Source organism: Rousettus aegyptiacus, unplaced genomic scaffold, assembly GCF_014176215.1.
Source record: "Rousettus aegyptiacus isolate mRouAeg1 unplaced genomic scaffold, mRouAeg1.p scaffold_m13_p_17, whole genome shotgun sequence".
Lineage (NCBI taxonomy): Eukaryota > Metazoa > Chordata > Mammalia > Chiroptera > Pteropodidae > Rousettus > Rousettus aegyptiacus.
The window spans coordinates 24508686-24573381 of record NW_023416292.1 but is presented as its reverse complement, the minus strand read 5'-3'; the positions used below and the strand labels follow the sequence as shown (position 1 = coordinate 24573381).

The window sequence follows — 64696 nt, the reverse complement described above, 5'->3', positions numbered from 1 at the left end:
GGCCCACACTGCAGCCACGGGGACGGTGTCCACCAGGCTGGGGCTCTCCCAGGGTGCAGGCGTCTGTCCTGCTCCAGGGACCGACCCAGCCAGCCGACACCTCACCTGGGCCTCACCTGGGCCTTCTGCCTTTTGGCTGCGGCGAGGAGGAGGTGGTACCGGGAGGCGACGGGGAGGCGGACACCGTCCAGGCCGGCCGCGGGAAGGAGCAGGGCGGACAGGGTCTTCTCGGGGCTGCCCTGGCTCAGAGCCTCGTTGATGAGGCTGACTGCAAGCACCTCTGGGAAAGACAGCCGGGTGGGCAGAGGGCCCAGGCCCACGGCCTCGCGACGGGGCCGCCCGCAGTGGGCCGCCCCCCGCCCCCCAGGCCCCACTCACGGTCAGTCTCCTCCTGGGCCCGGGCGTTGACCTGGCTCACGGTGGCCTGCAGGTCGTTCCAGCTCAGGAAGGCCCCGGCTGGTCCGCGGGCCTGTCGCAGCTCCAGCAGGGCATCGAAGTACCTGGCGGCGGGGCGGGCGGCGTGGGCACCGTCGGCAGGAGCCGGGAGGCGTCTCTGAGCTCTCCTCGCTCGGCGCCCGGCCCTGGCCCACCCCGCCCCTCCCGCTCTTCCTTCCCGGCCTCCCCGCTGGCTCCTCCCCCATCTGCGAACACTGGAGTCCCCCAGGCCCGGCCAGGCCCCCCGCCCCCATCATGTCCGCATTGTGCAGCTGGAAGCACCGGGTTCCAACGGCACCCCGACGCACACCTCCAGGCCCCCCACAAACCCCGCTGCCTGCATCTCCGTGCGAACGCCCAGTGAGCCCCCAGACCCGCGGCGTGTGCGGCCTCCTGCTCCCCCAGACATCCCCCAGCCTCGGGCCCCAGCTCTGAGCTCACACGTGGCCCCGTCCCTCCCGCACCCTCACCCGGCAGAGAGGAGTCCGCAGCAGGGCTCTCTGGAGACCCGTCCGACCCCTGTCCCCACCTCGCTGCCTCTACCCATCACTCCAGAGACGCCCGAGACCCCCGGCCTCGCCCCTCTGACCCGCAGGCCCGCCCCCGGGAAGGTCATGCCCCGTGGAGGTCACACCGCGCGAAGGTCAGCTGCCCCCCTTCCTCCCTCGCAGTGGGAGCACAGCCCGCACGCCTCCGGGGACACGGTGAGCTGGGAGCGCGGCCCCCCGAGGGCTTGGGGGCCATCGCGGAGGCCCTGCAGGTCCCTCGGAAAGTCCCCTGACCAGGAGGCCACCCGCAAGCACGCGGTGCGGACGCACAGGCCGCCCCCCCAGTCCCCGCTGCGGTCCCCGGGGCTGTGCTCGTGGCCACAGTGCCTCTCCTCCCGCTGTCCGAGGTGACGCGCCCGCCTGACCCCCCAGCCCACAGCTTTGGGGGGAACTTCGTCTCCTCGCTTGCTCCCCAGCACGTGAGCGGGGACCGAATCTTTGTGATCCAGGACAAGAGTGAGCAATCAGAGGGAAGGAGCCGTGACTGTGACCCCACCGTCTCCCCGGGGACGCCAGCAGACCAGAGGGCGCCGGGGGCAGGGCCTCCTGCAGCAGGTGGGGCCGCGGGCAGGCCTGGCGTCCCGGCCGCCCCCTCCTGCCCGGCTCCCGACGCGGCTCACCCCACTCACCGCTGAGCGTGGTCGCCTTCCACCCCAGCCAGGCCCGTCGCGGGGTTCGCCAGGCCGCTCCAGACGCCGTGCGCATCCCCGGCCTCCAGGGCCTGGTTAATCAGGACGACGGCCGACAGCATCTCCACGGCCACGAAGAGCTCCTCGTGGCCAAGCTCCTGCGAGGGGCAGGGCTGGTGAAGGGCCTGGGGCCTCCCGTCCCCCCGCCCCCCGACTCCCCTGTCCCGTCTCCGCCCCGAACAGTCACGCCCAACGCTTGGGAACCCTTAGACGTGCTCAGGGCGTCGGCATTTCACACTCATCCTCGAGCCGATGAGGCAGGTGCCACCGACGGCCCCACCTCGCAGGTGAGCCCGAGGTCAGGCGATGTCCGACCAGAGGGGCCAGCGAGCCCTCCCAGCCTCTCCCGGTCCCTCCGGCACTCACGGCAGGAGGTAAGGAGGGCGCCCCACCCTGCGTGCACCCCGGCCCCGGCCCCGTCTCCTTCCCCGGCAGGAGGTAAGGAGGGCGCCCCACGCTGCGTGCACCCCGGCCCCGGCCCCGTCTCCTTCCCAGGCCTCTGCTCGCCCTCCCCTGTCGTGAATGCCGTTCCTGCCTCCGCGCGGGGCACGGCGGATAAAAACACCAGCTGAAACCTGCAGGCCGGCCTCGCCCCCAAGCAGGCGTGTCGGCTCCACGAACCCCCACAACGACTCGGCGCGTAAATACGCCATCGTCCGGGGCACAGAGGGTGCCTAACTTGCTCAGGGTCGCTCGGCTCGGAAGCAGAGGAGTGGACTGGAACTCGGGGTCTGGCCTGGAGGTCCACAACCTCCATCGCTGTGCTTCACCTCTCGGTCCTCGCCTGATGCCCGTCCTACAGTCGCCTGCGTTTACTGCTCCCGTCCCGTGGGTCTCCTCTTCCAGGAAGCCTTCCCAGATTCGCCCTGGCTCTGCTCCCCACTTCCCTGGTCTGAAGTCGTATCCCATCACATCTGCCTGGACCCTGGGTGCATTCTAACTCCTCTAACAGGCAGGACGTCCCCGAGGGAGGGCCCTATTGCCTCGTCGTTGGAGCTACGTGGACCAGACCGGGGTGAAGGGGGGCGGCAGAGCTGATAAAAGCGCGCCCCCCGCGCTCACGCTCACCGCCCAGTCGCGCCTGCGCCGGCGAGGCCCACACCTCTGCATCTCATGCGACAACACCGGCCTTACGGGCTCCTTTAAGGAGTGAGTGAGTGTAAAGCAGTTTTTGCCCAAGGACACCGGCTGTTACAGTACGGTCGGGGGCAAGGCGGGTCGCCCTCGTCTGTCCCTCTGTCCCCGGTCTCTAGAGCCCGTAAGAGTGCCCCGAGGCTGCGCCGGGCTGGCTGCCGACCCTCAGCCGCTCGGGAGGCGAGGGCCTCACCCCCTGCTGCTGCCGCTGGAGCACCGCCAGCTCCTGCTGGTACACGGCCGAGGCGCAGGGGTGCACGGGGGGCAGCTGGGCTTCCGGGCACCTCAGCTCCTTCACGGTGTCAGCGGCCACTCCCGCCCGGATGGCCTGGTTGATCCTCCGCACGGCCCGCAGCACTGCAGGGGGGAGGGGAGGCTGCACGGGCCGACCCGCAGGCCACGGCCCCTCTGCGGGGGCCAGGCCAGCCCGGTGACAGGCCTGGCGCCCGCAGGCTGCCTGCATCCCTCGCCCTCGGTCCCTCTCCACCCTTGCTCTCCAGACGGACGCCCTTGGTGGGGGCCACCACCAACTCACACTCGCAAGGGAGTTACACTCGTGAGTGTCTCTGAGGGGAGCCGAGTGGGACCCCAGCATGCCCCTCACCCGGGAGACTGTGACCCCAGGAGGCGACGGGACTGGCGGGCGGGAAGCGCCTGGAAGGGAACTGGCTGCCCAGGACCCAGTGGTGCTGTCCCTGGCCTGAGGCCGCAGCGAGCTCGTGCGCAGTGTCCCCCAGGCAGCTGGGGCAGGGCGCACCGCGTGAGGGACGGAGAAGGCCCCGCCAGCCGGGAACTGGGCCGCGGTTGCCCCCGCGCTGCAGCGGCAGGCAAGGGTCAGAGGCCCCACCCCGCAGGAGCCAGCGAAGCCCAGGCCGGGCCTCGCCCGGAGACGACTTACTGGCCAGCTCCCGATCACCCCTAGCGTTGGCGGTGGCCACACCGGCTTGGACCTCCTCCTTCTCCAGAAGCTCCTCGGGGCCCAGCTCCTGGAAGCGGGAGGAGACACAGCACAGGAGGCCTCGGGGCTGTGCGCTCACTTCCACAGCCGCCCAGGGTGGTGGGGGGGGCGACCCCACCTGCCTCGCCCTGAGGGAGGCTGGCCTGGCCCACCCGGCCCGGTCCCTGACCGAAGTGTCTGTGACTTTGAGTAAGGGCCCCCCACCCCGTGCTGCAGGGGGCGGGGGCGCGCCCAGCCCACCTGAGCTTTCTGCTCTCGGTCTGAGCTCAGCTGCTGCAGGTACCAGTCCGCGAAGCCCCTCCTCACGCCCCGCAGGGCCAGGGCGGGGTCCTGGAGGGCCTCAAGCAAGGCCTCAGGGCTCTGACCCTCCAGGGCACTGTCCACAGCTTCTAGAGCCCCAAGGACTGAAAAAGACAGGACACCCCGGGCAGTGTGGGAAAGCCCCGGCCCGGACACCCCACCCTGTCCCTGCTTCCGGGGCGACTGGTCGGGCCCAAGTCCTTCAGCCTGACCTGGCCCAGACCCCGAGGGCACCCTGACCCCTCCGCCTGGGCCTCCAAGCAGCGCCCACCCGGCCTGTCCCCCTTACTGTTGGCGTGGCTGACGTGGCCCTGGATTTCAGCCTGAGTCAGGTGGCGGTCATAGATGTCCCGGCTTTCCCCGTCCTCCTGCAAGTGCCACAGCGTGAGGGGCCCTGGGGCCCGTCTCCCTCTCCCCGCCCCCCCCCATCTGTCTCTTTTCCTGGGGGCTGTCCCAAGGCGAAGGGCAGTCTGGTCGGAAGGGATCTGGGACACCATGGGGCCCAAGCCCCGGTGCCGACAGCTGTCAGGCCAGCCCGGTCCCACCCGCCCCTGCGTGCTGGCGTCTGTCAGGCCACCACTGAAGGCCCGGCCTCAGGACCTCTTCTCCTGCCCTGTCCTCCGATGCTCGGTGTTCTAAGTCATCATTTCTCATAACTGACAGCTGGTTCCCGTGAGCGACACCGGAGCCCAGAGGCGGCGAGCACAGCGCCTCAGTCTCGCCAAGATGGCCTGGGCCCCGGCCCCCCAGCCCGTGCACCCTGAGCCTCCTCCTTACGCGGCTCCCGGCGTTGGTGGCCTTCTCCCTCTTGGCCTGGGCCAGCAGCTCCTGGTAGGTGGCCGCGAGCGGCCCGCGGACGTCCCCCAGCAGAGCGCTGGGGTTCTGCAGGGCGGCCAGCGTGTCCGCGGCCACCCCGCGCTCCACTGCCTCGTTGATGGCCAGCACGGCGGCGTGGACTGGGAGGGGGCGGGGGGCGAGGTCAGCGGGGCGCCCACCGGCCCCAGACGCCACAGGGCCCCGGCCGGCCGGGGGGCCTGACGCCCTGCCAGTGGGTGAGGGGCTTGGGACTCCACCTGAGGGCCCCAGGGTGCAGTCTGCCCCTACCTGCTGCCTCGTCCCCCGACAGCTCGCTGGCCAGGATGCCCCCGATTTTGCTGAAGGCGGGCAGCTGGAGGCCGTATCTGCCCAGCTCGGAGGCCATGTGGCTGACTTCCTCGGCTGCAATGACACCGCAGGTGGCCAATGTCGGCCCACAGCCTCCAGGCTGGGCAGGCTGCGGTGGCCGGGGCAGGGGCTGGGCTTACCTGTGAACTTCACTTTCCCGTACAGGTCGTGTATCTGAGGAGCCAATCCCAGCCGGAAGAGGAAGAGGCTGGGAGGGAAGGGGAGGCACTGGGGCCTGCAGCAGACACTAGGGGTGCCCAGGGACGCCGGCCGCTCCGCACTGCCGCGGGGCGCCGCAGCCCGCAGGGAGCGGCCACCGGAAGCCGGGCCCGGCTGCAGCTGCCGGCGGCGGAGCGGGGGCCGCGGGAGCTCCGGGCGCCGGGGCGGGCACCGCAGTGCCGCTCACCCGAGGGATGCGGGGCTGGGAGGGGCTGCGCCGAGGCGCAGGGCCAGACAGGACACGGGGTGAGGTCGGGAGGGGGCGGCGGGCGGACACGGGGACCGTCTGACCCGGCTGCGAGCAGAAGCAAGCAGCCCTCACCGTTCCCACTACGTGACGTGCACGCGACGCTCTCGGCGGGTCCCGTTCGCCCCAGTCACAGGCTGAAGACCCTTCCCTGCCTGTTCCCCTTCGCCCACAGGCCACGCAGACGCCCGCAAACGCACACAGCCGCGAACCCAGCCCGCGGCCCGGAGTCCCGCTGCCGACGCGCCCCGCCCCCCGCGCCGAGACCGCTGGGCGCGCGCGCCGGGGCTCCCTCACCTGAGCGCGTGCAGGCAGTATACCACCCGGGGCATGTTCTTCTTGTCGTAGAGGTCCGTGGTCTCCGGGAAGAAGGTCTGCAGAGAACACGGCCGTCACCGACTCGCTGGCACCGCATGTGGGCGCCGGGGGCTCCTCCTCTGCCGTCTGGGGTGTGCGCTCCTGGGGCTTCTAGGTCAGGCCCTCCAACCACCTACGGCCAGCCCAGCGACCATGAAGGACTAAGCCGAGACCACGTAGCCCAGATAGACCAAACGCGACAGGCTGTCGAGGGCACAGGACACAGGCCGCATCCCCCAGGAGGGACAGGCCCTGGCACCCTAAAGCCACGGCCAGCCCGGGCCCCTCGCCTCAGACTCCTGCCAGGAGGTGGCATGCTGGGGTCAGGCCAGGTCACCCTTGTCTCTGCGCCAGAGGCCTCCGACCGGCGGGGCCCCTCTCAGAGGCGCTGAGCCGCCCCAGGCGAGGCCGGCCCGTGATGGGGGTCTCACCACAGTGCCTCTTCCTTCACATTCACGAGAAAGGACCAAATCTAGAAACTTCACGCCCCCTCCCGCGAGGACTCACGGCCTCCACAGCCCCCTCCCACCCACACGACTTTCTCGACTTCTGCTCCCTTGTCTCGTAATTCCCTCCGCAGAGGAAAAAAAGCACAAAGAGCCCGTCGTGCCTATGTGCACAGCTCTCTACAAGTGACAAAGGGAAGTCACACGATCGTGTGACCCTCCGGCCAGCCCGATAGTAGACAGGGCAGGGCTGCCGTCCCCACCGGACAGACGAGAAGCCAGCTGAGATTCGGAGGACGAGAGGACACACGGCAGGTGTCCAGCTGGGGTCTGGGGCCGGGACTTCCAAGTCGGGCCCCGGGGGTGCGGCGTGCCCTCGCTTCACACTGTGCAGTCCTCAGGGGGGAAGCCCGGTTGGGGTGCGCCCCGTCTCCGGTGTCACTCAGGGCCTCACGGCAAAAGCCTCCACCCGCTTTTACCCCCAGGGAAGCGGGGGGACGATAACACAGCCCCAAGGAACCTGAACCCGCGGACCGAGTCAGAAGACACAGCGATGAGGGCAAAGGGTCCCCGGGACGGGGTGAGCGCGGCGAGGGTTGGGGGGCTGGTGCGGGGTCGAGCCGAACCCTGGCCCGGGCCCGGGGTTACCGGAGGCAGACCGACGTGGGCGATGGCGGACAGCCAGAGGTTGATGTTGTCCGTGTGGCGGAAGTGCAAGCCGGTCGCCTGCAAGGGGGAGAGAGCCCGCCTCCAGTTCTCGGGGCACCCTCCGCGCAGAGCCCAGACCGCGGCCTGCAGGCTCGAGGAGCTAGGGGAGCCGGAGGCGCCTGCCCCGTGGCCGGGACAGACGCAGACCGACGGACACCACCAGGTGGGTGTCCGGCAGGACACAGACGGGGCTCGGAACCCGGCACGGCGGGCCTGGGGCAGGACGTGGGGGCCGGTCGGGGGGCTGGGGCACGGGGAGCACAGCCTGGGGGTGGAGTCTGCTTGCGAGCTCTCCTACTGGGGGCTTGGGGGATCCCAGAGCCCGCCCGGCCAATGTCCCTTGCTGCTACGGACAACGTGCAGCGCCTGGCCGGGAGCCGCCACCCAGCACGATGACCACGGGGACGCCCTTCGTCCTCGGAGCGTCCAGGTTCGGACAGTGAGTGGCGTGTCCTCCACACCCGGGGCTTCGGGCGGGGGCAGGGTGGGCGGGAGGCCAAGGCAGGCGGAGCCCTCGGACCCCACCTGATACTGCAGCTGCTGCACGTCATAGATCTTCTTCAGGGGGACCACGGAGGGCGCGAAGCAGTGGCCCAGCTTGGCCAGCAGCACCCCGTTCCGGAGGCCGTCCTCCAGCTCCACCGGGGCAGGCAGCTCCTCCTTCAGGCAGGCCTCCATCCAGCTGAGGGCACGAGAGCGGGGGGTGGAGGGGGCCTTCGCACGCGCCCCTGCCCAGGACCTCCCCTGCCCAGGACCTCCCCTGCCCAACTGCCCGGCCTCCCGCCCCTGCCCTGCTCCCCACGCCCCTCTCTGCCCACTGCCTGGCTGCTCCCACCCCCTCCCAAGCTGCCCGACCCCTGGACTCAGCCCCCCGCCCCGGAAAAGCTCCCCTGACCGACCCTGAACCCGCCCGCCTCCGCGGGGCTTAAACGGGCTCCCGTGTGGCACACGACATAACCGCCCACGCAGCCTGCCGGGCACCCGACTGCCGGACCAACCGGGTCCGCACACTCTCCCATCCGGCACGTTCTCTGAGAACCCAGGTACAGAAGGGTCAGCTCTGCCCGTGAGTGACCCACACGGCCTGGAACCCGGCTTTGATGGGGAGGGAGGTGGGGACCCCCAGGGCTGGCGGGAGGGGAGCAACGCAAAGGGCCAGGACGGCCGCAGCCCTTAGCATCGGGAGACACCACCTCCCCTCACCCGAGCCTCAGCTGCACAACCTGCAAAGTGAACACGCCGCCGCCCGAAGCTGCGCGGGCCGGCAGCAGCCAAGGCTCAGCGAGCGACGGCCGCGAAAGCACTCTGCACGTAGGTGTAAAGTGTCGGCGTCGCCGCTGGACGGGGCTCTGGGGGCGCCATCTGCGCCCCTCGCAGCCCTCACTCAGGGTCTGCGCGAGAGCCGCCCGCCGGCCACCTCCCGCCTCCCCGCCAGGCGCCTCACCGCCTGACCCCGCGAGCTGCACTCAGAACGTACTATTGACAAAGAGGAAAGAATGAAGCGTTTATCCTGCCGTTGGAGCCGACATCCACTTACAGGGAATACGGGGTCAGGAGGGACAAGTCGAGGGACACGAGAGAGCAAGCAGAGACGAAGGCAGGACGTGGGGCGTGCTACGGGGCGTGCGCCCCGCTTCCTCGGCAGGTCGGCGACGTGAGAACGGCAAGGGGGCGGCTCTTCTAGAGTGAAGACCACCCGAGGGACCCGCCCACCGGCGTGACCTGCGAACGTTTTCAGGTCTGTCTTTCAGTGAGCCAACTGTAAAAGCGGATTATTTTACACAAGCAGGAAAGTTCGAAAAAGGCCTGGAGGTTGATCTTCCAAGGACCGAGGGATGACTGGGGGGGCTTTGTGACGTCGGCAAGCGCCCGCGCACTTTGGAGATGTGGTGGGATCGTCTATGCAGAAAACCTGAAGGAAGGCGACCAGAACGTGCTGGACCTGCCAAGTGACTGCGGCCAGTTTTCGGGATATGAGGCCAACAGATAAAAGTCAATTGCTTTCCTGTATACCAAGTGGGATTTGAAATTAAAAACAATACCATTTACATTCATGAGCGCCCCCCAAAAATCACATTCGTGGGTATAAATCTAACAAAATATATACAAGATCGACATGAGGAAACTATAAAACTCTGACGAACGAAATCGGGAACTAAATAAATGAAGAGGTATTCCATATTCATGGATAGAAAAACTCAATATTGTCAATATGTTAGTTCTTCCCTATTTGAACTGTAGATTCGATGCAATTCCAATCAAAGCCCTGGCAAGTTATTTTGTGGATTTTGACGAACTGAGTGTAAAGTTTACAGGGGGCAGCAGCAGACCCGGCATGGCCCGCCCGATCCTGGAGAAGAAGAGCAGCGTTGGAGAACTGACTCGGCCACAGCGAACCAGACGGCGTGTGGCCCGTGGGGGAGTAAATCGGCAAAGAGAGCGGGGGAGGGAACAGCAAGCCCAGAAACGGACTCACATAAACCGTCAACCGACCCCCGAGAGAGGAGCAGAGGACACACGACGGAGCAAGGACAGTGTCCTCAAACCGGGCGTCCACTTACGAAAAATGAGCCTAGACTCAGACCTCACACCCTTCACAGAAATCAGCTCAAAGCGGAGCATCAGCTGAAATGTAAAATGCAAAACTGTTAAACTCCGAGAAGCCAGCATAGGAGAAGATGATGCGGGAGAAAACTAGGTGACCTTGGGTATGGCAATGGCCTTTTAGACACAACAAAGGCATAATTCTTGAAAGAAACCATTGATAAGCTGAACTTCCCTAAAATTAAAAAGTTCTTCTCTACGACAGGCAATGTCAAGAGAATGAGAACAGCCACAGACTGAAAGAAAGTATTTGCAAAAGACGCCTCTGATAACAGTGTCATTCAAGATAACAAGCAACTGTCAAAACTCGACAATAAGAAAACAAACAACCCGGTCAAAAAATGGACCAGAGACCTCAGCAGACCTTCTCCACCAAAGAAGACGTGCAGACGGCAGTGGCACATGAAAGGATGCTCCACATCTTACGTCAACAGGGAAATGCAAATTAAAACAACAAGGAGACACCAGACAGACCTAGAACGGCCCACATCTGGAGCCCAGACAGCACTAGACAGCACGGATCCTGGCGAGGGGGTGGAGCAGCAGGAGCTGTCACTCATGCGGATCCTGAGGGGGTGGAGCAGCAGGAGCTGTCACTCATGCTCGCTGCTCCTGCGAACACAGGCCGGGGCAGCCACTTCGGAAGACAGTTTAGTGGCTTCTTGCGACACTAAACGTACTGTCACCCTACGACCCCGCAGTCGTGCTCCCTGATATTAACCCCGAAGAGCCGAAAGCCTGAGTCCACACAAAAAAACCTGCACGCGGATGTCAGGGAAGCTTTGCTCAGAGCTGCTGGAACCCGAAGCCACCGAGGTGCCCCTGGGTAGGGGGCTGGGCCGGGGTGCGTCGGGACAGGGGAGCACTGTCATCATTCAGCACCAATAAGAAATGAGCTGTCAGCCCCGAGACGGCAGGCAGGAAGCTCGAATGCACATTACGACAACGCGGCAGCCAACCTGACAAGGCCACGTGCGATGTGATGCCAGGTACGGGACATTCTGGAAACGGCAGAACTACGGGGACAGTAAAGTGATCGGTGGCTGCCAGGCGTTGGGGGCGGGGGGGGGGGAACGGGAGGAGCACAGGGGGTTTTTAGGGCGGTGAAGGGACTCCGTGCGACACTGTGATGGTGGACACGTGTCGTTATACATTTGTGCAAACCCACGGAACATGCTACCCCAGGGCGGGGCCCTAATGTGGGCCGTGGACTTGGGGTGACAATGACATCCGTGTCAGTGAAGGTTCATCCGCTGTAACAAACGCGCCTCCGGGGGGAAGGTGACAGCGGGGGGCTGTGTGCGCCGCGGCAGGGGGGCTGCGTGTGCGGCAGCGGGGGGCTGCGTGCGTGGCGGCGGGGGGGGGGGCTGCCTGCGTGAAGGTGGGGGGGCTGCGTGCGTGGTGGCGGGGGGGGGGGGCTGCGTGCGCCACAGCAGGGGGGCTGCGTGCGTGGCAGGGGGCGCTGCGTGTGTGGGGCAGGGTGGATGGGAATTCTATCTTCCTCTCACTTTTGCTGTGAACCTAAAACAGCTCTAAAAAAATAGAGTCTTAACAAAAAATAAAGATTGCTATTTCAGCTCTCCCTTCCCCGCAGGACGGGCCCTGCCCTCCGTGCCCGCTCCGGGGGCAGGCGCCGTGGGCAGGGTAGGGGCGCCGGGGAGGGGGCGCCCCGCCGCTCACCGCTTGGCCTCCTCCAGCCGGCACAGGTACTGGTAGGCCACGTTCTGCCGCCTCTGCTCATCCATCTCCTCGGCCGTGAGGCGCTCATCTGAGGGGTGGAGGGGACAGGGTCCAGGAAGGGGGCGTCAGACAGAGGGCTGGAGGCATCCCCCATGTCCACCTCCCTCTACACAGGACACCCAGGTCCCCGTCCCCTGCCCCCACCCAGTGGCGCTGTCGCCTGCTGCTGAAGAGCGTGGCCTGTCCACCTGTCCACCGCCGTCCTGCTCAGAGGCCCTCCTGCCCGACCCCTGCAGGCATCCTCCTGGCCCTCCTTGCCCAATCCGCCTCAGCGCCTCCCGGCGGGGACGTCCTACCCCCTGGGCTGGGAACTTGGCTCCTCGCTCCACTATCGAGAGGCCGAGTTCAACGAGGCTTGGACCCGCGTCACCCCCCTCAAGGCCTCTCCCAGAGGCTGGGCTGACAGCGCAGCGAGGACTCGTCCTCCTCGACAGCCTTTCCCTCATCCGACGCCTCCCTGTGGCAGGCGCTGGGCTAGGGGACCCCTCCTCTCAAGAAGAGAGACAATCGCTGGAACAGCACCTAACGTGACAAGCGTGGCCATGGCTGGGAACAAAGGGTTCTGTGACCGGACATTCAAAAAACCTTGACGAATGCGTGGGGGGGGGGGACGGGGGGGAGCCGCCACCGCTCAGGACTAGGTAGGGCAGATGATCAAGGAGCACAGGGCGTCCTCGCCTTTAGGACACCTGAGAAGGAAAACAACCTACAGCCTGCGCCTCCAAAATGCAAACGCTCTGACCCCCGAACTCAAGAACGGGGAGCCCCGAAATGAGAGGCGTTCGCATTCCGCCTTAGCCACGGCCTCCCTCCCTCCTGGTCCTTCCTCCTCTCCCCACCTCTGCGGTTGAATGAGAAATCAGGGTGAGAGAAAGCTACACACACACACACACACACCCCAAAAACAAACTCAGAGGCCTGGGTCACTCTGCCTGACTCAGCACTTAATGGCTTCCCACCCCTCCTGCAGCGGGACCTGGGGAGGGGCAGGGCTTATCCCAACGGGCAGTTCACACCCACACACACACACACACCCTCCTTCACACCGCGAGGCGCGGGCCAACCGCAGGAAGTCCACAGGTCCCTCCAAGGCGGGGCACAAGGAACAAGCCTTGGCTGTCGGTCGCTAAGCATGGAAAATAAGCCAGTGAGTGAATGACACACCCCAGAGCTATGAAGGGGCCTGTGAGAGGCGGGGCGCTGGGTCCAGACGGGCACAGAAGTCAGTCCCCGCCCCTCTCGGGTCTGACCCCGCCCCGCTCCAGCAGGTCGGTGGGCGGCGACCTCGACTTTTGAATCCTAAGGGAAAAGGGTGGAAGGAAGAGACGGCCTGGCACTGGGAAGGTCGGATGCACGGCCCCCACCACACCTGCTGGCCCTGAAGCTCTGACCTTGCACCTCAAACGAGCGCCCCAGGTGATTCTGACACCCCGAAGTTGGATAGGTGTGGTCCCCAAGGGGCCTCAAAAAGTCAAGGAACCCCCTGTGGGAGTCAAAAAAATCGTTTTCCTCCCACTTTTCTAAATTCTTCTGGTTGAGTCGATAATCAAAATAACAGGAGACAGATTAACAGGAGAAAAATGTCCAAAGGGTATGGCGGACATTTACGCGGGGGCCGCAGGAGCGCAGACCCATGGGGGCCTGGGGCAGCTGGGGCGAACGCGCCCCTCTGGGCGAAGGCGGGCGGGGGGGGCGGGGTTGGAGAGGGGGAGCGGAGCGTGCTACGCGGATCCCGCGGCGCCTCCGGAGCCCCGGGACACGCGCGAGGCCCCCGAGCGGGCCCCGCGGCGGCCGGCCCCGCCCCCACACTCGGGTCCCCGCGCCGGCCGGGCGACGCCCTGACTCCCGGCCAGCTCTCCTCTGAGTCCTTCGGGCGGGAGGGCCACAGGCTCTTGTTTCCCAACAACTAGGTTAGAATCGATGTCCCAAAAGGCGCATTTGGGGGTGGCAAAACTTTGCGCCCCGTCACCCTCCAGGTCCCTTTTGGCGTCCGTCCTGTCCCCTGGTAGCGCTTGGCAAGCACAGCAGCCATCAGTCACCGCTGAATTTTAGGGGGCCGCGGGACCACCCGCATTGCCCCCGCCGCGGGGCCCGGTGTGGGGAGACGCGAGGAAGCCACGCTCGCAAGGCCGGGCGGTTTGGCCGCGCCCGGCCCCGCTCCGGCCGCGCAGGCGGACGGTGTCCGGCGCCCGCGTCCCCCCCGACCCCACCGCTGCGCCCTCCCAGGCCGCCCCCTCCCCGGCCCGCGGGGACAGCACGGCCCGGCCACTCACAGACGGCCCGGCGCGGGGCCGCGCCGCTCCGCTCCATGTCCTCCTCCGAGTTTGAATCTCCCGCCGCGGGCCACCGCCCCTCTCCGCCGCCGCGGTCGGAGGCGACACGCCCGGCCGCGCGCGGGGGACCCTGGGACTTGCAGTCCGGCCGGGCGGGCCGGGCGCTCGCTCCCCGCGGTCCCCTGACACGCCCACCTCCTCCTTCTCACCCGCCCGGCCCTTTCCAGGTGTCGCGGTGTGCACAGCCTCCTCTCATCCTGACCCTGCGCTTGTCGCCCCCAAGGAGCCCGCAGAGGTGGGGAGAGGAGGAAGGGCCAGGACGAGGGAGGCTGGGGCTGGGGCAGAACCCAGGGCAGATGAGGAGGCGGAGGCTCAGAAGTGCCACACAGCCGAAAACGGGCAGCGCCCTGCGGGTCCCTGACCACTGCGCGCCGCGGGCCGCCAAGGCCATGGCCGCGACCACCCCGGGCCGCCGGCCGCCAAGGCCATGGCCGCAGGACCGGCAGGGGAGGTGTGCAGGAGGGTGGCTGCAGCAGGGGCAGCAGCAGGACAGGGAGCTGGAGGGGGCGACATGGGCGTCTACACCTGCTGACGCGGAAGGCCGCACGGGTGGGTCGGAGGGACCAGGGACTGCCTGCCCTTGGACAAGCTCAGCCTACAGGTTCACGCGCAGGAATCACGCGCCTGCCGGTGGCGTTAAAATCAGAGAGGCAGGAAGGAGCAAAGGGCGGAGTGAACCGAACGAGAAAGTGATTCAGACAGATCCCCGGATCGTTGGGAGTCACCGGAAGCGGGGTGAGAGCAGCCCCAGCCTGTGTCTCCCCAAATCACCCCTCTTGGGGAAGCCCCGGAGCCCGCCGCAGACTGAGCCGCCCGTCTGGCCCCGGCCGGGCCGCGGTGGCTCCTGCAGGCCCGGCCAGGGGCAGCGGCTGCAGGCGGCCGGGAGCCTCGGACCTGGCACGGCAGGCCCTGGGCGGGGGCCCCCGGCAAACGCAGCCGAGCCCCACCATTGCCTCAGAATTCCGTTCGTTTCCGGCAAAGCCCTCTCCGCTCAGAAGAGGCCCGTCCCCAGGTCAGTGAGGACACTGCTTTCTGACGCAGGCCACCCTGGGTGCATCGGTCGTCCTGGGGCCTGACATCTTCCCATCATGTAGAACTCGGGGGGCTGTGGATCCGCGGAGCCAGGAAAGTGGGGTCCGCGGGCAGCGAGGCTTTTCTGATGCCCAGGCCTTTCCTGACCACCGACCTTCCACCCTCTTCCCAGCTGCGAATCCACCCGCAGAAGCACAGCGCGTGAGCCTGCGTGTCCACGTGCGAGTGGGAGGGTTCACTTCCGGAACGGCCCGAGCCCTTTAAAGCTGGCCGTCACAGCTAGTGGAGGGGACCCAGCCTCAGAGAGCCCGGGGCCTGGTCCCAGCTGCCCGACTGCTCTGTGACCTCTGGCAGGCCACACCTGCTGTCTGAGCCTAGCCGCCTCCTCTGTGAAATGAGGGGGAGACGGTCTTTGAGGTGTGTGTAGCCAGTAACAGACCCCCGATGCTTGGCTCATTGCTCCCAGTCAGGGACCTGAGGGTGCATCTGCAGGGGTGGGACAGGACAGCCAATGGAACCCCCGGGGTCCAGCACCAAGATAGGTCACCTGATCTGTCAATCAAAGAATCCCTTAGGAGCGGAGGGCGGTACCCGGTTGTCTGGTAACCCCCGGGGTTCTGAGCTAAGAGCCAGGAGAGGTAACTTAAGCCAGAGGGACCATTCCAGAAAGCCATCTGCGGAGAAGATCGAGGAGGTAAGATGTCTCCTGGCTGAGGCCCCAGGACGGAGTGATGGCCCCAAAGGGGCAGGATTCCTGGGTGTTCCCAGGCGCGGGGGGAGTTTCTTTAAAAGGAGAATGGACCGCCTCGGCCTGCTTCTCCTAAAACAGGGCGGGGGAGTTGAGAGCCTCGTGCCTGGGTCTCTCCTGTTCCAGCTCCCGGGACAGGCCCCGCCTCTCGAGAGGAGGCCCCATCCGGAAGCAGAGCTGATGGAAGAGTGTAGAGGGTCTGAGGGCACCCCGGAGAGCAGAGAGTGGGGGGCCGGAACCAGCCAGCAGACAGGAAGCCAAAGGAAGGGAGAGCAAGGGTCCCCCGGGGCCGACAGGGAGAGGGCGGCAGGCAGCGGCCTCGCTCCTGGAAGTTGGCCCCTTGCCAGCTCAGGAGCCTCCTGGGCCTCGTGCCCCCAGCACATGGCAGGGGCTCCCCGAGCGCTTTCTGACGTGGTTTGCGCTTCGTCTTGAGATGAGACGGCAGGACCACCTAGATCGTGAGTGGGCGGTGTGCGCGGAGGCACAGGGCCGGGGGGATGGGGAGACGGTGGAGGACAGGCCCTGTCCAACGTGAACGCGGCCGCTTGGGACCAGCCATCTCCGGACGCTTTCGTCTTGTCTGGTAAACGTTCATCGAGATACGTGTTTGATAAACGTTTACCTGCTCTGTGCCAGGCCCTTCAAGCCGCTCCAAATCGAATAGGAGGGAGAGACACGAAAAGTGACCACTCGGGCCCAGTGTGACAAACACCACGGCGGAGGGCGGAAGGCGGAGGGCGGAGGGCGCAGCAGGCTGAGGGGAGGGGCCGTTCTGAAGGAAGCTGCTAACCTGCAGCGAGCCGGGCTGAGAATCGGCCAGCACGAGAGTGACGATGGCGTAGGCGGAGCAAGGCGAGGTGGCAGGGGAGGCCCCGGGGGGCCGGGCCGGGGTCACAGGCCGCCAGGCGGATGTGGCCGAGGCTCTCAGCCGGGCAGGGAAGGAGCCGCACCGCCTGACGGGGCGTCCGCTTTGGGGGGCCGAGGGCGCTGTGCTGAACCCCGTGCTCTCCGTCGTCAGCGCCATGTCTCCCCCCACCCCCGAGGACTCCCCACGAGAGCCGGAGCCGGAGCCAAGAGCCAAGAAGAAAAAGAAGAGGAAGTGGCCGCAGCAGGAGGCCAGCATCCTGGCCCTCACCAGGGCTGGCCACAGGGCCCTACTGGCCGGCCAGAGCCAGGAGGCCCTGACCAGCTTCCAGAGGGCCTTCCTCCTGGCCTCCGAGGCCCCACGAGAAAGGGACAGCCCTGTCCTCCAGGCCTGTGCCTTCAACCTGGGGGCCGCCTACGTGGAGACCGGGGACCCGGCCCGGGGCCTCCCCCTGCTCCTGCGAGCCCAGCCTGAGGGGCAGGCACAGGGTGGGCGTCACGGCGACCAGTGTTTCAACGTGGCTCTGGCCTACCACGCCCTGGGGGACCTGCCTCAAGCTTTGGCCTGGTACCGCAAGGCCCTGGGCCACTACCAGCCACTCTGTGACCAGGGGCGAGCCCAGGCAAAAATGGGAGCCTGCTACCGGGCTCTGGGGCGGCCCGCGCCAGCGGCCCACTGCCTGCAGGAGGCGAGCCGGGCCTACGCGCAGGCCGGGCAGCCGCGGGCTGCGGCCCTGGCGCTGGGGGCCGCGGCCGGCTGCATGCTGAGCAGCGGGCAGCACGGGGTTGGCGAGGTGGTGCGGGCGCTGCAGGAAAGCCGGAGGCTCGCGGAGAGGAGCGCCGAGCGGGGGCTGCTGGGTGAGGCCTTCGGGGTGCGGGGCCGTCCAGACCTGGCGACACTCTGAGAGGCGGGGTGGAAGAGGGGGCCTTTCTGAGGGCCGGGGAAGGGGCCGCTGGGCCTTGGGAGCGTGGGACGGGGGCTGCACCGGGGCGGCCTCGGCCGCATCCGCCCGGCTACGCGTGACCCTGGCCCGGCCCCGCAGGCCGGCTGTACAACGACCTGGGCCTGAGCTACTCGCAGCTCCGGCTGTTCCCGCTGGCGGCGGAGGCCTTCTTGCAGGCGCTGCCCCTGTGCCGGGGGCCGGGAGAGGCGGCCACGGTGCTGGGGAACCTCGGGACGGCCCACAACGCCCTTGGCGACTACCGGGAGGCCCAAGAGTTCCACCGGAAGGCGGCGGCCTTGCACGGTGCGTGCCACGGCCTGGGGAATCCGGCCGGGGCCGAGGGGCTCAGAGGGGGTCCGGCAGGGGCCCCAAGGCTGAAGAGTGGCTGGAACTTTAGGACTGGCTATGGGGCTGGGGATGCAGGAAGTGGGTGGCCAGGCAGGGCAGAGGGTGCTGGGCCCAGAGGCTGAGGCCTGGGGCTGGGAGGGCGGCAGCGGGCGGAGGGCGAGCCGTTCACGCCTGCCTTGCCCACTGCACAGGGAGGCTGCCTGGCTCGGGCTGGCGGGGGTTGGGGGAGGGGGCTTTCAGGCCCAAGGTCAGGGCTGGGAGGCGCTGGCTGTCGGGAGTCCGGGCCTCTGCCGCATCTGGAGGGGTGCCTGAGCCCCCCGCCTCGGCCGTTGGGGCAGGGCCCTGACGCCAGGGTCCCTGTTGGGGTGGGCGGCTCTGTCGTCAGGCTCTGCGGGGCAGCGGCGGGAGCAGGGCCGCAGCTTCGGCAGCCTGGCCTTCGCGCTGAGCCAGCTGGGGGACCACGAGGCCGCCAGGGACAGCTACCTGCATGCTCTGCAGGCCGCCCAGGACGCAGGTGCGTGTGAGGCGTTAGCGGGTGGCGGGGTGCGGAAGGCCGAGGGTCCTTGGGCCGGTGGAGAAGCGGACGGGGTGGGGGAGGGGAGTGCCTCCGGAGGGAGGGCCAGTGGGGCAGGAGGCACGAAGACCGCCCCGCTCTCCCCAGGGGACACGAAGGGGCAGTGGCAAGCCTGCGAGGGTCTGGGGGCCGCGGCAGCCAGACTGGGGCAGCATGCTCAGGCCTTGGAGTACTACAAGGACGCGCTGGCCCGGTGCCAGGTGAGGCCCCGTCAGGAGACCCGGCTCCTCCGGCCAGGCCCCCAGCCTTGGCCGCCAACGCTCCGGCCGCCGCCGAACACGCACTCATTAAGCACACGTTGGGCACATTGGATGCTGGAGCCCAGGGCCCTAGCGAGCGAGCGCCCCTCCGTCTGTCTCTGTCCTTGGTGCTGGGCAGGGCCCGGCAAAGGCAAGGGATGGGCGAGCGGGAAGGAAGACAGAGCCTCCCTCCCCCGGGGTCTCCCCGCCCCACCCGCAGGTCCCCGGAAGCCAAAGCACTGACCTCCCTGAACACTGCTTCCCTCCCTCTCCCCAGGAGCCGGGTCCCGCGAGAGAGCGGCTGGTGGCCAAGCTGGCGGACGCCATGAGGACCCACTTGGCTCGGGGTGGGCTGGTCCCGGCTCAGAGCCTGGTGAGCCGCCCGCCGAGACTGGGAGCGGGCTGGGTGGACAGCCTGGAGGAGGCGGGTCGCGCGAGCAGAGCCGGCGCCCTCAGGATGCTGGCCTGACCCCTCTCCCCTGCTCATCTGCCCTGGGCCAGCATATGGGACACCTACCGCCTTCCCGGGGCCACTCGGGCTGCGAGGTGGGCGGGGCATGGTGGCACGTGCCCCCCACTAGGGCTGTGCCAGGGCCCCGCTGACAGCTAACTAGCTCAGTGAGGCCAAGGGGTGCAAGCCAGGGCCCCAGTCAACACCCGGGAGACGGAGTTTAAGTCCTTGGCTGCAGTTCCCGAATGCGCCACAGGATGGGGGTAGTGCTCCAAGGAAGTCCCCCCCCCCACCCCAGCTTTGGCCGGGGCTCTGTGGGTCTCCAGAGGACCCCTCCCCGCGCGGCCTCACCTCTGTCCTGCTCCCAGCCTCTCGACCGGTCAGTGTCCCTCGCTCACGCCTCGCTCACCCCTCAGGGATCCTCCCAACCCAGGAGCTGACACATTTTCGTATTTATTATAGGTATTTAGTAGGTTGTACGGATTCTCTTATTTTAAAGACCAGGACGCCCTACTTAGAATTTGCAAATAAAATTAAATTGGCCTGATGCTGGGAGAGGACAGGGTTGGGGGTCAGTGGACCTGGGTTCCACCAAGGGTTGGCCACCAGCCCTCTGCGACTTTGCTCCTGGGGGCCCCAGGCAGGGTGGGGCGGCGGTCAGGTCTGGCCACTTCTGATGTCCGTGAGCTGTGCTCTACGTGACGGCCACCAGTAGGGCCTAACAGAGCAAAGGGCCTCGCCCCAGGACTCCACCCGTGGCCGGTTTGCCTGTCTCTCCGTCCCTCGGTGTGTCAGAGGGGACGTACTCACACGTCCACAGCCATTCTTCTCAGACTGGCCCCCTTTACTCCCCTTCATCCCCAGACCTCAGCTCCGGGGCGGCCTCCGGTGCCAGGGGCAGCCTGCCCAGCGGGGGCGGGAAGGGGCCCAGCGGAAGGACGGCACAGGTGAGCGGGGCTGCCCAGGGTCGGGAGGTGTTGCAGCTGTGACCTCACAGCTGCCCCCAGGGAGGAGGGGGCCTGGCCGAGTGCTCTGCCCGTCCCCTGCCCCCACAGGTTTCCCAGGAGCTGGGAAGAGGACGAGGAGGCTCTCGGGGGGCCAGAGGAAGAGGGCGCCCCGGCGGCTCGGGGGCCAGGCTGGCTTGCGCGGAGGCTGGAGCGTGAGTAAGCGTGGGCTGTCCCAGCCAAGGGGGACACCCTCCCCACACCCTGCCTCCCCCCCACTTCTGCTCCTCTCTCAAGACCCTGGCCCATTTTCCCTGAACCTTTAATGAGTCATCACTTCCGCCTTGCCTCCATGGCTTCCCTAACTTCTAGAACTTTCCATCTGCGAGCACCAGCGTTCATGGGGGCGCACTGCATGCCAGGGAGCTTGACGTTCGGTCCCCCCCCACCCCCGCAAAGGCATCAGCCCCGCTGGCTCGATCTCACTGTCTTCTTTGCAGTGCGTTTCCTTCCGGGCTCCCGGAAGTGGTCCCCACGCCAGGCGGCCGTCGGCCGGCCGGGCTCGCCCAAGACCTGCCCGTGCGGGGCCTCGTGCGTGCTGCACCCTCCGTGCTCCGTGACCGGCAGGCCCCCCGGCACCCGCCCTGCTTGTCCTCCCAACGGGGTCTCTTTTACCACGGTGGTTCTCGGTTCAGAGGTCCGCCACGAATGTGTCTGCCCTTCCTCCTCCAGGCCAGGCCCCGGGGCCATCTCATCTCCCATTTGGAGGCCAAGGTCTGGTATCCAGTGGCCTCAGGTCAGCAGGTGGGTCCCAAAGGGACCTGGGAGGCCTGGAGGATGGATAAAGGCAGTAGGAGAGGGCGTGGCCTTGGACGATTTAATGCGGGGGAGATGATCCCTGTTCAGGCGGGGAAAGGTGTGGTCTGGGCTTGGGGACAGACAGCCTCAGCCTCTGTCTCTGCCCTCGCTCTGTTCTGGACGCCGGGGTGAGGCCCCGCCTCATGCACGCCAGACTGCAGGCCCCAGAGAAAGGGAGCTTCCTCCCCACTGCCTTACAGCCTGGCGGCAGAGGCGGGGGCGGGACAGGGTGACCGGAGCTGGGCCAGCGGGCTGCCTCTGCTCTTTCCACAGCCTCTCCCCGCACCGAGCTCCGCCCCGCCTCCTTCAGACCCTCCCCACAGCCCAGGGCCGGCAGCCGCAGGGACCCGCGGAGACCCACAGCATCCGGCTTCTGCACGATCACGTGACCTCCTGCTGGCCGCAGCCCTGGCCGCGTGGTACCTTCCCAAAACTCAACACACCGAGGGGTTTAGGGGACCCAGCCTCTTTCAGGGTCCAGCGCTGTGCGGACATAGGACACAGCGCCATCAGCAGGCTGGGCAGGTGTTTTGCAGTCTTGGCCCTAAGGCTCTTTGTTCCTTGCTGGTGTTTTGGGACTCAGTAGGCAAAAGAACAAAGGAAAATGGATGGTGAATCTCCCCTTTTCTTTCTGGACCAAACCTCAGGATCCTAGGGCCCTTGCGGGTTCTGCAGACTATGACTCCTCAGCCAGGAGGCTTTGGCGTTGGTGACTCTCGCCAGGGTGTGCCCCCGCCCTGCCTTCTTAGGCGGGAAATGGGTGGTAATCCACGTGCACCAAGAGATGCACCCCACCTGCTCCCTGAACCCCAGCAGAGGCCCGCAGCCCACAGGACGACGGCTGCCGGCAGCCACGAGCACAGTGAGATTGTGAAGTCTGCCTCCTGCACACTCGGCTTGGGCCACGTGGTGTCCCACGTGCTTCGCGAGTGTCTTCTCCCCGGATCCCTGCAGTGGACGAAACCCCTGGCACAGTGGAGGACGAGAAGGCATGGAAGCTTGGCGTGTCCTCCCAGCCCGCGGGGCCGGTGAGCCCAGCCTGAATCGAAGCTAGGCAGCAAGTCCCCTCCGCGACACCGCGCACGTCCACTCTCCTCGTGAAGCCACCGCTGGCCAAGGGGCGCCTGCGTTTGCTGCCGAGTGTGTCTATGGTCGTACGTGTCATTGTAACTTAATTATGTATACAAATTGGTGAGCCGAGCGTGTGAAAACGAGCACTGTTTCTATGAAAACTAAGTTAAACCCTTAGAAGACCTGCTTAATGTGAGTCACTTAAAAACTTGTTGACTTAGATGCGAGCGAGATTATTACACATTGGGAGAAAGTCATAAAAATAGAGATGAATTTTGCACTCGGGTTGCCGTTTATTCCTTCTTCCACCTGAAAACAGCAAGCTGCAAATGGCAGTCATACCCAGCTGGTGAGGTTTATGGAAAGAAGATGGAGAACTAAGCCATCAGCCCCATCCTCAGAGAACAGAGGCTGACCACTTCGGCAGATGGCAATTATATATATTTTTATAATTTTAGGCAAGGCAACCCTTGGTTGACCTCACAGATTGAAAGGAACTTGTCAGCTTACAATCCCTTATTTTTTATTTTTTACGCCTATAGCACCTGGCCTTCCTAGGTGGTCTCCCATCCAAGTACTAACTAGGCCTAACCCGGCTTAGCTACTGAGATCGGACGGGATCAGGCTTGTTCAGGGTGGCCTGGCCATAGAGTGTATTTTTTGTTTTAAATTGAAATAAGATAATCCACCCCTGATCGTGTCAGGTAAGAGGGCTTCTGCTGTGCTGTGAACTACCTCGCAATGAGATTTTGAGGATCATTAAAATATATGTAGAGGACCTACTATGTGCCAGGCATGGAGGCAGGTGCTGGGGATGCAGCTCTTAACCTTCCTTATAAAAATGGGGTGTCTTATCTTGTCAGCTATTCAAGATATCTGGACTAAGTTGCAGGTTCCCCAACTGTAACAAAAGCCAATACGATGGCTTTTAACTTTAATCTAATACTGTCCCATGTAAGCAGCTCGGGGCTGTCACAGTGGCTTCGGGAGCCAGGCAGGATGCTCTCCCATCCTCAACCCAGGGTCTCCATCTCAAGGCCATTCCGGCTCCAGCCTAATACCCTTATGCCAGGTAGTAAGAAGAAAAGAGGAAGTGTTTAAAGGAGATGACCTGGCAGTTGCATATATCATTTCTGCTCACATCTCATTGGCCAGAGTTTAGTCACGTGTGCATGCCTAGCTGCTGCAAGGGAGACTGTTTAGCTGGGTAGCCGCATGACCAGATAAAACTCAGGGGTTCTGTTACAAAAGGAAGAAAGGAGAATGGATTTTGAGTAGCAGCATCTGCCACACAGGAGTATGGCCAACACAATACCAACCATCACTGCCTCTACCATTTAGTGACTGTATTATCTCAGGAAAACAACTTGACTTCTCTCTGCCACTCGATTTTCCCATCTGTAACATGAGGATAAGAGCATATAACAGGACTGACAGGATTAATTTAGGTAATACAGGTAAAGCATCTGGAGCTCAGCTGGTGCTCAGTCCACGTGCTTTTACCAAAGGGCGGATGGGAGCAAGGCGCCTCAGAACAGGCGGAAACGTGAGGCGAAAGGTGAACGCCCCCGGGACGCACCGGGACCCGGGCCTAGAGGAGCGCGCCGGCCAGAGGCCGGAACCCGCGCACCGCACCGCGCGCAGGAGCCGGCCGGCGCTTCCGGCGGGGCGGCCCTGCCCCGCCTCTCGGGGGCGGAGCGAAGCGCCGCGCATGCGCCGGCGGCAGGGGGCGCGTTCCGCGAGAGTTGCATGTCGTCGCTGCGGTCGCTGCTGGGGCTCGGGCTGCTGGTGGCGGGCTCACGCCTGTCCCGCGTCACTGCCCAGGCTGACGCCTGCCGTGCGGGTCCCAGCTGGTGGGGGCCGCAGCGGCTGATGTCGGGTGGCCGCGGGGATCCAGAGGTCATGGCGAGCACGGCGGTGAAGTACCTAAGGTAGGCGGGGCTCCGGGCGGGCTTGGGCTTGGGCGGACGGCCCTCCCCACCGGGCGGGACCGGGGACACAGTGCCGCCCGCGGCCGAGCCCCGAAGCCTCGGGGCTCAGGCGATGGGTTTGCTCAGCCAGGAGGAGGCCCAGGCCGTGGACGAGGAGCTGTTTAACGAGTACCAGTTCAGCGTGGACCAACTTATGGAGCTGGCTGGGCTGAGCTGTGCCACAGCCATTGCCAAGGTCGGTGGCCCAACTCTCCACCTGGCTCCCTGGCCTAAGCGCAGAGGGGAGCGGGAGGGACAGCTGGGCCAAGCCTGCACTGTTACTGCCCAAAGCTGCTCTGAACCCCCTCTGTCTCTGCCTTCAGGCATATCCCCCCACGTCCATGTCCAGGAGCCCCCCTACTGTCCTGGTCATCTGTGGCCCCGGGAATAATGGAGGAGATGGCCTGGTCTGTGCTCGACACCTCAAACTCTTTGTGAGTATGTGGGAAGAAGGGCTGTGGGCGAGAGTGGTTGGATCCCAGACTTGGGCTGGAATCACCCCTTTCCTTTCCTCCTAGGGCTACCAGCCAACCATCTATTACCCCAAAAGGCCTAACAAGCCACTCTTCACTGGCCTGGTGACCCAGTGTCAGAAAATGGACATCCCTTTCCTTGGTGAGATGCCCCCAGAGGTAAGCGTCCAGTTCCGTGCCCTCCGCAGTAACTGGCATTCGCTTCCTTGAGCTTGCAGGCTGAGCTCCTCTGCGTATCATCCTTAGAGGAAACCTTGGCGGGGCGGGACAGTGCCTGGCACAGGTGGTGCCTACGCTGCGCGGTTAGGAGGAGGAGGGGCCTCCTCCATCCCCCATCAGGCATGTCGCGTCCCCGCCCCACTTTGAGGCGGGAGGCGTCCTTTCCCCTACATCTCCCCGGGTCCTCCTTTCGCTGTTGTCACCTCCCCATCCAGAAAGCAGGAACACATCGTCCTAACACATCGTCCGCCCCTTGTGGGAGCCGAGGTGATGCGTGGATTTAGGATTGGGAAACTTGAAAACTTGGATTTCTAAAACCTTTTTAACACATCTTAAAGATGAAGGGACTGAGGGGCAGTGAAGGGAAGGGAGTAGTCCACAGTCACATACCAGGTCGTGGGAGAGCTGAGCCCAGAACCTGGCCCTCCTGGCCCTTGGTCTCAGGCTCCCCGACACTGTGGCTGCAATGGCAGGCAGGTGGGCCTCGGTGTCTGGACTCGTCAGACTGGCCTCAAGCAGGGACCAACTTGCACTTAACTCACGGCCTCAGAGTGCCATCTGAATGATAGATGGCACTCGACCTCCGACCCAGCGGGTGAGAGGAGGGTTTCAGGTCCCAGGGACAGGGCTACTTCTGAGGCTTGCGTGGGTGACTTTGGGAGGGACTGCGCTATGCTCCTCTCCGTACCCCGCACCCAAGAGAATGCTGCCCCAGCAGGAACTTGTTGGGAGGTGCTCAAGGGGTGGAGGAGACCTGTGCACCTGCAGGCTTTGACGCCTCCCCTTTTCCGGCTCCACCACAGCCCATGCTGATCGATGAGCTGTATGAGCTGGTGGTGGACGCCATCTTTGGCTTCAGCTTCAAGGGTGACGTTCGGGAGCCGTTCCGCAGCATCCTGAGCACCCTGAGCGGTGTCACTGTGCCCATTGCCAGCATCGACATTCCCTCAGGTGCTGGGTCCAGGAGGTGGGGGCTGGGGTCGGGGCCCCACTCTGTCCTGAGGCGAGTGCCTAGGAGTCTGATTCTTGGCTCAAGACTCAGGCCAAGTAGAAAGTGAGTCTTGGGGTGCAGAACACGGCTCTCTGGGTCCCACGACAGAGCGGGGTGCAGGATTCGGAGCACCCTTTCTGTGTGGCTCCAGGGATGCGAGGTCCCCAGGTGGGGCTGCAGGGCTGGGGGAGGGGACTCGGCAGGCCCGGCCACCCTCCCTGACACAGCCTCTTTCAGGGTGGGACGTGGAGAAGGGCAGCGCCGCAGGGATCCAGCCGGACCTGCTCATCTCCCTGACGGCACCCAAGAAGTCTGCCACCCAGTTCACCGGCCGCTACCACTACCTGGGGGGTCGTTTTGTGCCACCTGCTCTGGAAAAGAAGTACCAGCTGAATCTGCCCCCGTACCTCGACACCGAGTGTGTGTACCGTCTGCAGTGAAGGAGCGGGTGCTCCCCCAGAACTGGGGGGTCCTGGGGGACTCGCTGGCAGTGAAGGCTAATGGCTGGCGGATGCCAGAGTGACACTGGAGACAGTGTCCTCCCGCGGGGGAGGGGGCCTGGGCGCGAGGCTGCTGTGGTACTGGGGGCAATGAAGGTTGACTTTCAGATGCTTTTCTGAAAAAGGCTGCTCGGCGGTGTGCTTGTCCTTGTGTGCCACGTGATTCTCTCAGGGACGCGGCGGGGCTGGACAAGGGTCTCGGGCTTCCCCGCCACTTAGCAGGGCAGCAAGGCCGCAGGCGGTGAACGGGGGTTTCTTCAGAGGCCCCCGCGCAGACGCAGTTTGGATTCAGCCGAGCTGCGTTTATTCCACCGGTGGCAGTGCGGCCCAGTGCAGGCCGGGCCCCGCTCCCGCGGCGCGCCACACCCAGGCCTCCGCTCCCCGCTGCCCCGAGCAAGGCTGCCCCGCAGAGGGAGTCTGCGTCCCCGCCCCCACTGCCCTGGCACGCCTGTCCCTTGGCTGCCTGGCTCCTGTAGGCACTCGAGTCCACAGTCTCTGGGGGACAATGCCCGCCCCCTGAACGAAGGCACAGTGCTTGCACTCTGAGCAGACTGCTGTCCAGACGCAGGAGACGGGGTCAGCTCGGGTCTGAGGCTCCAACACCCAGAAAGACTCGCTCAGGCCCCAGAGCGGACCTGACCTCCAGTCTCCTCTGCTGCTGCTTTGCCCTCTGGACGGTGCTAATCCCCGCTCTCCCCCCCTCTACCCACTCCCCGCCTCCGCCTCTTGCCCCTGCTCTCTGCACCCCTGGTCCCGCAGTCCTCTTCATCCTTTACACACGAGACACCCCTCTCTTCCTCCTGACGCTGTCTTTTCTTGTTCCTGTCTTTCCTGCCTTTGCGTGCTCTGCTCTCTGCTTCCCTGGTGCCCCCACCAACAGCCTCGCCTTCATCCTCTGGGTTCAAGTCTCCCCCCTCCGCAGGCCCCTCCGCCACCTCCCCTCCCCCTGAGGTGCCCAATTCCTGATCCTCATGCTGCCTCCGCCGCTTCTTCCTTTTCCTGGGGAACTGGTCCCCGAGCTGCCCCGTCCCCACAGCCGCCTCCTCCCCGCTCCCTACCACTGCCCCCGCCCTGTCATCTGTGGCCACCTCCTGCCGGCTTTTCTTCTTGCTTTTCTTGTGCTTCTTGCTGCCCCGGCCAACACGCTCTGAGGGGCTCGCGTCCGCACCCCTCTTGGCTGTTGTCACCTCCTCCTCCTCCTCTCTCTTCTGTTTCTGTTTGAGGGGCTCGTGCTCAGGTGGCAGCTGAGGGACCCCAGGGTCCTGGCCTCTGAGCCGAGCCAGGAAGGCCTGCTCCTGCGCCTCCAGCCGGGCCAGCTTGGCCTTCATCGTGATGCCCAGACGGGCAGCCCTGAAACCGACGGGGCCCGAGTCAGGGGGTGTCAGGGCAACAGTCTGATTTTGAGACTGCGCAGGCAGCGGGGAGGGGACAGGCTGCTGTCGTCGAGCAGCCGAGAGCTGGGCAGACAGTGGGTCACAGGAAGTGGAAAAGACTGTCCTCAAGGGAGAGCCGGTGCCAGGGGGTCAGGGAGTGCCGAGGAGCCACGCAGGACCTACCTGTGTGCTGTCCGGCCCTCGCAGGCTTGGAGCAGCATCTCGTCAGTCAGACTGTGGGTGGGGAGAAGCCGGGCTGACCAACAGCTGGGGGGACAGCCCGACGTCTCCACCCCTCAAGCACCCCCCTGACAAGTTCCTGCTGGCGTGGCACTCCTGGGTGCAGGGCACAGAGACGAGCACAACGCAGTCCCACCGAAGTCACCCAGGCAAGCCCCAGACGTGGCCCTGTCCCCTGGGACCTGAAGCCCTCCTCCCACCCGCCCAGCCCTGAAACGGAGTCTCACATCTGTGGCGGGCGGGACCCCTGGCTGTCGTCATCACTGCAGCTTTCCAAGTGCTCGTCCGGCTTCTCCCCACCTGAAGTCAGCGTGGCCTTCTAGGAGGGATTGTGGGGGGGACAAGGCCCGCTCAGCACCACAGCCACAGGTGCAAATCTGCAGCCCCATCGCTCCCTGCAGCCCACAGGTGTGCCAAACGGCACACCTGAACTTGGGCAAGAGGTGGGCTGTAGGGGCGGGGGCCAGTCCTGGCCTCCCTGGCTCACAGCTAGCTAGCGGGCGGAGCAAGCGGGGAGGTGCTCTGGGCCGTCAGGTCTTCAGGGTGGGGCACGTGCCCCTGGTGGGTATCCTGGTGCCAGCCACTGATGATGAAGATGGCACCTCCCCCTCCACACCCCAAACCTATGCACAGTCCTTTATTTGGCCAGATCAATGGGGAACGTACTATGGGCCAAGAACTCCAGACACGGGGAAAAAGAATGATGTGGGTCCGGTCCAGGCAGAACCTACTTGGCGAGGGGGACAGAGAGCGGGGGAACACAGGAGTGAGCATGAAGCTTGCCTGTGCGGGAGGGGTACCCGCCCAGGCGGCAGCTGAGCTCCGGAACACACACACTCGGCAGGTGAAGGATGAAAGGGAACAGAATGTCCCCGGCGGAGGGAACAGCACGTGCAAAGACTTGGAAGTGAAAGAACGCAGTCCTCTCAGAAGAACCCGATTCCATCTGGCCGAAGTGCAGCGGCCCTGAGAAGTGGCGGAGGACGGGACGAGGGGAGGTGGCAGGGCCAAGGCACAGAGGCCATGTGTGCCGGTCTGATAGGTCTGGACTGAGCCCGAGTCAAGGAGACGTCAGCGACACGGGGAGGTCGTGTGTCAGGACACTCGAAGCCTCGTGCGGGGTGGACTGGCTGCGCGGGGTGAGGCGGGAGGCCAGGGGCCTGCTCAGAGGATGCGCAAGACGTCAGGCTGGAGACGCTGCCGGTCGGGCGGAGGACGCGAAGGGGATCGGGGAGGCCTGCCAGGCGCCTCGTAGGGCCCAGCACTTACTAGGGCAGCACCAGCTGGGAGCGCCCTTCCACTGGCGGGCCAGCTGAGGCCTGGCTTCCAGTCCTGTCTGCCCTGACTAGCCAGCTGTGGGCTCTCAGCCAAGCCCCTCTCCTCCCTTTTGGCCACATCTGCAAAATAAGGAGCTGAGCAAGGTCCTCTCAGCTCTCCTCTGCTTCCAAGTGCTTTGAACTGGGTGTCCCTGCCCCGCCCCTCTGGTAGCCATGCCCTACCCCGCCCGCCACCCCCACACCCCATTGCTGCCACCTCTGCTGACCCCAGGGTCCCGGCAACCTGAAGATTTCCATTTTTGCTGAGGAGCTGGGCAGTCTGATTAAGCACCAGCAAGGCCGGTCACAGGACCCCGCGATGTTAGGGCAGCCCCGAGAACAGGAAGGGCATGCAAGGCAATTGTTTGGGCCCCAGAGGAGACCAGAGGAAGGAAAAAGGACCGAGCCCCCTGCCCCCACTACCTTCACAAACTTCTGATACAGCACGTTGGGCCCGGGATGACTTCGACGGGTGGTCTCCTTAGGAAGGCGCCTCAGCTGTACCCCGTCCTGTGGGAAAGCGTGGTGAGCGGGTGACGTGCCACGGCTCCACCGCTCCCACCCGTCCCCAGGCCCTCGCGTCCAGGTACCCGCCTACGACAGCCACACCTGCCCGGTCTCCACCACCAAGCTGGCTGCCGTCCGGTTGAAGAGCTCACTCCACCAGTGGTCTGTGAACTCCCTGGCAGGGTCGTGTCCCACCTGCCAGAGGAAGAAGTATGAACTCTGAGGACCTGCCTCCCCGTCCCCGAGGGCCCCCCCCCACTCACACCGCCGTCTTACCCCATGGGTGTCCTGCTTCAGCGTCACCCTGAGGGCCTGGGTGATGCCATTCTCCTTCCGGCCTAGGCCTTTGCCTGCATTAGTCAGAGTGTGACCCGGCTTGTTCTGCCTGCCCCGGGTCCTCCCCCACCCCCACATGCCACTGCTTGCCACCCTGCACACCTAGCAAAGGGCAAGCGCCGTCCCTCTGGGAAGCCCTCCCAGTCCCGTCCTTCCCGGAGCCTGGGCACACAGCCCCCTGCCCTGGTCTGAGCCAGGCGGCTCCGCCTTCGTAATTCTTTCGTGATGGAGGTCTCTTCCCCACCGCCCCCAGTCCTCCCGTCCACTTCTTTCTTTCTACCCATCGTCAAATCTCTCCCTCTTCTCGCCTTTTCTGGAAAAGCCAGAAATTTCCTTGTGCATATTTCCCTTGTCCTAGCTTTTCCTCCTCGGCTGAATGGACTGCAGAGGGTCATTCAGGATGATGCCCTCGGGCAGAGGCAGGCGGGGATGCCGAGGGGAGGGTGCCCTCGGGGGTCACCTCGAGTCCATCCATGCTTTAGCAGCTGCTCCTCGGCAAACTTCATCCCACGACTCTTGACCTCGGGGGTGACACTCATGGTGAGAAAAAAAGTCACTGCCCTCGGTTCCTCACCAGAAAAGAAGAGGTCACTGTCATCCCCCTACGAGGAAAGGAGAGAGGGCTCAGATCACCCATCGAATCCATCCCGACTGTTCTCATGTGAATCCTACCTCCACCCGAGAGAGATGGAGGAAGAGGCCTGTCCTTGGGGGCTCCCATCTGACGACAGAGAGACCAACATCGGCGTGTTGAATGTTACTTTAATAAAGCGCACACTTATGGGGAGCTCACCACATGCCAGTCTGTGACGAGTTCCTGCCCTCTACATCCAGGAAGGTATTATTATCCCTACTTTACAAATGAGGAAACTAAGGCCGAAAGAGGTTAGGCGACTTGCTCAAGGTCACGCAGCAAACCGAGGCAGCTTGTCTGCGGAGTCACCACCACCCAGGACCACCTCCCACGGTCAATCACCATGTAATAAAGCAATGAGATGCTCGTTAACCTGGGTTATAAGACAACAGTACTTAACAGAGCCCCCATGCTACACCCACGCCCTGGCGTGTACACTGTCCTCCCAGTGTGGGGTGGGGGCCGACCCGCCACTTCCTGGCTGCCCATCTTGGAGCATCCCTCTTGAAATTGTCCCACTTAGGAAGGGCACCCTTAATGAAAATTTAACGCATAACAGATGGATCACACAGTCCCGCATGGGAGAAGTCGATCCTGGCACAGTCTTATGCTTCCCGGTTCATGGACGGGGGACAACTACTCAATGCCGGCCTGTTGTTAATCGCTTCACACAGATTATCCACCCCCACCCCCCACAACCCTATCAGGAGCTGGTGTTACTGTACTTCACAAGCAAAGAAATGGCACTGAGAGGTTTAGTTACTTGCCCCAATCAAACCAAACGACTGGCGAGCAGTGGATGGCGGACCTCAGGCATTCGAGAGCCGGCGTCCTTACCCACTACACTTAGCGTCGTCCGGCTCGGAGCTTCCTGCTGCGTCTTACCACGGCCCAGCCCTCGTGGCAGGAATCCGAGACAACACGCCCAGAGGGCAGAGACCGGCCTCACCTCCTGGCCGCAGCGCACTTCGCGCGGCGCCAGGAATCGAGAGCGTTCGGCCGTTTGCTGAACCACACGACCGAGGTGGGAACTGCCGTGCCGGGCTTAGCGGGGCACCCGCGGCCGGAGCAACCAGGTCCCGCTGTGCGCCGCAGGCGTTACGGGGGGCTGCGAGCACACTCCCCGGAACTGTCTCCTCCCAGCCAACCTGAGTTTCAGGGACGTTTTCCGGCGAAGTGGCCCTGGGAGTGTGCCACTTCTGCCTCTTATCCAAAGAAATCCAAAACACTTCTCACAGCGGCTCTGAAGAGCCGGCTACACTCTCCCAGGCTCCTCCTCGTGGGACCTAGATCCCGGCCCTCCGGCCGCACTTATCTTTAACTTGGGGAAAACTACTCTTCTGAGCCCGGGCTCCTACTGCCACCACTCAGGGGACAGCAGCCCCTTACCTTCACGACCGGGCGCGCTCCGCGGGAACACGAGCCAGGTCCGACCTGGGCGCCGCCATCTTCCCGGAAGTGACGGTAGGCCCTTCTAGGCGGTTGAAACCATAGAGACGTAGACAAGAACCAAAGTTCCGGTCCTCCCAGTAGAATGTGCGGACTGGGCCCACTTGCCTGTATGGTTGCCATAGGAACGCAGCCCCAGAGCACGCCGGTCCTGGAGGTTCCAGAGGTGTTCGGCTTACTGCCTCCTTGCAGGCCCGAGCAGCTGAGGCTTGATACTAACTGGCCGGCTCTAGGTGCTGAAATCAGCTTGGGCCCCACACTGAGCCAGCCCCAGGGCACAGACATTTCTCCAAGACGGACATCAGATGGCCAATAGGCGTGAAAAGATGCTCAACATCACTAATCATCAGAGACGTGCAAATTAAAAGCACAATGAGGTATTATCTCACACCAGTCAGAATGGCCCGGATAAATCAAAAAAAAAGGACAAGGGTTGGAGAAAAGGGAGCCCTCCTGCACTGTTGGTGGGATGGCAAGTGGGTGCAGCCCCTGTGGAGAACAGTAATAGAGTCCTCAAAAAACTAAAAATAAAACTACCTCATGACCCAGCAATTGCACTTCTGCCTCTTATCCAAAGAAATCCAAAACACTAATTAGAAAAGATACATGCATCGCTATGTTCATTGTGGCATTACTTGTAATAGCCAAGATATGAAAGCCACCTAAGTGCCCAACAATAGATGATGGGATAAAGAAGTGGCACATTTTACGATGGAGCATTTCCCTTGGCACAAGTGCCACAGATAGAAAAATGCTTTGAGAACCGGGGCTCCCTCCTTCTAAACTAGAGCTTAGATAATCACGCAGAAAGCAAGAGCCTGAAGGACGTCTGGGAGCTGGGAGGTCTCTGCTAGGGCATTTTCATCTCCGAGCATCCTCCGCCCCAGACACGTGGCGCTGCCGCAGCCCTTCCCAGCGGGGGAGCTGGGAGCCGAGCCCGCACTGGGCAGCGGCAGTCAGCGCCGGCGACGCAGTCTTCTTGCGCCACCTTCTGGCGATATGATGTATTACGTGGTATTGAAATCACGACCAAAAGATTCATACACGTAATATACATAAATGTATACAGACCAAAAGATTCATGCACGTAATACACATACATGTACGCAGATGTCTTGAAAGTTTGAAGAATAGATGACAAAATGTTAAAAGTGATTTTCTCTATTTGGCGTTTCTGAGTGTGGGGGACCTGTTCCACACTGGGGTAGAGTAGCCATAGGACCTTGAAAAAGTCACCAATCTTCTCACGACATCAGGTCCCTCGTCCATGAACCGGGAAGCATAAGACTGTGCCAGGATCCACTTCTCCCATGCGGAAGAATGCAAGATGCGGCTCGCTGTGCTGGTTTACATTATTCAAAATCTGGTCTGAGAGTGGTCACCAGTTTTGATACTTGCGAATCTTCTCCCCTCTGAGTTTAAGTTTGACCAGCGTGAGACTGGGCGTGCGTCTGTACCAACGTGTCAGACGGGCCTGGACCGGTCAGGATGACACTGCAGGCAGGGTGTGCCAGGCGAGAGCCTCGTGGCAGGCAGGGCTTCAACATGAGGACAGGGCTCCAGGTGTCAGCACGGGTGGCTGAACAGTGCACTTGCGTGTAGCAGTGAGCTGACCGTGACAAATGGAATGAAAGGTGACGTGATCGTTAATGAGTAAAATGCAATCGTGAGGTCTTAGCGACCTTGCCAAGAGTGTCTAGACACTATTCCCTGCACTTCCCATTGAGACAGGCAGAGTGCGGGGCGGAGCACGTCACGGTGTCAGGAACGTCACACGGCCATTTACTTGTTCGTCACACGGCTCTCTGAACACAGGGGCCCTTCAGGAGAGAAGGACTTCGGAGAAGCGCCGCCCCCCACCCCCAGGCCCTCAGAACAGAGATGGGTACGGACCTGAACGCTTGCCAGTTGAGATGAGGACGGCACGACGTCCCATTCCTTCGCGCCCCTTCGGAGCCAGGAGGAGGCTGCTGGGGCAGCTGGCCAACCCCTTCCTCTAGACATTCACGTCTGGTTTCCAGGTTCTGACCAGTGCCGACGTGAGGTCCACTTCTCGAGAGCCACAAACGAAGGGGCTGGAATGACCACCAGGGACCGAGCTCCCTCCAGGACTCCTGGGCCGGGCAGGGCAATGCCAGGTGAGGCCTGGTGCCCTGTCAGGGCCCCCCAGGGGACCCGAGGCTCGGTGGTGACATCCCCCTGCTCTCCGCGGAGATGGAGGCTTCTTCCGCTCCCCCCTTCCTTCCCTCTTCTCCGCGGCTGCTGCAGACTGCCAGGGACACCCCACTGGTCACCCTCGCTGTACAGAGGGGCCTCCGTTCTTAGAGGCATGGCTAATGTGAGGACCAGTGCACCTCCTCTCTTTCCCACCCTACTCTCCCCAACTGTAGCTGTGTTTCAACTTGAATCAACCACAGAACAACGAACAGAACTCATCATGAGCTTTTCCCTGGGTAGGAAGCTGAGCCCGCACCCTGCCCAGTGGCCCACGGGGCAGGCGCGGTGCCCTTCTGATCACGGAGCCTGCAGCTCCCAGAGGTTGGCGTCGGGCTCACGCGGGGTTTCGAGGTTGGCATCTGGCTGGACAGGCTTCCTCCCACAGCCCACGTGGCCTCGAGCCCAGGCCTCAGGGCGGCAGCCCCAAAGGGTGAGCACCCCATCTCCTCTTCCTTCCGGCCGTGGCTGCGTGCACAGGGCAAAGGCTGTTCAGGGCAGTGAGGCCTCCTGAGTAGGTGTCCCCCACATGGCCCTGCAGTGCAGCCAGGACCCACCCCCACGACACCCAGGCCTGGGCCTGAGGGAAAGGGGCGACCTGGGGTCTGAGAGCCAGCACAGGAGGACCCCGAAGTTGCCTGCAGCACCTCCAGGGAACTCTGCTGTGATGTGAAGTCACACCTACTTCCTCCTTGCTCTGCCCCCTAAAGCCCCTCACTGACAATCTCAGTAGTAAACTGGGATCATGCTGGTCATCTCCAGGGGTCAGGAAAACTAGCCGGCAGAAAGTGCCTGGAGGGCGTGAGCTCAGCCTGCGTGTCAGGGCCCCTGCCGGTCCTTCCTGAAGCTGCCTCGCCTGGCCAGCAGGCAGCCCGAGTGGCAAAGGCCTCTCTTCAGAAGGTGCCAGCCCAGCGACGAGGTGCGAACTCAGGCCTGGGCAGCCTCAGCCAATTCCTATGTCTATGTCCCAGTGTCTTGGGGGAAACCGAGAATGAAAGTGACCTCGGGCAAACTAAACGCAGCTCGGCCGCGCGCTGTGATCATTCCTAGTCTTATCCATCCGCAAAGCGTTCTTTCTGCTCGACCACTGAGTTCCAGGCTTGCCCCGGGCTGTGAGCCTGGGATGGCGGCAGGGCGGCTGCGGCGCCTTTAGACTGCCCCGTCTCTGCGGGAGGCTGTTTGTTGGAGTTGGGCGGAAGCCAATCAGATGCCCTGGATCAGAGTGTCCTGGCCCAGGAGACAGGCGGTCGTTTGTCTTCTGCTGGCCCTTGGGCTGGGAGGGGGAGGGAAGGGCTTAGGACCAGGGCTGGCGCGCACTGGGAAAGGTCAGCCAAGTTCGAGGGAGCGCCGTGGGGGTGGGCCCCCGAACTGCCTCTGGCCCCCGTGGAGACCTCGCTACCCCTCAGACTTGCAGTCCGCAGGGTCGCCGGGAAAGCGGCAGGTCCCAGGTCTGCGTCCGCAGCTGCGCCTGCGCGGTCCGGGCAGGCCCCGCCCCCTCCCGCCCGAGGCCCCGCCCATCCGGAAACGTGCGGTTCTAAACGCGCGAAAGTGCGGGTGCGGGGCGGCTCGGGGCGGGAAGAGGGGACGCAGAGCGAGTGGAAGCCCAGGACGCCGGGCAGGGCCGCTGCGGGGCGCGTCGCCTTCCGCCCGGGCAGCAAGCGCGGCGGGCGCGCGCTCGGCCCGGCGTCGGGAGGTGCGTCTCGCCGGGGGTGGCACGACGTGCGCATGCGCGTGTCCACGTGTGTGGAACTGTGCACTTTGTTACCTGTAAATGACACAATAGGGAGGTGTTGAAAATGAACTTACACTCCGCCAGGGGGTTACACTTCGGAAAGAACTTCCTCCGGAGGCGTGAGCTCCACCCGGCATGATCATCGCCCTGAGTGAGGAGGACGGACGTGCGGGGCTCGGGAGCAACCAAGATGCCCTCGGCCTCGGAGAGCTTCCCAAAGTCTTTCCATCCTCGGAACCCCCCATGTCCCTTCCCAGGGATGGCAAAGACCTCCTTGCCGCCCAATCCTCGTCTCCCCTGTTGCAATTCCAGCCTCTCGCGCCGTATGCAGAGCTGGCCTCCTCCCCGGCCTCACGCAAATCTCCTTAGAGCCTTGAAACTCCGAGTATGAGCGGACTGCGTCGCCGGCAGTTCTCTCCCCGTCACCCGTTCGGCTCTCCTTGGGGATGGCAGGTCCTGTTCTAAGCCCACCCCCACCCAGGCCCCTTTTTCCGGTGGCGTGTGCCAGCCTGTCCCGCGTCCCACATCCCCAGCTGTTGACATTTCGTTGCCATTACCCACAGGACAAAGAAAGGGCCCCTGTTGTTCAACAATGGGGGAACGACCGAGACAAAGGGAAATTGTGCTTCCGATGGGGTGGGGACAGAGAAGGACAGGACAGACAGATGGACAGACGGGGGACTTGACAGAGGGGTCAGGTTTCTTGAAGCGGCCAGAGGTCCCGAAAGACCTCTGGCTCCCACCTTGGGAGCCTCTTCCAGTGGGCGATGCACACCCAGGCACCGGGGGGCAGAGGTGAGGACTGCGGTGGGGCAGGAGGGGGGAGGGGTACTCCTCAGATAAGGCCCATAAGGAAAATGGAGGCAGTGGAGCTTGAGGGCTGTGGGTCTTCAGCCTCGTCTGTAGTCTATCCCCACGCCCATTGGTCCGACATCCTCATAGCGCTAATCAATCCACCGTTCTCTGGTCCATGAGCGTCTGGGAGACGCACCCCACTCTCTGCAGCCTTCCAGGTGATCATACCTGGTTGCCTCCTTTACTCCCTATCCCTTCTTGGGCCCCCACCCCTCATCCCAAGCCCAGCATCTCTCCCTGAGCCCAGGACAGTAAGCACTGCAGATACAGTGCCTGGTCACAGGGCTGGACACCCGTCACTTAGCCTGCTCAGTGGACAGATGGGTGGCAGAGTTCTTGGCACCTCGGCCGCTTCTGTGAGCTCAGGGCAGAAACCTTTCCACAAAAGCGCAGAAGGAGCACCTGTACTGACCAGGTGTGTTCACGTCCGGCTCTCGGGTCCCCGGACCTCCCAGGGGCCCATGCGACACCTTCACCAGGAACCCCTTCCTCCAGCAGGACAGAAAGCTGCCCGTCACCGCTCCCTCCACCTCTGCGAGGAAACCAGCTTCTAACAGGTAGGCATGGAGCTGCTGGCCTCTCGTTCTCTACAAGGGGTGTGGAGCTGTGTGTGCACCTGTGTGCATTGAAATAGGAGTGCAAGCCTCACCATCAGATCTGGATTCAAACCCCGGCAAACCCCTCCTCTTACAAGCTGTTTGGCCTCACTCGAGTTTACTAACACGTGTCTGAGTGTGTATAGATTGGGGTTCGTGATGGGTCCTGCCTGGTAGGATTGCTGAGAAGTCATATAAAAGTATATGCATAAAGTGTTTAGCAGTGTCTCAGGCACATTAAACTCCAAGCTGGTCGGTGCCGGCTGGGACGGGTACATGAGTGAGAGAGCTAGTTCTGTCCAGGAGGACCTGGCGAGCACTGGCTCCCCCACTCACGTCCCTGTCCCGGATGCGAGCCTTTCTAACCATCGGGAATCCGGTTTGTGCCTGACCCCCGTTTCTCCTGCAGCAAGGTCGTCTTTGCAAGAAGATGGAGCTCAGCTCCTTAGCTTTCTGACTCCTCAGTGTTCCCCAGGAGTCCTGTAAGCTCAGCCATTCACACACACACACGCGCACGCGCACACACACATGCACACACAGCGCCCACTGCCGGAACCTGTGCTGAGAGTTGCGGGAATGAGCTGACGCGTGCACAGCCTTTGCCGCGCTCCAGGTACCATTTTGAGCAGTTTACGTGTATTATCTTCATCAGATCCTCACAACTACCACATTTTACTGATGAGGACATGGGGGCAGAGAAATGATAAGTAACTTGTTCAAAGTCATGCAGTTAGGAAGTGGAGGAATAGAATTTTAAAAATGAATGAAACTAGGTTAAGGGGTCCTCAGTTTAAAAAAACGGTCAAGCTGGTGAAGAAGAGATACAATAAAGGGGAAATCATCACTGAAATAGACAATCCTGCTTGATATCTTTTTTATAACTTTATCATTTTATACTTTATAACTACTGGAAACCTACGACATAGCGACATAGTTTATGTATGAATTTGTATTACTTTCCAATTCAAACTGTTAACTTAGTTGCTAATAAAACCACTTCTAAGGAAAAAAAGTCCCCAGCCCAGCGCAGTGGGGGAACCTGGCCACACTGTGGCCAAGCGGGGAAGAGGGAAGGCTTCCCAGGGGAGGTGAGACCCGAGGTCCAACATGCCTGGGCGCGGGGTGGGGGTAAGGTGGAGGTGTGGCCAGAGGCTGGGTCAGATGGCTCTGGAAGATGCCGTCAGGCCACTGGGCTTTATCCTCAGGGCCAGCGAGAGCCACTGGTTTAAGCAGGAGTGACAAGGTCATGTGCACTCCGGCTTCAGATGGGAATGGGTGTTGGGAGGGTACAAACTGGAGCTGGCAATCCAGATGGCCAGACCTGGGAAGTGGCACTTGTGGTGAGAAGGGGTGAGGCAGGGGAGGTGCCAAATCAGGACCCGCTGCCTGCAGTGGTGGCAGGGGCAGAGGGAGGCCGGTACTCCTGACCCCTCCCCCATCACCTTCCTTTTGCCACCAACGTAAGCCCCTTTTCCTGCACCCATGGCTTCCAGCTGGACAGTTCCCTCCGAGAGGTCCCTGGTGGGAGTTCTCCAACCCTGCTCCCTGCCCCGCCCCCATTTCCTCAGTCCCGCAGACGCAGCTGGGCCGACTCCCGTCATGCCAGGCTGGCTCAGTATCCCCTCACTCTGCCTCCTCCTCCTCCCTTGGGCCTTCACCATCTTCCACAAAGCCCTGGGGGACCCAGGTAAGACCTCGGTGCCGCCCAGAATCTGAACAGCGGGAAGGCTCCAGGTGTGGGGAACGTGGGGAGGGCAGCTGTTGGAGGTGCCCAGGAGTGAGTCATTGCTGAGTGGGCACAGGAGGAGAGGGTCTGCATGGGTACTTGGGGCAGTGGGGGTCAGGGGGTTCCTGCCACTGTGGCCCCCTCTGCTCAGCACCCCACCGGGGCCCCCACTACCTCCTGCCCCCCATCCACGAGGTCATTCACTCTCGTCGTGGGGCCACGGCCACGCTGCCTTGCGTCCTGGGCACCCCGCCTCCCAGCTACAAGGTTCGCTGGAGCAAAGTGGAGCCGGGGGAGCTCCGGGAAACGCCGATCCTTATCACCAACGGCCTGCACGCCCGGGGCTACGGCGCCCTGGGCGGTCGAGCCAGGATGCGGAAGGGGCACCGGTTAGACGCCTCGCTGGTCATCGCGGGTGTGCTGCTGGAGGACGAGGGCCGGTACCGCTGCGAGCTGATCGACGGCATCGAGGACGAGAGCGTGACGCTGACGCTGCTCCTGGAGGGTGAGGCCCGCCGGTTCCCGCCCCGCCCCGCCCTCGCTGAGGGGGTCGGTCTCCCAGGGCTCCTTCCCCAGCACCCCCACGCCCACTTCCGGATGTCCCCAGACTGTCCGCCACCCCCAGGTGTGGTGTTTCCGTACCAGCCCAGCCGGGGCCGGTACCAGTTCAATTACTACGAGGCGAAACAGGCGTGCGAGGAGCAGGACGGGCGCCTGGCCACCTACACCCAGCTGTACCAGGGTGAGCCTGACCCCGCCCCGCCAGCCTGCCACAGGGCCCCGCGCGGAGGCCACCTCCGGGCCTGGGTCCTGCGCGTGACGCCGCTCATCCCCCCGTCCCCCGCCAGCGTGGACCGAGGGGCTGGACTGGTGTAACGCTGGCTGGCTGCTCGAGGGCTCCGTGCGCTACCCGGTGCTCACGGCGCGCGCTCCGTGCGGCGGTCACGGTCGGCCCGGGATCCGCAGCTACGGGCCCCGCGACCGGAAGCGCGACCGCTACGACGCCTTCTGCTTCACCTCTGCGCTGGCGGGTGAGCCGGGGCGGGGCGGGGCGAGGGGCTGGGGGGGGCCGAGGGCCGCTAAGGGGGCGTGGCGAGGCCGGGCCCTCCCTGAACGCGGCGGGGTCTGGAGAACGAGGCGGGGAAAGCAGACCTCCGCCAGGACCCGCCTCGCTGTCTCCTCCCGGCGAGGCCCGCCCCCCACTCCCTCTGCACCCCAACTGGGCGCACCCAGTCCTCCCAGGCAGCGCAGTCCACCCCTCCGCTGCCTGCCTGAGTCCCCGCCGCACCCCGCCCTGCCCTGCTCTCTGCCAGTGACGCGCTCCGGTCCCCAGGCCAAGTGTTCTTCGTGCCCGGGCGGCTGACGCTGTCCGAAGCCCACGCGGCGTGCCGGCGGCGCGGGGCCGTGGTGGCCAAGGTCGGGCACCTCTACGCCGCCTGGAAGTTCTCGCGGCTGGACCAGTGCGACGGCGGCTGGCTGGCGGACGGCAGCGTGCGCTTCCCCATCACCGCGCCGCGGCCGCGCTGCGGGGGCCTCCCCGACCCCGGGGTGCGCAGCTTCGGCTTCCCGCAGCCCCAGCAGGCGGCCTACGGGGCCTACTGCTACTCCGAGTAGCGCCCGCCGCACGCGCCCTGGCGCGCGCGACAAAGCCCGGCGGTCGCGGCGGGGTCGCTCGCTGCCCCTGCCCCGCGAGCGTCACCTCCCCGCAGAGGCGTGTCCCCCGCTGCCCCGGTGCGGGAAGGGAGGAAATGGCGCCCCCGGTGGCGCGTGCGGCTATGACCGCCCCCCCCCCCCGCATCCGCGGATCCGGGCCCTGCGGCGGATCGAGCGCCCCCAGCGGACGACTCGGGCTCTGCTGGGGCGGGGGCAGGTGGGCGCCCAGGGGACATTGACTGGCTTCTGTATACAGCAATAAAATAACTTTGGGGCGTTCCTGTGTTGGACGAAGCTGTACGTGCGGCGAGGCATGGGGGTCGCGGGGGGGGGGGTGACCCTGGCCCCTGCGTGCCGACTGCGCGCCTGGGAAGACAGAGTAAGAGGAGGCGCTACTGCCGCTGAGGGGTGAGCCTGCAAGAGACGGGGCGGGAGGGGGGCGGCGAGGAGAGGCCACCAAAGGGCAAAGGAGAGTGGGAGACGCCGCAGGCAGCTGGGCCAGGATCCACACGGAGAACCCGGGGTGTTGCGCCGGGCACCACGCGGGGGCGCCACACGCCCACCTAAGAGGACTTCGAACCCGCCAGCAGGGCTGCAAGCCCCAGGCCTCCCGGCTGGGTACCACGGATCAACTGTGAGGGGGACCTAAACGAATTTCAGCCCGTGTCTGTGTCCCGCCAGTCTCCCCGAAGGGCTTGCAGGACCACTGTTAAGGAACGGAGGCCTTACCGCTGTTACGCCTAACGGAAGGGGGAGGCGGCCCCAGCACACCCACGCCGCGCCGGGCGGCGGGACTGTGCCTTGGGTTGGCACCGCGCCGGCTGCCAAAGACCGCGGAAACCGCACCGGGAGCGTCCTTAGCATCTGGCTAAAGTAACTCAACAGACACAAATTCACTCTTCACATGTATATGCACACGTGACAGGCGTTAATCCTCACCAGGTGAGAGGCCAGCCAGAAGCCGGGTGTCCGCCAGCCAGGGCACCAGATCCACTGGCCTCCGGGGCTGTGAGAAGCAAATGTCTGAGCCGCCCAGTCTGGGGTGGTTGGTTACCCCAGCCGGAACTGAGAAAACAGGGTTCCCTAAAAGCAGACGCTGGATGGAGACTCTGCGTGCAGGCAGTTTGTTGGGTCACAGGAGCTTTCTCCCCGTAGAGGTGACGGCTGTGGACGTGAGCCACAGCCACAACCCACCCTCCGCGGGGCTCACATTCGTCTCTGGTCTTGTGCTAAGTTCACATTGTCCCGTCACTGCCTCTTCAAGGTGGTGGCCAATCGCAATTTCTAATTCTTTTAAAGAAAAGCCTTGCCACAGGGAGGCCAGTGGGACAAACTCCAGCAGCCGTTGCTGCGGTTGGTTCCAGGGCTGTGATCGGTGTCTGACACCTCCCTGTTCTCCGGCCCACGCTGGGCCTCTGGGGCCTTCGCCACGGGAAGCCCAGACCCTCGTCGCTGAAGGCCTTTCGGCACCATGCCCTTGACAGGCCGCCTGCCCGTGATTCCTGCGGGATGTGGGATGGATGATCAGGATCGAATGTCTTTGCCAGTGTAATTCTTTCCTTTGTCTACTGGCCAGTTGGCACGAGGCACGCACTCGACCCAGAGGCTGCCGTGGCCTTGGGGCTAGTGGTGCCCTCACTGCGACCCCTGGTAGGTGCGTCCCCCAACCAACCTGGGAGCTGGGCCTTCTAACCCCACGGAGCCTAAGCTCGTGGGGGCGGGAAGCACAGACGCCCCACGAGGGCCGTGGGGCCTGACTGGAGAGAGGGCGTCGCTGTCCGTCTGCTGCGGACAGGCTGGTCATCCAGCCGTGGCGGGAGCCAGGTCAGCCTAGGCGAGAGGGGGCCCTCGCTGATCCCCACGGCCGCTGCCTCAGCTACGCCATCCGTGGGCCCATTGTGCAAGGCCTGGCATGGCGGAGGACAAAGGCCGGCTGTGAGCCACTGGAGCTCCTCTGTGCTCTTGGCCGTTCAACGTCTCCTGTGCAGTGGGCATCCTCTAACCGGGCGGCCACAGACGCGGCGCCCACGGCTGTAGGCCGCCCTCCTAGCCCCTCCCCCGACCCTGCCATCTCCAGTCTCACGGGTTCCTGGCCTCTGAGCAACCAATCGAGCTGTTTGCCACTGTCCAAGAGCCCGTGGGAGCCTTCACCCACGTCCCCTCGCCCCCGCAAGGCGGGTGGCCATGCACTGCTTGAAGTCCTTCCTCCCTCCTTTGGGGCCACCCCCACGTGGCACTGTCGTGAGCACCAGCCCTCGTTGGGCTCCGATCAGTTTGTTAAAGTGACATCCATGAGCCAGGCCCTGGCTCTCCGGCCCCTGCAGGCGGGTCGCCGAGCTCCAGGCTGAGCTGAGAGGACTCGGTGCAGCAGAGACAGGCCCATGGGCCCGCGTCCTGCTCCCAGAGCGGCCCCGTGACTTCCCGACGTGCTCACACTCAGTCACGACTGTGCCATTTGGAGCTCTGTGCCCAGCCACGTGTGCTCACGGCTTGGGGGGTCTGAAAAGTCCCAGATCCTAGTGTGGCAGTGAGACAGGGCAACGACGCGCTCCAGTTAATAACTGAGCACACGATGCGGGTAACTGAGCGGGTCAGGCCTGCGGGCCGCGCCGCGGCTCCGGACGACCGCAGGACCCGCCCCCTGCGCTTCTGCCCCGCCCGAGAGGCCGGAGCGCTGGGGATTCCGCCCGCCTGCCCCTCATCGCTGGTCTCCAGGGGCGCTGACCTCGTGCACGTAGGCCAAGCTCGCGTCCTCAGTGAGAACAGTCCTCAGCAGTCGGCAGCCTTCGGCTCCTTGAGGTGGCCGCCGAGGGCACGTGGCGGCGACGACGACAAGATCTGCTCTACCCGATCGCTTTACAAAACGTCGACTTGGTGCTTTATGAGTGTCCAAAGGCGACCGGCGGTTTTTCTTCAGCAGCATTATGAACCCATGAACTTTTCATATACTTGATGCGTTGCCGCCTCTGACCGTCGTTGTCCATTTTAATGCTGAAGGCGCTTGGCCAGTGGCAGTCTTCTCGAGCTGGCCACTGGATCCACCTGACGTGAACTTGACCTGGGTCTCGTAATTCCCTTATTCTCAAGTGTGAAAAGCTATCCTGCCCCAGGCCTGGAATTTCTCCAGAGTCCTGGTTCCTCTCAGCAGGAAGCACTGTTCAGAGGCGACTCGCCGGTTGCAAGAACTGTGATCAGATCGTCCCTGCTTCTAAGCCTTTCAGCGAACGGGACACCGGATCGTGAGTTCATGCCGCCGTGCCTAGTTCAGAGGAAAGATGGGCAGCTTTGGCTTAACTTTCTTTTCCTCACACTGAAAAAACTCCCCACATCATTCCTATAATCATGCATTTGCTTTATCACAATAAGCAGCACTTTTCAAAACAGTAATTCTAACGTTAAGATTTTTCCATGGATCTTTTGCTCTTAGTCAAAACGCTGAGTTTTATGATCACTTGGAAGAAAATTTTTCTGTGTGGCTTTGCTGCCAACTTCATATGCAATTAGGTACATCTGTTTGAGTTTGCCTTAGATTTTTAAGGATCGAAGCACTTTTCTTCTATTTAATTTAATTTAAAATTAATTTCATTCCTTCCAATTTAACTTTGTGTTTTAATTATATAAAACACATACACGGTTCCAACATCGAAACCATAAAACGAAGTGTTAGGACCATTTCAGGTGAAGAAACTGAGGCCCAGAGAGCGTCGTAGCTGGCCCAGCGTCACAGGAGGGCGAGGGGCAGGGCCGCAGGGGGCCCGAGGGGACCGGCTTTTTCTCAAAAAGTGGACTGGGTTGTACTGAGGGTCGAGCCTTCCGGCTCCTTCCGCTGTTCTTCGTGGGACAGCCGGCGGGCTCCTCTGAACATGAGAGTCTGTGCGCCGCGAAGCGAGGGTCTGTCAGCTCAGGGGGAGAGTTGGCTTCTGCTCATGCAGCAGGGTCCTCCCGTCCTGTTGTTCAGCCCGAAGCCTTCCCCACACGCCCCAGCCTGCTGTCTCCCCAGCACCCCACTTCCCCTCCCACCGCCGCTGCGCTCAGCTGCAGGAGCCCTCAGAGCCCCCCGGCCCTCCCTGCTGGGCTGGGGGCCCGCTTCCTGCCCCTTTCAGAAGCTGTCAAAGCTCCCATTCTCCAGTCACAGCTGTGCCAGCGTCCGGCGGCCCCCCAGCCCCCCTGCACGGCCCCGCGGCAGAGGACCAGGTGTCTGCATAGTGCGCAGGGCCTCGGGGAGGGGCTACGCTGCCTGGGCCCCCACCCCCAAGTCTGGGACAGTGGTGCAGGCTCTCTGCGGTGGTGGCTGTGGCTGGGACCCCAGTGAGGAAGGCCCAGGGCTAGCCCTGGAGGTGGGGGCCCTTGGGATGCGGGGACATGGAGAGGAGATTCTGCGGAGGCAGGACATGGGTGGTCCCCGTCCAGGGAGACTGGAGAAGTCCCCGGGCCCATGAGGCTGGGAGGTGAGCCAGCTGAGCTGTGCCAGGAGTGGGGGGTGGGGCTGCCTGCACCTGCCCTTCTTCTCTGGTCTTCTGCACCCCGACCTTCTCCCCGGGAGAGACAGCTGGGCCCTGGCAAGACCCAGGCCGGGGAGGCGGGAGGCTTGGTTTTGGTCACAGCCGGTCAGTGACCTCCTGTGTGACCCCAGACAGTCACTTCACCTCTCTGGGCCTCAGTTTCTCTTTCCAGAAGATCCCTAAGGTTACCTGAGACATTCCGCTCCTGGTACCGGGGCAGGCGCCTCCGCTCGAAACCTGACCGTCACCTCTTTCTGCTTCCACTGATCCCGTTTGCTTTTGGCCAGCCCAAGCGTCCTCGCCTCTGCTCGGAAAGCGAATAGAACCAGGGCAATCGCATGACCGTGGGTGGCGAAGCCAGTGGACGCAGTCGAGAAGGTGCCTGACCGGCCAGTTCAAAGTACGACAGGACCTCAGGGCGAACAGGCGCAGCGGGCCAGGCTGGGAAAGGCTCAGGGAGGGGCTCGCGCCTGCCCGGGGTTTGCTCTGGAAAGCACTGCCCTCCCAAATGCTGGGCCCTCCGTCCAGCTCACAGGACAGTGGCCCTCTGGCTGCCTGGCCAGGAGATCCGATGGAGGGGTGTGTGTGTGTGTGTGTGTGTGTGTGAGTGTGTGTGTGTGAGTGTGCGCACGCGCGCGTGTGTGTAAGCGAGAGGAAAGCAAAGAAAGAACTCAGTTCTGCTGAGCCCACAGTGGGCCAGGGGCTTCCTTTACCCAGCCCACTTTTGGAAGGTGTCGCCCAGGGCAGATGTCACCCAGTGTAACAGTCGTCACCCAGGGCAGTAAGTGCTCCTTAGCCTGTTGTACAGGAGAAGAAACAGCTTCAGAGACCTAGGACCTTTGCGAGCTTTTGCCGCGGCAAGTGGCAAACAGGAGTCTGGCCTCGGGGCCGCGGCCTGAGCCGACAGCCCTGCTGCCATGGAGATCTGCACGGAGCAGCTGTCTGCTCTCTCGCGTGCCTGCTCCCCGCCAGGTGTCTGTCTCTCGGAACAGACCGTCCGCTACCAGCCCTTGCCAGACCCAGGTGCTGCTGCCCTTGGTCAGGGCAGGACTCCCCCAGGGCGCCAAAATGTGTCCGCACTTGCGGCCATGAGAGGAGGTGGCGAGGAAAGTCGCTTTCTCTGTCTCCCCAGGTCACAGCCAGGTTTCCTGGAGGCAGAAACTGGGGTTCCATGCGAGCCACCGCTGGGACTGAATTTCAGCTGAGCCGTTACAGTGCAGGCTGGATGCACTGCCTGGAGGAGGCGGTTCTCTGTCAGCCTGTGGAGGCACGGTCTGCATAGAGTGAAGGGAATTTTGGACTGTCTGGTGCTGACCTGTCCCCAAAGGCCTTGTCAGATCCTTCTCTCCACTAGAGGACTTGGGACAGCACCCCCAAGGCCTAAAATAGTGCCTGGTCCTCAGTGGGCACCCAGTATTTGCTTAATGAAATGAATAAACCAAGTTCTCTTCCTCCCCAGGCTGTCCCGGGCACCTTGCTCTGCCCTTCGGCCTCACATGCCGGCCTGGGGCATTTCTCTCCCTGAAGGACTGTGCCGCCCCCCACCCCGAGTCTTCCTGGCCTGTCTCTACAGGACGTGGTCTCTGGGGAGGGACCCGAATTCCACCGTCAGATCCTTCAAGCGTGGGGTGGCCTGAGTTTTCTGTGAGCTTCTCAAAGCCCTTTGGGACCAAGCCCGTAGTGCTGGGAGTGGCTGCCAGGCATGGCTGGGGGCAGTCGAGGCGTTCGCTGGAGGGCAGCCCAGGGTTCCCAGACAGGAGGGACTTGGGTGCAGTCCAGGTGGGGGGACAGGGACCTGCTCAGAGGCTGCATTTGCCCTGTAGGCGCCTTGCTTCACTCAGGACATTTGGGTTGTGCTGCTGGTGATCATGTAGACCAGCGCCCCGGACAAGCTCTCCTTGGTGCCACCACTGGCACCCAGGGGACAGGACCCTGGCGTCTGGCTGTCCTGCCTGCAGTCTGTGCCAGGGGCTTTGCCCGGAGTCCCAGGAAGGAGGAGGGAAGGAGGAGGAGGGAGGAGAAAGAGCCTGGGAATGAAGCGGGAAGCAGAGGCCCCGGAGCTGGGGAGGAGGTGTCATTGGTATTCCGGGCGCCAGGGAGTCCCCGGCGGCCGGCGGCGCTGAGGGCCCACCCCCTGGCACCAGGCTGCACATTCATCTCCCACAGTCCTGGCCAAGGGGCCCTATGGCTCCCAGCAACGCCTGCGTTTTGCACATTGGTTTGCATGAGCAATAATGTCCCCTCACAGTGCCACCCCCCCCCACACACCACGTCTGGAGGGTTCCTGACTGGCATTGCTTAACCCACGAACCTACTGTGTAACTTCATCCCTCCAGCCCCAAAGCCGGCTCCTCCTCCGTGCAGGGACCCCGAGCACCAGGGACAAAACCCAGCAGGGCTGAACCCGGGAGGCTGATGGGTCCTTTGCACCTCATCCTGCCTCCAAGAAAGGGGTTCCCTCCCCCCATGTTATGTGTGCAGGTGTCTCTCCAGGAGCAAAGCCTCCCAGTCTGTCTTCATCCTTGCCCCTGTGGTCCAAGTCTGAGTCCTTCCTCCGCTCCCCTTGACCACCAGGGAAGTCCCTCTGACGTCTGACTTCCATCCCTCCAGCTGCAGCCCCGCCCTCCAGCTCGGCGAGCGCTCCCGCCCCGCCCGCCCGCCTCCCTACTCCAAGTCCTCGGCTTCTCATCCCCAGGAGGATGTCCTACTTCGCTCGTCCTTGCTCTCGCTCCTGCCGCCGCGAACCGACGCAGGGAAGGCAGCCGGTCCCGTGACCTTCCCGAGCCCCCCGCGTCCCGGCCAGGGGGCGGGTGCAGCCCCGGGGAAGGGAGGGGCGGAGGCGGGGGGAAGAAAGGGGGTTTTGTGCGGCGCCGGGCCCGGCGCCCTCTCCCGAGCATCCTGAGGGCCCAGCGGCTCCTTGCGCCCGCGCAGTCCCCGCCGCAGTCTCGGCTGCAGCTGCAGGACCGAGCGGTGGACCCGGCGGAGACCCCCGGAGGCGGCGACAAACTTCGCTGTGCCGCACCCCCACCCCGGCCCTCGGCCGCCCGCCGGTAAGTGAGCGGCGCCGCAGCCCGGTGCGCCGGCGGCCCGGACCTGGGAGGGAGGGAGGGAGAGGGGAGCCCCGCGGCCTCCCGGGGGCCCGCGCCCTCCGCCCCGCGGCCCTTGAGTCCCGGGCTCCGGCGCACCCAGCCCCCCGACCCCCGACGCGGTGCGCCAGCCGCCGCCCCCGCCGCCCCCCCCCCCCCGCTCCGCTGCTGGCAGCAGGGCCAGCGGCCCCCCCCGGAGTCCGCGGGCTGACGGGAACGCCCCTCGCGGTCCTCGCGCCCCCCGCTGCGCGCGCTGCATGCCCACCCTGGTCCCGGGCAGGGCGGCGGCAGTCGAGTCAGCCCCCGACTCCGCGCTCGGGCGCGCAGCCCGCGGGAGGAGCGAGGAGCGCGCCTGGCTCGGGGCGCCCCCCGGACGGCGCGCAGGAGCCGCTGCAGCGGGCGGACCTGGCGTCCCCTGGAGCTGGAACCCCGCTGCTGGCCGTGTGACCTTGGCACGTTCGCTGACCTCCCCGAGTTCCCCGTCCGCGTAACGTTTCAACGGCATTTTCCTCAGCGGAGGTTGCGCCCGGAGGGCCCCGGGGAAGAGGTCCGGCTCAGGTACCGCGTCGCCGTCCTCCCCAGCGCCGCCGCTGGGGGCCGCTCCCGGGCACCGCCAGACCCCGCGCCTGCTCCGGTCAGAGCAGCTCTGCCCACGCGGCTCTCACCGACCCGCAGAGCCGCCTCGGTCTTGCTTCCCGCCCCCCGCGTTCACAGCGGCATCACTTCCATGCCGGATGGCAGGGTCGAGGGGCGCGGTTAGCCACAGGCCCACGCGTGCCGCAGCCCACGCTGCCGGGCTGGCTGCGCTGTTCACAGCGGCGTCGTCCACACTTCGGGTCTCATAACACGAGGCGCCACAATAGCTCAGCTGGCGAGGTTGCCGACGGTGCCATTAGCTGAGCTTCCAGCACGGGGCCCCTCACCAGGCCGGCGGCCGCCCCGGCAGGCGCCCGGCTGTGCTGTGGCCTTGCTGCCGCTCACGCAGCCACTGAGGGCAGAGCTGGGAGCGTCCCTCCCGCTGCGGGGGACCCGGGCTCTGGCCCCTGTGCAGCCGCTGACCCTGCTGGGCTGGAGCTTGCTTCCCATGGGGCAGACCTTGGATGCCAGCTGGTGGGCATTTGGCATGGAGATGGCGGGTGTTGGGTGTGCATAGGCATGTGCGTGCGTGCACACACATGCGCACACACATGCATACACACAAGTACACACGCGCAAAACATGCATGCACACACATGGATGCACGCACACACATGCATGCACGCACACACACAGCCTGGTTCTGTGTGGGCTGTGTCTACGAAGCCTGTGAGAGAGATGGACGGCCCTCGTCAGACAGCAATAATAATATAACGAGAGGGAAGCTTCCCAAAGGGCTTGGGGAAACGTAAGATAAAGGCAGAAACCCAGACACTAGGGCAGGAAAGAGCACTGGAGAGAGGGACGGTGTGGCACCAGGGGCAGGGAGGGAGGACTCTGAGCTCTCGCCGTTCCGCTTGGGGTGGAGCAGCGGGCCCAGCTCGGAGCAGAAGGCGGAGTGGAGGTGGGCGGCCGCGGGGCATGGAGAAGGCCAGGCCTGGGCCCCTGGCTCTGAGTGCGCTGTGGGACGAGGACGCCGGAGTCTCTCAGGACTCCCAGCTGTACCAGGAGGGGCTGAGGCCCAAGCTAGGCGTGACTGGAGGGGGCGGCTGGCAGAGCTCTCTGACTGTGAGGACCGGACAGCCAGGGTCACCTCCTGGCCTCTCTGGTCAGTGACTCCCCTTCCCAGGGATGGGGGTGGGGCACCCTCCATGCTGAGGACCTGCTCCCTTCAAAACAGAGGTGACAGGGGGTCCGAGGTGTTGGTCCTAGAGTGACTCTAAGTATATGGGTTTCTGGGCCGCCTGTCAGAGAGCTGGGAGCCGCGTCTGTGAGCAGCTCCAGCTCCGAACCACGGCGGGGCAGGGGGCTGGGAGGGGCCTGGCACAGGACCCGGCCCAGCTCAGATGCACGGCCAACTGTTTCCCCAGTGCCCGAAGGCAATGCCCGCCTGCACCAAACGGTTCCCCCTCCCCCCAGAAAACAGCCCTCCCAGGGGCCCCCACGTCCACCTCTGGTCTTGGCTCCTCTGATCCGGCCCTTCAAAGACGCCCTGGGCATCTGGCCCCCGCCATTCCTTCCCCACCTCTGACCCTGAGGAAAGGATGTTCAGCCACAGTGGGGGAGGGGAGGTCACAATGGTGAGGAGGCGTCCTCAAGAGGGTCTGGGGAAAGATGGGGATTTCCCCTCAGCTCAGGCTCGGGAAAGGGGGGACGGGCATGAAGGCTGAGCCTGAGAGGTCAGGGAAGACCGAGGCTGAGCAGTGGGCCTGCAGTGGGACCGCGCAGCCTGTGCGCACAGCTCAGCTTCTAGGAAGTCAGGCCCACGGTCCAAGCTCCATCCCTCTGGGGCAGCCCTGGTCTGGTCCGTGGCGGGCCTGGGCCTCCGTGGTCTTCCAAGCCCAGCCCGACCCTCAGCGATGACGCTGGGCACTAGCTCTGCAGCCTTCCCCACGGGGGCACCTCGGCCTGGTGCCTGACATGGCTGTGCTGGGGACTCAGGGCCAGCGCTGTTCCTCTCGCGGCCCTGTTTCTCAATGGCACAGCCCCCTCTCTCCAGTATGAGCGTATACATGCTCCAAGATCTTCAGAGGAATATTCCGGGTTCTCACAGCCCTTCTGATAGCCACAGGCAGGAGAGAGACAGCTCCTCGCATTTATTCTCGCCTTCCCCCTTAACCCACCCCCTACCCCCTCTCCCACCCCCCTCCCAGGGCTGGGGTGGGTGAAGGAAGAGGCTGGACGGAGGCCAGACTGGTGGAGACAGGGGCTTTGTCCAGGGTGATTTCTGAGCCAGGAGATCCGGTGGGAAAAACCCGTGCCAGGCAGAAAGGAAAGGCTGGAGGAAGAAAGGAGAGGGTGGCCAAGGGGGGGTGGTGCGCAGGATGCTGGGGAGTGAAGAGAAGAGTTTCCTTATAAGTAACTGTAGGGGGAGGGAGGTCGAGGAGGGACTGGGCTCCGCAGTTGTGAATTGCCTGGGTTCAGTCTAGGAAGCCCTCCTGGAGGAGGCTAGATGGGTACGGTACTCGGAGGAAGGGACGAGGGGGGAGGTTGGAGGGGTACTGTGGGAGGAGGGGGCTCTGGGTTCAAAGAAGGAATCTGGCACTGGGAGGGGCAGAAGGGACTCTTAATAGCATCTACCATTCATGCTATGTGCTGTAAGCATTTATTGAGCTCCTACTGTGTGCTGGGTGCTGTGCATTTGCAGGATTTTTTAGGATACAGAGCACTCCTGAAGCACGCAGCTTCATTGCAACCTGGGGGGGCGGTGGTGCTCCCTACGAGCGAGAAAACAAAGGCCCAGAGAGGGGAAGGGACTTGCCTCAAGCCATGAATGACTGACGGGGACCCGGGTCTTGGCTCTGAAGGAGAGTCCCTTCATGGGGGAGACAGGATCAGACACAGAGAGCTCGTGGCGAGGGAGGGGGAGCTGGGGCAGGGTGCGTGTGCGTCTGTGTGGATGTGGCTGGGGCAGGGCGAGTCTGTCCTAGGGTCCAACCCCATCTTTCTTCCTCAAGTCCCCCCTCAGCCTGCAGCATGGCCCCACTGTTCCTGCCTCTGCTGGCAGCCCTGGCCCTAGCCCGGGTCCCGGAGGCCTCGGCGGATGCCGTGGAAGGGGACAGCTCAGGTAAGCAGCATCCTCAGCGTCACCGCCCCGTGGTAGGGAGTAGCCTCTCCTAGGCCCTAACCAACCTCTTCCAGCCTTGGGGGACCCAAGGAGGAGGAGATAGAGCTGGGAGGACCATAGGAAAAGGGCTGGGCTCGGACACTTGGAAATAAGGGGTGAGTGGTGGGCCCCTGGTGGGACTGGAATCCTAGGGCAGGGCTAGGGAGAAACACGAGGGGCGAGGCTGCCCCCCCCATGGTGGAGGACAGAACGGGGGGCTTGGGGACAGGATGTGGGGCCTGGAGAAAGAACAGAGGTAGCGCTGGGAGAAATCCCGCAGGTGAGTCGGAAGGGAACGCGCCTGCAGGACCCAGAGGGCAGGGCCAGAAGACCCTGGGTGGGGCCCAGGGCCCCTGGGGTGGTACTGGGAACCCGGAAGCTGGTCTTGGCGCCTGGCGGTGGGCTGCAGGACGCTGGGGGCCGGGCCCAGGTTCTCCGGGCGGGCTTGGCACCCGGGGAGGACCTGCAGCGGCCGGCTCGCCCACAGAGGACCGGGCCTTCCGCGTGCGCATCGCCGGCGCCGCGCCGCTGCAGGGCGTGCTGGGCGGCGCCCTCACCATCCCGTGCCACGTCCACTACCTGAGGCCGCCGCCGAGCCGCCGGGCCGTGCTGGGCTCCCCGCGGGTCAAGTGGACCTTCCTGTCCGGGGGCCGCGAGGCGGAGGTGCTGGTGGCGCGCGGGCTGCGCGTCAAGGTGAGCGAGGCCTACCGGTTCCGCGTGGCGCTGCCCGCCTACCCCGCCTCGCTCACCGACGTGTCCCTGGCGCTCAGCGAGCTGCGGCCCAACGACTCCGGCATCTACCGCTGCGAGGTCCAGCACGGCATAGACGACAGCAGCGACGCTGTGGAGGTCAAGGTCAAAGGTGAGAAGGCAGGGACAGAGTTTCCGAGAGAGAGGGAGGCGAGGACCCCAGCCCTCAGGGAGCCCGAGGGGAAAGCAAGCACACCTGGAAGGCACCGACCGAGCGGGAGAGGGGGTGACAGGGAGCCCCGGGCGCAGGGGCGTCGGGCTCCCGGGGTCTGACTCCAGCCCCTCGCGCCGCAGAGTGAGCGGGGCGCGCACTTACCTGGCGCGGGGAGGGAGGTCGGTGTGCCGCGCGACGGCACCTCAGGACCCCTCCCCGTCCTCAGGGGTCGTCTTTCTCTACCGGGAGGGCTCCGCCCGCTATGCCTTCTCCTTCGCGGGCGCGCAGGAGGCCTGCACCCGCATCGGCGCCCGCATCGCAGCCCCGGAGCAGCTCTACGCGGCCTACCTGGGGGGCTACGAGCAGTGCGACGCCGGCTGGCTGTCGGACCAGACCGTGAGGTGGGCGGGGCCGCGCCCGGGCCTCCCAGCTGTCCCGCGCCGGGCCTCCCAGCTGCCCCCCCCATGGGGCTGGTCCGCGGAGGGTGGGGGAGGCCCCTGCAGAGCTGCGAGGACAACGCCCCGCATGGAAAGGCAACGTGATTCGGGAGGGTCTCCGTGGGTGAGGACGTCCGCACTCCTCCCCAGGTACCCCATCCAGACCCCGCGAGAGGCCTGCTACGGGGACATGGATGGCTTCCCCGGCGTCCGCAACTATGGAGTGGTAGACCCGGACGACCTCTACGATGTCTACTGCTATGCTGAAGACCTGAACGGTGATCGGGGCGGGGGCCTCCGGGGCATGAGTCCTTCTCCGGTGCCACCCATGGTCCTCCCGGGGCCTCTGCTGAGCCTTATTGCCCCCTGTGTGATTAAGGGGACAGCCAGGGGCAGGGAAACCATCGGCGTCCCTCCCTCTCAACACTGTCACCGCGTGGAGTTCGGGAGCAAAGCTCAGGCAGGTGGCGGGAGCCCGAGCTTGCGCGTTGGTTCCGCCGCTGCGTGCTGTGCGGCCCTCTGCCTCCGAGCATCTCCGGGCCTCAGTTTCCACCTTTGCAGCGTGGAGAAGTTGGGCCTGGTTCCTCTGAGCAATAGTTTTCATCCCGAGGTTCCATCCAGACTCTGATCCTGTGAAGTAGGGTAGTTGACTCCACGTCACGGGTGACACAGAGGCCTAGAGAAGCTCACTCAGGGTCCCGTGGGAACCCAGGGTGGTAGGGCCACCAACTTTCTGGTAACCCAGCCTCCTTTCCCCCCAGGAGAGCTGTTCCTGGGTGCGCCCCCAGAAAAGCTGACGCTGGAAGAGGCCCGGGCTTACTGCCAGGAGCGGGGTGCAGAGATTGCCACCACGGGCCAGCTGTATGCCGCCTGGGATGGCGGCTTGGACCGCTGCAGCCCGGGCTGGCTGGCCGATGGCAGTGTGCGCTACCCCATTGTCACGCCCAGCCAGCGCTGCGGGGGGGGCCTGCCCGGCGTCAAGACCCTCTTCCTGTTCCCCAACCAGACCGGCTTCCCCAACAAGCACAGCCGCTTCAACGTCTACTGCTTCCGAGGTGAGCCGCCCCGCGCCGCAGAGGCCACGCCCACCTCGCAGGGCCACGCCCGCCTCGCAGGGCCACGCCCACCTCGCAGCGGCAGCGGAGGCCCTGACATCCGCCCCAGCTCTCGGACCTTTGCCACACGCCTGAAGGAGGCTTGAGGGACGCTCGGCTTGTCGCCTAGAGTCCCGGTCAGGTCCTCTGGCTTGGCTGTGTGGCCTCGAGGAGTGCTCACCTCTCTGCACCTCCTCGCCTGCCTCTCCATCGGTAGTCCGTGCCTTCCTTGTCTCTCCCGATTCCAAGGCTGTCTCTCCCATGTTGGTCTGCCAAGCATGTTTTCATTTCTCGTCAGCTCGTTAGCAGAGCAGAGATGCCCACCATTCTCTGAATCCAACAACTGATCTGCTCCAGTTAACCAAACGCCTTCAAGAGCCCTCAGAGGATTTCCCGAACCTTCGGCTTGAAGGTGTCAGATCTTTAACTACCAAATACTGATGGAAAGACACAGGTCCCCCCACAGGGAGCAGGTCCTCAAGGACGGTTGGGTACAGAGATGGCTCCCTGTCTACATCCTACGTGGGACTTGAGGAGGCAGTGTGTGGTACCCCCAGAGGCACAGCACCCAGTCTAAGGGTGACCGACGGTCAGGAAGGCAATACTCTGGGGTGCCTGAGTCCTTGCCCCAATTGTGAGCCTGCAGTACTAGTACTAGGGCTGGAGACAGAAACGGGAGCAGAACGCGTAGCCTTCACTTTCAGGGAGCCCCTAGTCTGAAGGAGGAAGACACAGCTCCTGCCATGGAAGCCCCCAGTTTGAGAGACGGCAAGACACCTTGCTCCCAGCGTGAGCAGAGACTGAGAGAAAAGATTCCTTCCACTGGGACTGATCTCCAGACATCTTTGGCCGGGGGTGGGGGATGGTGGGGGCTGGGGAAGTGAGGTCTATAGGAAGACATGCCCATCTGCAAAGGCGTCCTGAAGCAGAGATGATTGTGCTCACCATCACCATCACCACCATCACCACCGCCATCGTCATCATTATCATCGTCATCATTATCATCGCCATCATAGCTCATACTTCGATGCACAGATTATGATTAAGGGCCAAGCACTGGTCTGGGGGAGAAATGGAGAGAGGAACTGAGTCGGGAGGCAGGGGAAGGGAGAGGATGACTGTGGCTGCAAACGGGCGGAGGACAGGGGCAGGCGAGGGCACAGGTCTGCTCGTCTGGCGTTAGCGAGGCTCACGGGAGCAGGCGGCGAGAGCAGGACGTGCCGTGCTGTGTCGTCTGGCCGCACATGGACAGCCTTCGGGGCCCCTCGCAGCCCAGTTCCGCCTCCGCTTCGCTGGCTTTCTGCTCTTGTTTTGCGTCCCTAGAGACAAGGTGGTGCATTCCACAGCTCTGCTTATTTGAAGGAAGCAGGACCCAGAAGGATGGGGGGGTCCCTCCCTTTACCCTCTTGCCTCCGCACCGAGGCCCTGGGGGGGGGCAGACAGTTGAGTGTCCTTCCTTCCTGTGCCCCCCAGCTCTCCTGTGGTGATGGTAGCCTGTCCCTTTCCATTTCACAAGTCTCGGGCTGCCTGGGATCCCTCGCGCCTTGCCCCAGGCCCAAGGTGCTGAGGCCGTTCTGTCCGTCTTTGCACCTCCGTCCCCTTACTCGAGGGGAGCTCTCTCCCCTGAGGCTTTCCACACCATCCTGTCTGGAGCAGGAGTCCCCATCCCGTCTCCTTGCTCAGCTTATTTGTTCTTTACATGGAAACGTTATAACAGATGTTTATGTGCGTATCGCCTGTCTTCAGAATGTAAATTCCCGGGAGAGGAGGAAGCGTGCTGTTTTGCTCTCTGCTGCATCCTCCGTGCCCTGGAGAATGCTTGGCGTGACGCGCAGTGGGCGCTTGATTAACGCTTGAGGAATGAGTGATGGAGTCCTAGGCTGCTTGCCGGACACCACGGGTCCTCCCCAGGGATGGCGGGGAGACAACGGAGAGAACCCCATGATCTCCGAGCCTAGCCCAGAACCCTCGCACACTGGCCGTGACCTGAGAAGGCAGAGCCACCCATCTAATATCCGTGTGTCCTCCTGCCGCAGACTCTGCCCAGCCCTCCGCCATCCCTGAGGACTCCAACCCAGACTCTGCCCTAGCCTCCGATGGGCTGGAGGCCATTGTCACAGTGACAGAGACCCTGGAGGAACTGCAGCTGCCTCAGGAAGCTGTGGAGAGCGAGTCCCGGGGAGCCATCTACTCCATTCCCATCCTGGAGGATGGAGGAGGAGGCAGCTCCACCCCAGAAGACCCGGCAGAGACCCCAAGGACCCTCTTAGGTAACTCGAACACCTCACCCCAGGGGGTCTGCACCCGAGAGGCTGGGGGCAGAAGGCCAGCTCAGTGCTGGGTTTATGGCGGTGCGACCCTGCCCTGTCCGTCCTCAGCAGCTCAGTGGTGCAAGGCCTCACCCTGCCGCTCTGCCAACCTTTGCTTTTCCAGCAGATTCCACTCCCAGCCCTCTGGGTCTGGAGATGCTGGACCAACGAGCTGCCCTCTGGGAAGGCGGGGCCTCCCGTCTTTAGTCTCTGCTCCCCCTCACCTGCCCAAAATAGACTAGAGGCTTTTAACCACCTGGGAGAGGGGCGCTCGAGGACCACGTTTTCTCAGGCTCGCGACAGCTCACAGAGCCTTCTCGAGTGTTGCCTCAACAGTGCATCTCGGGTTGAAATTCTCCCGGTGTGGAGCGGAGACAGGCTCTTCCCTCTCCCCGCGGCCTCGCCTTGCGCGCCCGCCTTTCTCGCCTTCGCCTTCCCTCTTCCGGTCCTCTGGCGGGCACTGTCCCTGGTGCTGAACCATCTGTGCTTTGCCTAGAATTTGAAACGCACTCCGTTGTACCTCCGGCTGGGTCCTCAGAAGAGGGAGGCGAGGCGCTGGAGGACGCAGAGCCCTTCGACGAGGAAGCAGAGGAGGAGGCCCTGTGGGCCTGGCCCGGCGAGCTCAGCAGCCAGGACCCGGGGGCCCCTCTTCCCACGGAGCCGGCCCTGGAGGAGTCACCCTCCCAGGCCTCCCCGCGGGCGAGGGCTGTCCTGCAGCCTGGTGCATCACCTCCTCCCAATGGAGAGACAGAGGCTCCCAGGCCCCCAAGGGTCCTAGGACCACCCACTGAGACTCTGCCCACTCCCGAGGAGAGGAACCTGGCACCCTCACAACCTTTCACTCCAGCCGGGGAGGGAGGGGTGGGGGAGGAGACTGGGGGTCCCGAGGTGTCTGGGGTCCCTCGAGGTGAGACTGAGGAGACGGGGAGCTCCGAGGGTGCCCCCACTCTGCTTCCCGTTACGCGGGCCCCTGAGGGTCCCGGGGAGCTGGAGGCCCCCTCCGAGGAGAATTCTGGAAGAACTGTCCCAGCGGGGACCTCCACGCGGGCCCAGCCGGTGCCGCCCACTGACGGCGCCAGCCACGGTGGGGCGGCCGCGGCCCCCTCATCAGGTAACTCTGCCCAGGGCTCGTCCTTCCTGTTCCTCCTGCTCCTTTTCCTCCCCCTGCAGCTCTGGGTCACCTGACCTACAGGCCTTTAACCCACCACCGCCCCAGACTCTCCTGCCCTCCTGCTCCACCCCGCCCCCCTCCCGCTGTGGGTGTCCAGTATGGACACCCCGCCATGCGACTTCCATCCAGCTCTCTGAGCGCTCGCCCTGTGGCCATCGGCTCCATGCTCCCAGCGCTGTGACCCTCTCCCTGTCTCTGGGATCCCGCCGCCGACCCCCTGGGGCTCCCCCACCCCCGGGCCCTCCGCCTGACCCACATCTCACTGCCTACGCGGAGCACCCTCGCACCACGTGCGTCAGGTGCCCTCGCCGCCTGCCGCCCTCCAGGGCCCGGGCCAGTCTCCCACTGCTTCGTCCCCGTCCTGTGTGCCACCCCCTTCAGCCGCCACCCCCTGGCATCAGGGGAGCCTGGGACCCCGTCCCTAACCCTCGCCCTCTGGGGTCCAGGGCAGTCCTTATCCCCACAGAGCCTTAAGCAACTACTTCTGTGAAGTATTTTTTTTTTATTGTTTCATGGAAAACAAGTCTTGGAAATAAACAGTAAACTGCTTCATAGCCACAACCCTGTCCCCCTCTGTCTCACCCTCTGCTGCCTGCCCTTGGCCCGGGGATGCGCTTCGCCGGCAGCCTCTGGCGCCTCCGCTCTCGCTCACGCGCGCTCTCTCGCTCTCTCTCTCGCTCTCTCTCGCTCTCTCTCTCGCTCTCTCTCTCGCTCTCTCTCTCGCTCTCTCTCGCTCTCTCTCGCTCTCTCTCGCTCTCTCTCTGCTCTCTCTTGCTCTCGCTCTCGCTCTCTCTCTCGCTCTCCCCCCCCCCCACATCTCGTGGCCTCACTTCCTCTTTCACCCGCGGCCCGCACCCCTCCCTGTCCTAGGTGGTCTAACAGCCCTTCCCGTTCCTTCGCCCTGTCCTTCCCAGGCGTCTCTCCACTTCCTGACCGCTGAGCTCCCAGGCCTGACTGTACACACCCCCAAGAGAGATCCTTGTCCATCAGTCAGCCAAGTGCTGGGAGATGTGGTCCCTCCCGCCTCATGGGAGAAATCCCTGCAGGGTGTGTGCGTGTGCGTGTGCGTGTGTTCATTTCTGGTCCATCTCACTCGTCATCCCATACAGAGCCATGCACACAGAGTAGTGACCGAGGAAGTCCCTGTTAGCATGGAGACGGTTCTCCGGCACCCAGGTGCCCCAGGGCCCACCTCTGCCCCTCATCCCAGCAGGGGGACTGTATCTAACTTCCATCCCACTGCTCCCATCTCCCCCTCCTCCACTAACCCCTGCACTAATGACTACCCCCGCCTCCCTAAACCCAAAGGGTCTCAAAATCCCTAATTCTGGGAAGACACAGACCAGGAGGCAAAGGAGGAGAGAGAGTGTGGAGGGAGGGGGACAGGGAAGCAGGTTCTGGAGCCTGAGAGAAGCTCCGCTCCTTCAGGGAGGGTTGAGCTTCGCAGTGGAGACCCTGGAGAAGGCCGGGTGCCTCAGACCCCCGGCCCACTCTGCGAGACGGCTCAGAGGGGCCTGGGGGCCTCTGCATCACGCCCGGGCTCCCCCGCGGCGTCTGCTGGCTCCCTCCTGGGCGGCCTCGGAGTTCAGCACTGGTGGGGTGGGCAGGGCGTTCAGCGGGCAGGGGAGCACCGTGGGCAGTGTCCGCAGCGTCTTAGCTGCCCCGCCTGGAGGACAAGGACAGGTCCCCTGGCCTGCTATTGCCGCAGGTAGAAGTTAAAACTCTGGCCGTGTGTCATAGTTGGCCCGAAGAGGGGGAGGAAGGAAGACCAGAATGGTTCAAGAGGGGTTCCTTCACCCCACTCTGCCCATCTTGGCTTAGCTTCTGCTTTTCATAGCCAGGGGGTTGGGTCTGGGGCCTGGGGCGCCAGGGACCAAGTTTGAGAGCTTCCGCGCCCTCTCCCCAGCTTGGAGGACCAGGGGCAGCAGGACAGTGTGAGGATGGGCGGGGCCTGGCGCGTGGAGGGCGAATACACACCGCCCCTCCCCCTTTGCCTGGAGCACTACCCAGTTGAAAGAAAAGGGTTGGCAGGAGAAGAGGTGCAGGGGGGTGGTGCTGGAGCAGCTGACTCGTGTCACCCAGAACAGCTCCATCATCCCAGCAAACTTCTTTGAATCGACTCCAGCTTCTCCCCCACCTCCCTGCGGCCAGAGTGAGGCATTGTGGGCCTTGGCCTGGGCTGCTAGGGGTGGATGGCGCGGTCTGAAGGGCCCGGCCCGGGGCTGGTTTCACCACCTGGGTCTGCGACCCTGATGGTGCTGTCAGTCTGTGGGGTTCTCTTCCCCTGGGTTGTGGGGACCAGAAAGGACTGCACTCTTGACAGCCCTTCCAGCACCCAGACCTGGCCTAACCCACCCCAGGATCTCGAAGGAGAGTCCAGAGGAGGCCGATGGCTGGGCTGAGCTGGAGCCAGAAAGCAGAGCGCAGGTCCTCAGGGCAGCCTGCGAGTCTGGGAAGGCTCCCTGGAGGAGAGGGAGCCTGAGGACAGAGTGAGATGGATCAGAGAGAGCTCTCTAGGCTGAGGAACTTGCAGGAGGCCCTGGGGGAGGGGGAGGGGAGCTCGTGAGGAGGGAGGGTCTGCAGGGGCAGAAGGGGAGGCGAGGGGATCTTGATGTTGAGAGCGTGGGGAAGGGCGGGGAAACCACTCCAGTCCTGCGCCTGGGGACAGTGTGGGAAGCAAGTCGCATCTGCGCTCAGCTTCTGGGGCTTTCTCTGCCCCCCAAACAGCAGGAGGAATGGTTAGCTCCGTCGGGCCCCCCACACCAGGAGCAGCAAAGCAGGCCACGTGCGTGGTGCCGTGGGGACCGTCCTCTCCTCCACTTCCACGCAGCCTGTCCCGCTGTACAGAACTGTGCTGGGACCCAGCGCAAAGAAAGGGGGCGAAACCCCCAGAGTAAAGCGACCTGCCCAGTGTCACCCAGTAGAGCTAGGAGCCAGACGAGAGCCCAGGTCTCATGGCTGGACAGCCTAGCGCCTCTCCCCTTGGTGGGACTGGGCCCTGAGGGGCACTGTCCGCTGGCCACATTCCTGCCCCATTAGACTGGGCCCACACCGGAGGGCGTGGCAATGGCCGGTGCAGGGCTGAGTGAACGCTGGGGCGAGGTGAGGGGGGCCGGAGGCAGGCTCCAGGGAGAACCTCTGGGGTGCTGTGCTAGCTCCCGGGACAGGGGAGTTAGGGCTGGGGACTCTGAACCCTCTCCGGAAGGACTCAGAGTCGTGCTCCCCAGCTCCCCCCCACCTCGCTTCTCTCCCCCTCTCAGGTGACTGTGTCCCCAGCCCCTGCCACAATGGCGGGACGTGCTTGGAGGAGGAGGAGGGGGTCCGCTGCCTATGTTTGCCTGGCTATGGGGGGGACCTGTGCGATGTCGGTGAGTGTGTTGAGGGGCGGGGGCGGGGCGGGGTACACATGAAGCCTGGACCCGCCACAACGTGCTGGTCCCGGAGGACGGAGGGAGGGCGCTGGTCTTGGCCTGGCCGTCGATGAATCCTCAATTTAGGCAAATGGCACCTCTCCGCGCCTCGCCCTCAATGTCCTCAACTGTTCGGTGGAACCAGAAATGCGCGTCTCGGGGGTCGGGTGTGAGAGCAGCGCCTAGCGCGCTCCCGGCATTTGGAGTCAGTGGCGTCGGTCTCTGTCCTTCCGGGAGGAGAGGAGCGCACAGCTCCTCTCTCGGGCGGAGGACTGCGGTGACCCAGGCGGGACTCCTGCCCTCGCCTGGTCCCGACGCTCAGAGAGGGACGGCATCAGGCCGCGGGCACCAGGGCCCCTCCAGGCTCCTCATCCCCTTCTTTGCCACTAGCTCGTTGGCACCGCCCCCTGCCTTCGCCCCGCCCCTCGGGCTGCCGTGGTGGGCGGGGCCAAGCCCCTTCGCGGCTACCTGGCCGCTCCCGGGTCCTCCCGCCCAAGTCGCCCGCCCTTCTGCGCCCCAGGCCTCCGCTTCTGCAGCCCCGGCTGGGACGCCTTCCAGGGCGCCTGCTACAAGCACTTTGCCACACGAAGGAGCTGGGAGGAGGCAGAGACCCAGTGCCGGATGTACGGCGCGCACCTGGCCAGCATCAGCACGCCCGAGGAGCAGGACTTCATCAACAGTGGGCTGGGGCCGGGCGGGAGGGGACCCCGGTCGCCTGCTCCCTCCCACGCTCACTCATTAATCAATCACCTAACGAATGAGTGAGTGTGCTAATTAACCCCCTTGTTCACTAATACGGGCACTTACTATTCCGTCTGCCTCAGTCGATCGTCCACTCTTCCTTTCTCTCTCCCTCCTGCCCACTGCACCGGCGGGCGGTGGGGCTTCGGGCAGGGAAGGCTGCGGCCCTCGCAGGACGGTCCCCTGCGCCAGCCTGGCGGCGGCTCAGGGGCCACCTTCCACCTGCCCCTGCCCTGGCTCTCCTCCCTCCATCTGCTCCCCGACTCTGCCCCCGTTGGACGTTTTCACTTTTTTTCTAGATATTCCCTGGTCCCGCCGGGGTGGTCTTTTTCTTCTTCCCTCGCCCACCACGGCCCTGCCTTCCGTCCCTGCGCTCCGTCCGGCGCGTGTGCGGATGCTGGAGCGAGCGAAGCGCGGAGTCTGGGCGGCTGGAAGGACCCCGGGGAGCGGCCGCCACCTACTGGCAGCGGAGCTCACTGCACGCCGTCTCCCTTGCGTGCTTCCGCAGATCGATACCGGGAGTACCAGTGGATTGGCCTCAACGACAGGACCATCGAAGGCGATTTCCTGTGGTCAGATGGCGTCCCCCTGGTGAGAGGCTCCCGCCAGCCGTCCCGCTGTCGAGGTCGCTTCTTCCAAGCGCTTCTGCCTCCACCCCCAGGGACCCGACCCTCCCTCTCCTTCCCTTTCCCATGCCCTTTCCCTCCCCCTGGGCGCTCCCCCTCTGTCTCGCTTCCGGTTCCCATTATCCCTCCCCGCAAAGCCCCTGACCTCTCCTTTAGAAGGAGGCCCCTGACTCCGCATGCCCCGGGCGTGCCCTCTCCTGCGCCGCGTCCCACCCCTCCAGCCCATTCCTCAGTGCGCCTGCGCAGGAGCGCCTCACCGCCTCCCCATCCCTGCCCCAGCTCTACGAGAACTGGAACCCAGGGCAACCCGACAGCTACTTCCTCTCCGGAGAGAACTGCGTGGTCATGGTGTGGCATGACCAGGGACAATGGAGCGATGTGCCCTGCAACTACCACCTGTCCTACACCTGCAAGATGGGGTTGGGTGAGGGCAGGCAAGGGGGAGGAGGGCCAGGGGCTCGGGGTCGGGACCGGCGTGCGCGTGGGAGGGTCGGAAATGCGTCCCAGGCCACGGGCATGGGAGGGATAACAAATCGGACGGGTCCGCTCAGGACCCCTGCTCTTTTTGGGGTTAGGTTGTGGTCCACTCCTCTCCTCACCCCGATTCTGAAACTGTCACCCATAGAGCCAGGCTCCCGTTTTCTGACTCTGTCCCCTCTGTAGTATCCTGTGGGTCCCCACCGAAACTGCCCCTGGCTCAAGTGTCCGGCCGCCCGCGGCTGCGCTATGAGGTGGACACGGTGCTTCGTTACCAGTGCCGGGAGGGGCTGGCGCAGCGCAACCTGCCTCTGATCCGCTGTCAGGAGAACGGCCGCTGGGAGCGCCCCCAGATCTCCTGCGTGCCCCGCAGGCCTGTGAGTGCGAAGGGGGCGCCACTAGCCTAGTTCTGCCAGTCACTGGCTGTGTGACCTTGAAGGTATCGCTACCGTCTCTGGGGCCCAGGGAGGGAGGCGGGCCAGATACGCTGGGGACACCCCGCCGCTGACATCAGGACATCCCGCCGAGCTCTGGGCCCCTAAGGCTGAGCCCCGGGAGGGTTTGGACGAGGTCAGGCGCGTGGAGCCCTCAGAGCAGGGGCGGGTTCTGGGAAGAGGGGGGCGGAGGGGCGGCGGAGGGGCGGCGGAGGATGAGTTTGCGTGTCTCCCTCAGGCCCGAGCTCTGCGCCCCGCGAAGGCCCCAGAGGGACGTCAGGGGAGGCCACCGGGACGCTGGAAAGGGCTGCTGACCCCTCCCTCCAGTCCTGCTGCAGATCCCTTCGGGCCGAGGCCTTGAACACTGCTGCCCCCAGCACTGCCCTCATGCCCCACAGGGCAAGTGACAACGTGAGGGGTGGAGCTGGAGTCCAGGTGACAGTGCCTGAAGGGCTTCTAGGAGACAGGAGCAGCTCCCACCTGGGCCCTTCTGCCCTGCACCTGGGCGTCAGGTTTTCTCTCAGGGCCTCCAGGAATCCTTAAGCACCTCAAGTGCCCTCTCCTTGCTGGCCACCCTGTCCCCTCCGCCCCCTGGGGGGCTCCATGCCCACTCATTCTCAGTTTTCCGGAAAAATGAGTTTTCAGGATGGAGGATCTGTAAACCCAGCAGGAATAAAGCTGCATTTGAACTCAAGCAGGTTCGATGCTTCTCTGTGTGTGTGTGTGCGCACGCGCGTGAGAGAGAGAGAGAGAGAGAGAGAGAGAGAGAGAGAGAGAGAGAGAAGCGAGCTGAGGCCAGGTGGCGCAGGATGAAGGCCGTCTGGGCTTATTGGTTTCTGAAGGTCAGAGAAGTCCCGCAGATGTCAGTGGGTAGCCCAGTGCCTGGCACAGAGCAGCTGTCCAGTAAGTATTTATGGGGCGAAGGAGCCATCTGGAAGTGGCTGGAGCGCCAGACTGCCCGGTGGTGCAGACCCGGACGAGTTCAGTCTGGGAGGGGCAGGGCCCGAGAGGAAGGCAGAGATTT

General features: G+C 64.1%; 6 protein-coding genes and 1 pseudogene across 19 annotated transcripts in view; 4 read left to right on the top strand and 3 right to left on the bottom strand.

Annotated features, from left to right (window-relative positions):
- IQGAP3 (IQ motif containing GTPase activating protein 3) overlaps positions 1 to 13901 on the bottom strand; it is a 30206-nt gene extending 16305 nt beyond the window's left edge. For 2 of the 7 annotated variants that reach the window (XM_036234799.1, XM_036234800.1), the window contains exons 1-16: positions 13823 to 13901; positions 11490 to 11577; positions 10284 to 10376; positions 7731 to 7887; positions 7146 to 7223; positions 5992 to 6068; positions 5369 to 5436; positions 5169 to 5282; positions 4842 to 5020; positions 4354 to 4432; positions 4005 to 4168; positions 3705 to 3792; positions 3000 to 3163; positions 1613 to 1770; positions 379 to 500; positions 117 to 280 (exon numbers count right to left, since the gene is read on the bottom strand). In XM_036234799.1, coding sequence (XP_036090692.1) covers positions 117 to 280; positions 379 to 500; positions 1613 to 1770; positions 3000 to 3163; positions 3705 to 3792; positions 4005 to 4168; positions 4354 to 4432; positions 4842 to 5020; positions 5169 to 5282; positions 5369 to 5436; positions 5992 to 6068; positions 7146 to 7223; positions 7731 to 7887; positions 10284 to 10376; positions 11490 to 11577; positions 13823 to 13859 — 1830 coding nt within the window. In that variant the 5' untranslated portion in view covers positions 13860 to 13901. The other 5 variants (XM_036234802.1, XM_016166290.2, XM_036234801.1 and 2 more) reach the window with 5 other exon arrangements.
- Positions 13902 to 16684: 2783 nt separating this feature from the next.
- On the top strand, positions 16685 to 20249 carry TTC24 (tetratricopeptide repeat domain 24). Its single transcript, XM_036235264.1, has 7 exons — positions 16685 to 17384; positions 17570 to 17773; positions 18204 to 18332; positions 18480 to 18592; positions 18909 to 19004; positions 19947 to 20029; positions 20138 to 20249. The coding sequence occupies exons 1-7, from the start codon at positions 16685 to 16687 to the stop codon at positions 20247 to 20249; spliced, it is 1437 nt and encodes a 478-aa protein (XP_036091157.1).
- A 2239-nt stretch (positions 20250 to 22488) lies between these two features.
- LOC118613058 lies at positions 22489 to 22607 on the bottom strand (annotated as a pseudogene).
- A 1064-nt stretch (positions 22608 to 23671) lies between these two features.
- NAXE (NAD(P)HX epimerase) lies at positions 23672 to 26232 on the top strand. 2 transcript variants are annotated; one of them, XM_016166295.2, is made up of 6 exons: positions 23672 to 23886; positions 24013 to 24121; positions 24249 to 24359; positions 24444 to 24557; positions 25421 to 25568; positions 25846 to 26232. In XM_016166295.2, the coding sequence occupies exons 1-6, from the start codon at positions 23705 to 23707 to the stop codon at positions 26046 to 26048; spliced, it is 867 nt and encodes a 288-aa protein (XP_016021781.2). In that variant the 5' UTR covers positions 23672 to 23704; the 3' UTR covers positions 26049 to 26232. The 2 variants fall into 2 exon arrangements, with proteins under 2 accessions (XP_016021781.2, XP_016021782.2); XM_016166296.2 differs by having other exon boundaries at positions 23749 to 23886; positions 24017 to 24121.
- Positions 26233 to 26386: 154 nt separating this feature from the next.
- GPATCH4 (G-patch domain containing 4) lies at positions 26387 to 32005 on the bottom strand. The gene is given in 9 exon segments (XM_016166294.2): positions 26387 to 26820; positions 26822 to 27458; positions 27665 to 27715; positions 27949 to 28040; positions 29461 to 29547; positions 29647 to 29739; positions 29821 to 29894; positions 30341 to 30482; positions 31904 to 32005. Coding segments are annotated over 8 exon segments (1248 nt in total). The 5' UTR covers positions 30420 to 30482; positions 31904 to 32005; the 3' UTR covers positions 26387 to 26685.
- Positions 32006 to 35838: 3833 nt separating this feature from the next.
- HAPLN2 (hyaluronan and proteoglycan link protein 2) lies at positions 35839 to 40833 on the top strand. Of its 3 annotated transcripts, XM_016166142.2 has the most exons (9): positions 35839 to 35870; positions 35994 to 36704; positions 37158 to 37179; positions 37263 to 37321; positions 38929 to 39047; positions 39238 to 39591; positions 39712 to 39828; positions 39935 to 40117; positions 40420 to 40833. In XM_016166142.2, the coding sequence occupies exons 2-9, from the start codon at positions 36502 to 36504 to the stop codon at positions 40698 to 40700; spliced, it is 1338 nt and encodes a 445-aa protein (XP_016021628.2). In that variant the 5' UTR covers positions 35839 to 35870; positions 35994 to 36501; the 3' UTR covers positions 40701 to 40833. The 3 variants fall into 3 exon arrangements, with proteins under 3 accessions (XP_016021628.2, XP_016021627.2, XP_016021630.2); XM_016166141.2 differs by lacking the exons at positions 35839 to 35870; positions 37158 to 37179 and having other exon boundaries at positions 35972 to 36704; XM_016166144.2 differs by lacking the exons at positions 35839 to 35870; positions 37158 to 37179 and having other exon boundaries at positions 36467 to 36704; positions 37260 to 37321.
- Positions 40834 to 48147: 7314 nt separating this feature from the next.
- On the top strand, positions 48148 to 64366 carry BCAN (brevican). 5 transcript variants are annotated; one of them, XM_016166180.2, is made up of 15 exons: positions 48148 to 48291; positions 48608 to 48885; positions 51921 to 52030; positions 52557 to 52931; positions 53200 to 53374; positions 53561 to 53688; positions 54172 to 54465; positions 56541 to 56774; positions 57310 to 57924; positions 61245 to 61352; positions 61915 to 62073; positions 62644 to 62726; positions 63041 to 63185; positions 63425 to 63615; positions 63911 to 64366. In XM_016166180.2, exons 3-15 carry the CDS (start codon positions 51940 to 51942, stop codon positions 64031 to 64033), a joined length of 2721 nt encoding a protein of 906 aa, XP_016021666.2. In that variant the 5' UTR covers positions 48148 to 48291; positions 48608 to 48885; positions 51921 to 51939; the 3' UTR covers positions 64034 to 64366. The 5 variants fall into 5 exon arrangements, with proteins under 5 accessions (XP_016021666.2, XP_016021670.2, XP_016021667.2 ...); XM_016166184.2 differs by having other exon boundaries at positions 63425 to 63677; positions 63911 to 64010; XM_016166181.2 differs by lacking the exon at positions 48608 to 48885.
- The last annotated feature ends 330 nt before the right edge of the window (positions 64367 to 64696 follow it).

Excerpts from the sequence above, each read along its gene's own strand:
- TTC24 (XM_036235264.1), top strand. The coding sequence starts at position 16,685 with ATGTCTCCCCCCACCCCCGAGGACTCCCCACGAGAGCCGGAGCCGGAG. Across the intron at positions 17,385-17,569 it reads CGCCGAGCGGGGGCTGCTGG|GCCGGCTGTACAACGACCTG; the intron begins GTGAGGCCTTCG and ends CCGGCCCCGCAG. Across the intron at positions 18,333-18,479 it reads GCAGGCCGCCCAGGACGCAG|GGGACACGAAGGGGCAGTGG; the intron begins GTGCGTGTGAGG and ends CGCTCTCCCCAG.
- NAXE (XM_016166295.2), top strand. The coding sequence starts at position 23,705 with ATGTCGTCGCTGCGGTCGCTGCTGGGGCTCGGGCTGCTGGTGGCGGGC. Across the intron at positions 24,558-25,420 it reads TTGGTGAGATGCCCCCAGAG|CCCATGCTGATCGATGAGCT; the intron begins GTAAGCGTCCAG and ends GCTCCACCACAG. Across the intron at positions 25,569-25,845 it reads CAGCATCGACATTCCCTCAG|GGTGGGACGTGGAGAAGGGC; the intron begins GTGCTGGGTCCA and ends AGCCTCTTTCAG.
- BCAN (XM_016166181.2), top strand. The coding sequence starts at position 51,940 with ATGGCCCCACTGTTCCTGCCTCTGCTGGCAGCCCTGGCCCTAGCCCGG. Across the intron at positions 53,375-53,560 it reads CTGTCGGACCAGACCGTGAG|GTACCCCATCCAGACCCCGC; the intron begins GTGGGCGGGGCC and ends ACTCCTCCCCAG. Across the intron at positions 61,353-61,914 it reads GGGGGACCTGTGCGATGTCG|GCCTCCGCTTCTGCAGCCCC; the intron begins GTGAGTGTGTTG and ends TCTGCGCCCCAG.
- HAPLN2 (XM_016166142.2), top strand. The coding sequence starts at position 36,502 with ATGGGGGAACGACCGAGACAAAGGGAAATTGTGCTTCCGATGGGGTGG. Across the intron at positions 37,180-37,262 it reads GGAGCACCTGTACTGACCAG|GACAGAAAGCTGCCCGTCAC; the intron begins GTGTGTTCACGT and ends TTCCTCCAGCAG. Across the intron at positions 39,048-39,237 it reads CAAAGCCCTGGGGGACCCAG|CACCCCACCGGGGCCCCCAC; the intron begins GTAAGACCTCGG and ends CCCTCTGCTCAG.